Consider the following 72,089-nt stretch of genomic DNA (forward strand, 5'->3'; position numbering starts at 1 on the left):
GTTCAAGTTCCTGCACTGGTGTGCCAGACTTAAGGACGAAAGTAACTTTCGCATGATTTGTCACTGCCAAGTAACATAGCTCGATGAAATTTGGGTCATACTTAGAGAAAACTACTACAGTATAGCACAGTAGGTAACTGAAAGAATACGCAATGTGACGAACAGAAATGACACTCTTATTTAAAAATAATAATTACACTGATATCACCATGATTTAAAAAAAATCTTTTATTTCAATAACAACTATAATAGTTATACAAATTAACCCACCACCTTAGTGATTAGTGGGTCCTAATGTTAATACAATATTATATGTTATCAGCATTTATTACTGTTACTACAATGTTACAATTTTTATTTATGAGCTACAGACAGTGTGACACAGTACATGTTAATAGGCAGATTACAACTGTTAATCTATACACTACTACCTAGTTGTTAATTTTCCTACCTACTTGTTAATTCCTAACTGCCTGCAGCGTTACAGGTGTGTCAGCCTAGATATGAACCTACTTCAAGGCCTTGCTCATCGAGCTAATCCCGATGAGCGTGCCCCTGACACTGGGCAGGCCAAAATTGCTTGTCGCTGCAGGTTCCTAATTTAGTATCTACTTCTAATGCTACTAACTACTAACTAACATACGTCAAATCCGGTGCTGTCTTAGTCAAGAATAGGTGTACCCCGGTCCCCCTAGTCCTGTACGTGGCGGATTCCAACTAAAAGTCGACCTGTCCATTCACAGGCGGTACAGGATTAGGGTACTAGGACACGTTCAGTGGTTGTTTCTAGTCGCGAAAGTCCCTCAGGTAAGCAGTCAGAACTTTTCGTGATACCACATTTGCCAAGTTGTTCAGAGTTTCGAAAGTCTCTTCGTGTCTTAATAGGTCGTATGTGTTGTTGTTTGGAAGTTGTTGTCTTAATGTAGCTGCTACATCATCGAAAAGGGGGCACTCGTAAACCACACGGTCGGGAGTACCCTCCAAATCGCCATAGTCACACTCAGGTGTAGCCCTTTTCCCAAACCGACATAGATATGTTGGGTAGGGCCCATGACCAGTGAGAAAATGTATTAGACCCCGGGTTGATTCGAAATACCTCATGCCTAATCTTTCTTTAACATTTGGCAAGAATCCGAAAGTTCTTCTGCCAGATTCATCCATTTCCCAAGATTCCTGCCATAAGTCCTCACCCCTTCTTCGTATTTCTCCCTTGTCCCTAGCCAAAGCTCCAAGTATGTTCTCTATTTTCATGTCGTTCCCTTTCTTGACCCAGTACCATGCTGCTTGTTCCCGTATTTTGATGTCTAGAGGAGCCCCATTACCACTAATAGGGCACTTCCTGGGGATGTTCTGTAAGCCCTCACAGATCTTAACAGCATGTTCCTTTGTACTCTTCTCACTGTCATGGCAGGCACCACCCTTGTGAGCCTGTGCGCCCAGACTCCCGATCCGTAACCAACTATTGAAGTTAGTATACTGTTATGATACAACTTTATTAGGTGTGGTGGAAGGTGAAATCTTTTGTGCCCTATGGAGATAAAGTTATTGAGTACTTGTAGTGCTTTTTGGGTTACGGACTCAATGTGCCTTCCGAAGTTCCACCTTTCATCGATGATGACACCCAAGTAGCGAGTCTCTTGTAGTCTGAGAGCTGATGAGCCCCCAATTCTAACTGTAGGGTCTAACTGTAGGGTTTCTTACTAGCTGTCCTTTCAGCAATAACTATGTTGATTTAGTTGGTGAAATTGACATCTTAGTATTAGTACACCGAAGTTGCAATTTTGACATAGCTCTGTCTATTTTTGGTTCTATGACTTATGGTGATTCCTTGGACGTGGTTCTTAATTGGTGTTTGATTACCATGGATGGTATGCATTCTCTGCAATGTGATCCCATGCTGGCGACAAATTTGGTAAGGACGTTCCAATCCTACACCATCGTTGATGAGAACTGCTGGCATGTCTTTGGTGCATGTGGATATGCTGTAATACATCTCTCCAACTTGTTCCTCGCGTGCTTATGGGATTAAACTAGGGAAACGAGCAGGCCAGTCAATTCGCGGAATATCCTCTCGTTCCAATCACTCAACCTAAGCTGTTCGATGTGGTCGCGTATTGTCATCCACAGAAATGAAGTCAGGGTTAAATGCACACATGAAAAGACGCACATGGTGAAGGAGTAAAGTGTCACAGTCACGTTGATACATCTACATGTAGGTGATTACTCTGCTATTCACAATAGAGTGTCTGGCAGAGGGTTCAATGGACCACCTTCAAGCTGTCTCTCTACCGTTCCACTCTCGAACGGCACGCGGGAAAAACGAGCACTCAAATTTTTCTGTGCGAGCCCTCAATTCTCTTATTTTGTCGTGATGATCATTTCTCCCTATGTAGGTGGGTGGCAACAGAATGTTTTCGCAATAGGAGAAGAAAACTGGCGATTGAAATTCCATGAGAAGATCCCGTCGCGACGAGAAACGCCTTTGTTTTAATGATTGCCACTCCAATTCACGTATCATATTTCTGACACTATCTCCCCTATTTCGCGATAATACAAAACGAGCTGCCCTTCTTTGTACTTTTTCGATGTCATCCGTCAGTCCCACCTGATGCGGATCCCACATATCACAGCAATACTCTAGAATAGGGCGGACATGCGTGGTGTAACCAGTCTCTTTAGTAGACCTGTTGCACTTTCTAAGTGTTCTACCAATGAATCGCAGTCGTTGGTTTGCTCTACCCGCAATATTATCTGTGTGATTGTTCCAATTTAGTTTATTTGTAATTGTAGTCCCTAAGTATTTAGCTGAATTTGCAGCCTTCAGATTTGTGTGACTTTTCGCGTAATCGAAATTTAGCTGATTTCTTTTAGTACTCATGTGAATAACTTCACACTTTTCTTTATTCTGAGTCAATTGTCCCTTTTCGCACCATACAGATATCTTATCTAAATCATTTTGCAAGTCGATTTGATCATCTGATGACTTTATAAGACGGTAAATGACCGCATCATGTGCAAACAATCTAAGACGGCTACTCAGATTGTCTGCTATGTCGTTAATATAGATCAGGAACAATATATGAGTCTACCGTGTTCAAAGATCTGGAGGTCAGTACACCCATGCAACATTATGCCTCCCCACACCATAAAACATGGACCACCAAAGCGATCATGTTCGACAATGTTCCGGGCTGTATTACGCGTTCCCACCTCTCGCCCTACGAGGGAACGTGCTGAAGCATGTCGAACGTGTTCGCTTTGGTGGTCCAGGTGTTATAGTGTGGAGACACACGATGTTGCATGTGCATACTGACCTCCAAATCTTTGAACACTGGACACTCATCGGTCAGCGTCTTCGTGACACTGTACTCCTTCCCATGTGCGTCTTTTCAAGGGTGCATACGGCCATGACCTCATTTTTATGGATGACAATGTGCGACCGCATCGAATGCGGAGACGGAGAAGCTCTTGGTATGAGAGAATATTCGGGAAATGGACTGGCCTGCCTGTTCCAGAGTCTTACATTCCATCGAGTACGTATGGGGTGGGCGAGGAGAGTATTGCAGCACGTCCGCCTGCACCAACCACCATCCAGCAGTTGTCAACAGAGCTGGTGGAGTTCTTACCAACCTTGTGGCCAACATGGGAGCATGCTCTGCCCCCCCCCCCCCTTAGTGATCTCACACCCTACTAAGAACCATGTCCCGCCTTTTGTAATGTCCAGGGGACCATCATAAAAGAGGCGACTTCAGTGTAACTGTTGTCTTTGAATGAAAGTAGTTTCTATTCGTCTCATTAACTATTTCTTTCAGTTTCCTTCTGTAATATCCTGTAGCAGTTTTTTTCTGTGTATTGTCCAAGTTTCACCGTGCTCTGTTACTTCGCAGTGACAAATCATGCATAAATTGCTTTTGTCCTTAAGTTTTGCACACCAGTGTAGTTTGCGATCACAGAAACACTAGTTGTGTTGTCAACATGTCTTGCTGTCCACACAGTTGGTAGTATTTCCGATGAATTTTTGAATGTATAAAAAGTGACAAACGTTATCATTAAATAATAGCTTACAAACAAAGATATTCTATTTTATCTAAATTGCAGTTATCTCTTTTTTTCTTTTCAGTATGATCTTATGTCCCTCGTCGCAAGAATTCGACCTGATGTACATATCTGACACACACACACACACACACACACACACACACACACATACATACACACACAAGCACGCTCGCTCTCTCTCTCTCTCACACACACACACACACACACACACACACAGAGAGAGAGAGAGAGAGAGAGAGAGAGAGAGACAGACAGACATACACAGAGGGAGAGAGAGAGAGAGAGAGCTATGGAGTAGTCATACTTTTGTGCAGGCAGCTATTCAGAATAATACAGGACGTCACAAAATGTGGGTTGCGGCGTAAACATTTTAACAACGCTATAGAAGACCAAGTTAACTGTTGTATTGTATTGTATGTTAATTGGGGGCCCAGAAATGACGGAGAGGCTCCGCCCCCGCCGCAGCCGCAGTGGTCCACAACCCCACGACGACTACCGCAGTTCACTTCACCCCTCCACCGCCCCACACCGAACCACTCTTTCAGGGTTATTGTATTGTGCGGTTCAGCCTCCGGTGAACCCCCCTCCCCCCCTCCCCGCCCCCAGGGAACGTCTCACATCACACGAGTGTAACCCCTATGTTTGCGTAAGTCCGGCGGCGGATTCGTGCTGGGGACCAGGTGCTCCTTTCCAATCCGGAAAGCCGTGCGTTAGGCCGAACGGCTAACCGGGAGGGCCAAGTTAGCTGTTAGTGTGTTACAAAACACATAATAATTTATCTTTGTGGTTTTGCTGTCCGTTCCGCACCATGATAAAGACATCTATGAACTGAAGCGACGTGCGTTTAATGTGACGCATGAGAGAAATGCGAGAGGTATAAGTTTTTGTGCCTGACTCACTGTCTAGCTTTTTGAAGAATTTGATATCGACATTTCGATTACATAAGAGGGTATCACTTTATTTTTCTATGAGTTTGTCTCGTTTGAGTGTCAATACTTTAAGCACTACCTACAGTTGGCTTTTAATTTATATTTCTACCCGGAAAAACTTTTGAAGATAGTTCTATAAATAAGACTGAAAATTATTTTTTCTAAAAAGAAATGATAACTGAAGTTCATATATGAACGATATTTTAAGTTATTTTTGCACGTCTGCTGAAAGTACAACGTGAAAACGTATAATTTATTGCTTTTCGGAACGTGCCCATACACCGTCTCAGCACAGGAAATGGTATGCAACAGTTTGTTTTGACAATTCAGAGTGTACATCGGCTTAAGTCATACCTTGATACGAAGTTATATACGCTTAAACGAATTTTGGTAGAAAATAAGTTTAACGTCCACAGCATACTGAAACGAGTAAAATATTAACATTATTTGTGTAGTGGAAAGCAATGTTTCCTATCCAGAGTGAAAAAGAAAAACGTTGTGTTATTGCCGGATGGTAGCTGTTTTTATACAACGTAACTTCAAACGTTTTGTCCCCTTATAAACAAAAAGAGCTTTCTTGAGGTAAAGTTCGTCACAAACTTTAGAAACAGGCATACAATACTGCGCAGCGCAGTTTCCTAATGTGTGTCACAGCCTTTATTTACACGTTCAAACATGAACTGTGGTTTTCATTCCTGTTCACAGTTTAAATCTAATACGTGCGAAGTATTTTTAGAAGTTGTTATCGTTTGACAAAATTTTCGGGCAGAAACGTGAACAATAGATACAATGTGATTAGTTTGTTAAAAGTTTCACTCGTCATCGAAATGAGTCATTTGAAGTTGAGTTTACAGCATTTATATTTTCAAAGGTGACTAAAGATAAGAAAATTTTACTAACGAAACAGTAAAGATAAGGTAAATAATGCGTATAGTTTTATCTCCAAACGAACAAGTTGAACTCGTACTGTCCTGTGGAAATAAAGATGCAGCTCCAAACGAGTGGGAAGAACGTGCTAGGGAACTGTGACGGTAAGTGAGGTTCACCATGTCTATTATCTCGCGCGCGATAATCTCGTGTTGTGAGCTCAGAGTTAACAGAGATTCAGTGGTGACGGAAGAAGCTGGTCTGACGGTACACAGATATTCTGGGACTGCTCTAGCGGACCCGGGCTGGGTGCTAGACTGTACTGGATCAATGTTCGCAGATAAGGAGCTTAACTTAGGACTCGCCGTACCGCCAAGTGTTGCGAGAAAATATTGCGTAACACTTTGGGCGCTGTCATTTCTCCTCCGTCAGCCACACCCGTGTTGCTAAAGCGCAAGGGTATCTCAATCATAACATAAGAGATGCTTTACGAGGATCATCCGTTATCATCGATTTAGCGTTGCAAGTGATAAGCAAAGTGGCGCAGCCACGTCAGGAAGCTGCAGAACTCTCCGGTTTTGCTCGAGACTGCACATGATGTGTCCTGGTGACTCATCACAGACGACTTTCCTGAATGTTGCACTCGGGGGAAATATTGAGAGCGAAATAAAATATGAATAAAACTTATATGTGTGAATCATGTTAGGCATGTGATTCTAAGGCGTTACTGATACTACTGAAGGAACATATACGCTGCCTGATCAAAAGTATCTGGACCATCATTACTGGACATTACTGTAGGGTGTGTCCACTATTCGTCTTTATGACGGCTTCAAATCTGCTGGGGACACTTTCATTGAGGTGTCAGAATGTCTGTGAAGGAATGGTAGCCCATGCTTCCTCAAAATCAGAAAACAGAGAAGGGCGTGGAGCGAAGTCGACGGTTTAACTCATCCCAGAGTTGTTCCATTGGGTTCAGGTCGGGACTCTTGGCAGGTCAGTCCATTTCAGGAATGTTATTGTCCAAGAGTAGGTTTAATTATGAATAAAAAATAGGAGCGTGGGTAAGCTACTGCGAACAGCATCGTGAACGCATTATTGTAGACTCCAAGCCCACGCCTACCACAGCAGTACAAGTTAATATGCCAGCCAGCTCCGCAGATGATCAAGAGATTGGAGAAACGCATGATGCGATAAAAGAAATTATTCAGATAGTGAGGGAGATGCAAATTTAATAGTCATGGGGGACTGGAATTCTATAGTAGGAAAAGGAAGAGAAGGTAAAGTAGTAGGTGAATATGGAATGGGGGTAAGGAATGAAAGAGGAAGCAGCCTAGTAGAATTTTGCACATAACATAACTTAATCATAGCTAATACTTGGTTTAAGTGAAGTGGTACAGTACCTCCCAACATTGAAAATAGGTACAACATTCTTTGTTATTCTTGTCACAACAACATATTTTTTGTAATAATAACTCAATTTCACTTAATACACCGAAGCCGGATACCAGTGTAGGAAAGAAGGATAATTTATTTATTTAACTGATCACATGTGCACTCCCACAAAATAAATCCCTACATCCAGTTTGGTGAGATCTGTGAAATGAATGAATGTATGGTCGTCTGGTAACCGCAGATAGTGAATGTGAATATATGATCATCTTTGAGAAGGTCCTTTGGCCACCTTTGGTGGAACCAAAGAGATGAAATTTACCTGAGCTTTGAGCGCCTGAAATGTGGCTGACCAATATGGTAGCAAGGTGCGCCCCCACCTCGATGGAAGTGCGAGCTGACCTGAAGAACGGCCATGTTTTAGTACTCTGCCGCTGGATCTTGTATTGGTAAGATCTGTCTTAGGTGTGCTCCGTAAAGACAAAAGAGTGGAGACATGGTATGCATGTGAAATACTTAAGAGTAGTTTGGAATAATAATTTCTCTATTTCAGGAACTTTTGTGGGGAGAATTAAATATCAGGCAGGTAATATTAAGGGGATCGTAGTAATCTTCGGAAGTGACCAACGGTCACAATGAAACCACGTGTAGCAATAAGTTGAAATACTTCCGAGTGCTTAAGTTAAGCTGAATTACTAACGTGTGTACTATAAGCTGGAAATATTTAAGAAATGGCGTGTGCAGGACTTGAAATTAGAGACGAGTACTTCCACGTGGTGAGTACTGTGTGAGTCTCAATCTGTGTATGAGACAAAGGATAAAGAGAAGTACTCGTCCATGGTATCAGTTGAGGACTCGCGTGTGTGACGAATATGTTCTTAATATTACTTTGCGTGTTATGTTTCCGTGTGACGCTTGATTCAAACTATAATACTCTGAGAGTGAACCAAGGTGAGTCAGCCGTCTATCCAGCAACGCCACTTGGCTTGCATTGCACAGGAAGACGTGCATATATCCTCCAGAGTTCATAGTAGGAAAGAAAAGTTACGAAGTGGGGCAGTGTCGTGTGAAACTGGGATGAATACGAATTGAAGTGGGAAAGCTGAAAGTGATGTGATTATAACGTTGTGATTATTCTTTGTATTGTATGTTGCCAGTGTGATGTATTTCATGAAATTTAAGTATGTGTGGTTGGCATGGGAGAGTAACAAGATAGTTTCATAGGCAGTGGGTTATGCATGTTCCTTTTTGTACCGCTCGGTCTGGAGGAAAGTTTCGTGATGATGGTTGTGAGAGTCGAAGTGTGAGATATAGCAAAAGATCCACCATCCTATCCATAAAGTGCACTGTAGTGTTAGATAATTACGAGTCCATAAGATAGAGAATCACCAATGTAAAGCCATGCCCACTGGGCGGAATTTCTCATGTGTTATTGTTGTAGGTTATAGAATTTGTGTGTTTAGGTTATAGAATTTATCGGAATAAAAAAACAGATAGTGAAAAGAAAAAGATTGGTGGCCTTTTCCTTCGAATAGTACGTTGTCATGATATCCAGAATTTATAATGTGTGCGCCATTCATATTCAGTGCGATGGCCACGTGTTGATCAAAGCCGTTAAATAAGAAAGAAAATGTGGTATTGCCAGTGCGTAGTGAACAGTCGGAGTAGTGTGAATTACTAATAGTCAGATGTGCGTATCCGTTTCCGTTGCCTAATATTCATACAGGAGAATAATTTGTAACTTAATTGTGAGTACTAGAGCTCATGTTACTCGATAAATAAGAATGAATCCACTCGCTTGGCACACCACTCATCTTGCAAGCCTGACTGCTTGATGCCACAGTATGAGCAAGGCATGTGGGTGCCTCTCATAAGAATCATGAAAGAAGTTTGTATACATGGAAGAGGCCTGGAGACACTGGAAGGTTTAAGATAGATTATATAATGGTAAGACAGATACTTAGGTACCAGCTTTTAAATTGTAAGACATTTCCAGAGGCAGATGTGGACTCTGACCACAATTTATTGGTTATGAACTGTAGACTAAAACTGAAGAAACTGCAAAAAGCTGAGAATTTAAGGAGATGGGAACTGGATAAACTGAAAATACCAGAGGTTGTAGAGAGAGAGAGAGCATTAGAGAACGATTGACAAGAACGGGGGAAAGAAATACAGTTGAATAAGAATGGGTAGCTTTGAGAGATGAAATAGTGAAGGCAGCAGAGGATCAAGTAGGTAAAACGATGAGGGCTAGTAGAAATCCTTGGGTAACGAAGAGATACTGACTTTAATTGATGAAAGGAGAAAATATAAAAATACAGAAAAGGAATACAAACGTCTCAAATATGAGATTGACAGGGAGTGCAAAATGGTTAAGCATGGATGGCTAGAGGACAAATGTATGGATGTAGAGGCGTATATCACGAGTGGTAAGACAGATACTGCCTTCAGGAAAATTAAAGAGACCTTTGGAGAGAAGAGAACCATCTGGATGAATGTCAAGAGTTCAGATGGAAAACCAGTCCTAAGCAAAGAAGGGAAAGCAGAAAGGTGGAAGGAGTATATATACAAGGGCGATGTACTTGAGGGCAGTTTTATGGAAATGGAAGAGGACGTAGATGAAGATGAAATGGGAAATATGATACTGCGTGAAGAATTTGACAGAGTACTGAAAGACCTAAGTCGAAACAAGGCCCCGGGAGTAGACAACATTCCATTAGAACTACTGACAGCCTTGGGAGAGCCATGCCAAACAAAACTATACCATCTGGTGAGCAAGATGTATGAGACAGGCGAAATTCCCCCAGATAATTCCAATCCCAAAGAAAGCAGGTGTTGACAGATGTGAAAATTACCGAACTATCAGTTTAATAACTCACGGCTGCAAAATAATAACACGAATTCTTTACAGACGAATGGAAAAACTGGTAGAAGCCGACCTCGGGGAAGATCAGTTTTGATTCTGTAAGAATGTAGGAACATGTGAGGCGATACTAATTCTTCGACTTATTTTAGAAGATAGATTAAGGAAAGGCAAACCTACGTTTCTAGCATTTGTAGACTTAGAGAAAGCTTTTGACAATGTTGACTGGAATGCTCTCTTTCAAATTCTGAAGGTGGCAGGGATCAAATACAGGGAGCGAAAGGCTATTTACAATTTGTACAGAAACCAGATGACAGCTATTAGAGTCGTGGGGTACGAAAGGGAAGTAGTTGTTGATAAGGGAGTGAGACAAGGTTATAGCCTATCCACGATGTTGTTCACTCTGTACACTGAGCAATCAGAAAAGGAAACAAAAGAAAAATTTGGAGTAGGAATTAAAATTCATAGAGAAGAATTAAAAACCTTGAGGTTTGCCGATGACATTGTAATTATGTCAGAGACGGCAAATGACTTGGAAGAGCAGTTGAACAGGATAGACAGAGTCTTGAAAGGAGGATATAATATGAACATCAACAAAAGCAAAACTAGGACAATGGAATGCAATCGAATTAAATCAAATAATTCTGAGGGAATTAGATTAGGAAATGAGACACTTAAAATAGTACGTGAGTTTTGCTATTTGGGCAGAAAAATAACTGATCATGGTTGAAGTAAGGAGAATATAAAATGTAGACTGGCAATGGCAAGGAAAGCGTTTCTGAAGAAGAGAAATTTGTTAACATCGAGTATAGTTTTAAGTGTCAGGAAGTCGTTTCTAAAAGTATTTGTATGGAGTGTAGCCATGTATGGAAGTGAAACATGGGCGATAAATAGTTAAGAAGAGAACAGAAGCTGTCGAAATATGGTGCTACAGAAGAATGCTGAAGATTATATGGGTAGACCACATAACTAATGAGGAGGTATTGAACAGAATTGAGGAGAAGAGGATTTTGTGGCAAAGCTTGACTAGATGAAGGGATCGGTTGGTAGAACACGTACTGAGGCATCAAGGGAAAATCAATTTAGTATTGGTGGGAAGCATGGTGGGTAAAAATCGTAGAGGGAGACCAAGAGATGAATATACTAAGCAAATTTAGAAGCATGTAGGTTGCAGTACTTACTCGCACATAAAGAAGCTTGCACATGATAGAGTAGCATGGAGAACTGTATCAAACCAGTCTCTGGATAGAAGACCAAGACTACAACATTGTCCAAGATCCATTGCCTCAAAGATGGTGCTTTACGACAGTGTGCATTGTCATGCTGATACAGTCACCGTTTCCGATCTGTTCCTCTATCGTGCGCAGTACATATGGCTGTAAAATGTGTTCATATGCTTCCGCATGTTGTGGTTTCTTAAGCGCTACAAGGGAACCATACCCTAACTACGAAAAGTACCGCCATACCGTCACGCTCCATCCTCCGTATTTCACTGTCGACACTACACGCGATGGAAGGTAACTCTCTCCACACATTCGCCAAGCACAGCCCTTCCATCGGACTGCCGCATAGTATAGCGCGATTCATCACTCCAAATCATTTGCTCTCAGTCATCCACCGTCTAGTGGCGTCGTTCTTTACAGTGCCTCAGGTGACGCTTAGCATAGAGAAATGTGTGACTTACAAGGAACTGCCGGAACCGCGCTGCTGCTACGGTCGCAGGTTCGAATTCTGCCTCGGGCATGGATGTGTGTGATGTCCTTAGGTTAGTTAGGTTTAAGTAGTTCTAAGTCTAGGGGACTGATGGCCCCAGATGTTAAGTTCCATAGTGCTCAGAGCCATTTGAACCATTTTGAACCTTCAACTGCTGACAGGCGTTGATATATACCATCGGGGACAGGTGAAAATGTGTGCCCCAACTGGGACTCGAACCCGGGATTTCCTGCTTACATGGCAGACGCTCTATCCATCTGAGCCACCGAGGGCACAGAGGATAGTGCGACTGCAGGGACTATCTCGCGCACGCCTCCCGTGTGACCCACATTCTCACCTTATATGTCCACACACTACATTCGTAGTGTCCCTACCCAACACACTCATTACTCGTGGATGACATTCTTACGAAGTCTCGTAAGAGTTCAGGTAATATGTGTGCATCCGAACGGAAGAGGAAGGTCATGGTCGGTATTGTCAGAACTGCATACTTATAACAGACACCATATCCATATACGTATGTGGTTTAGATGTGGTAGTCTTTGCGTTTCCACTTTACAATTACATCACCAACAGCCGACTTGGAGAAGTTTAGAAGGTTTGAAATATCCCTGATGGATGTGCTGCTCGGGTGACATCCAATGACTAGTCCACGTTCGAAGTCACTGCGCTCTCCTAACCGAGCCGTTCCATTGTTACTGCATCTCTACTGACAACACAATACTTCCCACCTCCTTTTATAATGGCAGCTGCGACTCTCGTGACATCTAAAAGTTAAGTCCGCGTTACGTAGCGATGTCCGGATACTTTTCATCAGATAGTTTCTTCCCAGGTGCCCATCCTGACTCGCAATTCCTCGGTTCTTCATGACAGACTTAATTGTCTTCGTCAGATGCTGGGAGCGATGTTACTAGACGTGTGTGCTGTCTCGCCAATTTTTTTTTTTATTTTATTTGCTGCCGTTTAAAGTTGACCTGCCACCTAATGACTAAGGCAGGTCGTGTTTTCACAATATTAAATTGTACATGTACTTAAAATCAACTTTATTTGTTCTCTCAGTGTTTTAACAAACTTGCAGCTGCATATACTTGCAAACTTAAAACTAATTAGGATAATGAAATGTTTAAAATTAACAATTTATGTGTTAAGAAGATAGGAAGCTAGGAAAGTCTTTAGATTTGTAATATGCCGCCACCGATACTGTCCAGGAGGTAGTATTTCAAAGAGACATTGAGCCTTCAGTTCCTGGATAGCGAAGCACTGCTTTCATCTGGACTTCCAAGTGTCAAGGTCTTTGTTCCGCAAGACTTACACATGATTGTAATTTCAATGCACACAACCAACTTATTTGATTTTAAAGGCGTTGCTGAAATATTGTTGTCAATACAGGCGCGTAAAGCCTCCAAATACAGTATGATCAAAGTGTCTCGTATTAATCGATCTCGAATAGCTACTAAAAATTCCTGATCTGAAACAGAATAATGGAAAAACATCCTGTTGTTGTTGTGGTCTTCAGTCCTGAGACTGGTTTGATGCAGCTCTCCATGCTACTCTATCCTGTGCAAGCTTCTTCATCTCCCAGTACTTACTGCAGCCTACATCCTTCTGAATCTGCTTAGTGTATTCATCTCTTGGTCTCCCTCTACGATTTTTACCCTCCACGCTGCCCTCCATTACCAAATTGGTGATCCCTGATGCCTCAGAACATGTCCTACCAACCGGTCCCTCCTTCTAGTCAAGTTGTGCCACAAACTCCTCTTCTCCCCAATTCTATTCAATACCTCCTCATTAGTTATGTGATCTACCCACCTAATCTTCAGCATTCTTCTGTAGCACCACATTTCGAAAGCTTCTATTCTCTTCTTGTCTAAACTATTTATCGTCCTTGGTTCACTTCCATACATGGCTACACTCCATACAAATACTTTCAGAAACGACTTCCTGACACTTAAATCTATACTCGATGTTAACAAATTTCTCTTCTTCAGAAACACTTTCCTTGCCATTGCCAGTCTACATTTTGTATCCTCTCTACTTCGACAATCATCAGCTATTTTGCTCCCCAAATAGCAAAACTTCTTTACGACTTTAAGTGTCTCATTTCCTAATCTAATTCCCTCAGCATCACCCGATTTAATTAGACTACATTCCATTATCCTCGTTTTGCTTTTGTTGATGTTCATCTTATACCCTCCTTTCAAGACACTGTCTACTTCGTTCAACTGCTCTTCCAAGTCCTTTGCTGTCTCTGACAGAATTACAATGTCATCAGCAAACCTCAAAGTTTTTATTTCTTCTCCATGGATTTTAATACCTACTCCGAACTTTTCTTTTGTTTCCTTTACTGCTTGCTCAATACACAGATTGAATAGCATCGGGGAGAGGCTACAACCCTGTCTCACTCCCTTCCCAACCACTGCTTCCCTTTCATGTCCCTCGACTATTATAACTGCCATCTGGTTTCTGTACGAATTGTAAATAGCCTTTCGCTCCCTGTATTTTACCCCTGCCACCTTTAGAATTTGAAAGAGAGTATTCCAGTCAACATTGTCAAAAGCTTTCTCTAAGTCTACAAATGCTAGAAACGTAGATTTGCCTTTCCTTAATCTTTCTTCTAAGATCGTAAGACATTTCCAGGGGCAGACGTGGACTCTGACCACAATCTATTGGTTATGAACTGTAGATTAAAACTGAAGAAACTGCAAAAGGGTGGTAATTTAAGGGAATGTGACCTGGATAAACTGAAAGAACCAGAGGCTGTACAGAGTCTCAGGGAGAGCATAAGGGAACAATTGACAGGAATGGGGGAAAGAAATGTAGTAGAAGAAGAATGGGTAGCTTTGCGGAATGAAATAGTTAAGGCAGCAGAGGATCAAGCAGATAAAAAGACGAGGGCTTGTAGAAATCCTTGGGTAACAGACGAGATACTGAATTTAATTGATGAAAGGAGAAAATACAAAAATGCAGTAAGTGAAGCAGGCAAAAAGGAATACAAACGTCTCAAAAATGAGATCGACAGGAAGTGCAAAAAGGGCTAAGCAGGCATGGCTAGAGGACAAATGTAAGGATGTAGAGGCTTATCTCACTAGGGGTAAGATAGATACTGCCTACAGGAAAATTAAAGAGACCTTTGGAGAAAAGAGAACCACTTGCATGAATATCAAGAGCTCAGATGGAAACCCAGTTCTAAGCAAAGAAGGGAAAGCAGAAAGGTGGAAGGAATATATAGAGGGTCTATACAGGGGCGATGTACTTGAGGACAATATTATGGAAATGGAAGAGGACGTAGATGAAGATGAAATGGGAGATATGGTACTGCCTGAGGAGTTTGACAGAGCACTGGAAGACCTAAGTCAAAACAAGGCCCCGGGAGTAGACAACATTCCATTAGAACTACTGACAGCCTTGGGAGAGCCAGGCCTAACAAAACTATACCATCTGGTGAGCAAGATGTATGAGACAGGCGAAATCCCCTCAGATAATTCCAATCCCAAAGAAAGCAGGTGTTGACAAATGTGAAAATTACCGAACTATCAGTTTAATAAGTCACAGCTGCAAAATACTAATGCGAAAACTGGTAGAAGCTGACCTCGGGGAAGATCAGTTTGGATTCCGTAGAAATGTTGGAAAAATATCCTAACGTATTCAAAAGGGGAAAGACCACCGTTGACATGTCTCATGCTGCACTTCATACGGAAGATCAGCCACGTTTATCAGTTGCAAAACAGAAAGATCTGTTGAAGATGTTGGCGTTTCTTCCTTACATGAAAGGGAGTTCTGCAACAAACTTGGCGACATCTGATCGCAAGAATGAAGTTGTGTTAAAAGCAGAAGTTAATACTGCGAGATTTGTTCTTGAATTTAATGTTGTTATTCTCTTGTAAAAAAAGTAAAAGATATTAGAAATGGTTTTTCATAGATACAGATTTGCTAGTTAAAATTTAATTGCAATACTTCTCCACTTGAAAGAGAAATCGTTCTTATTGGCACTTAGAACCAGTCAGTTGCTTGGAATGTCAGCCAATACATTCTTAGCACATTACTTACATTATAAGGTGTCTCATTATTTTTTACAGTTATGAGGTGAGGAGCATAATTCTGTGCCATCAGAATAACTTCTCAATTGTTTGGATGCAGGTAAGTTATATCCTCCTTGATTTGGCAAATAAAACGTTTGATGTTTCCACTCTTCTTTTATAAATTGCACACAAAAATCCTCCTCGTGTATCAGTCTTTATATAAGTGAAAACCGAATCAAAACCCCTGCAGTAGCTCCTGGTTCAGTCTTCACACACAGACAGAAAAATGCGACGGGGACTAATTTCTTAAAAGCATCCCAACAAATTGCGGTATTTATTTATTTTTCATGCTTCATGTTTTGTTTACCCTAATGCTAATTCGGCATGTAAGTAGCGTTTATATGTTTGTATGTTGGCAGCGCTATAGACTGTATTAATCCCGCTGTCTGCGCTCTGCGCCCTCGGTAAGAGACTTTGTTGTTGGACGGACTAGCAGTTAGCAGTTAGCGAGCGGACGGCTTGGACATGTGTTCTTCGTGGAGACTCAGTGTTGGTAGGACATGCATAGTAAAATGAGGATGGATGTAGTTGATAATGTTTAGGTAGTAAAATTATTGACAGCTATATAATTTTTGGAACTCTATGTCACATGTATAAGGTAAAATCTGCTAAATACACTCCTGGAAATTGAAATAAGAACACCGTGAATTCATTGTCCCAGGAAGGGGAAACTTTATTGACACATTCCTGGGGTCAGATACATCACATGATCACACTGACAGAACCACAGGCACATAGACACAGGCAACAGAGCATGCACAATGTCGGCACTAGTACAGTGTATATCCACCTTTCGCAGCAATGCAGGCTGCTATTCTCCCATGGAGACGATCGTAGAGATGCTGGATGTAGTCCTGTAGAACGGCTTGCCATGCCATTTCCACCTGGCGCCTCAGTTGGACCAGCGTTCGTGCTGGACGTGCAGACCGCGTGAGACGACGCTTCATCCAGTCCCAAACATGCTCAATGGGGGACAGATCCGGAGATCTTGCTGGCCAGGGTAGTTGACTTACACCTTCTAGAGCACGTTGGGTGGCACGGGATACATGCGGACGTGCATTGTCCTGTTGGAACAGCAAGTTCCCTTGCCGGTCTAGGAATGGTAGAACGATGGGTTCGATGACGGTTTGGATGTACCGTGCACTATTCAGTGTCCCCTCGACGATCACCAGTGGTGTACGGCCAGTGTAGGAGATCGCTCCCCACACTATGATGCCGGGTGTTGGCCCTGTGTGCCTCGGTCGTATGCAGTCCTGATTGTGGCGCTCACCTGCACGGCGCCAAACACGCATACGACCATCATTGGCACCAAGGCAGAAGCGACTCTCATCGCTGAAGACGACACGTCTCCATTCGTCCCTCCATTCACGCCTGTCGCGACACCACTGGAGGCGGGCTGCACGATGTTGGGGCGTGAGCGGAAGACGGCCTAACGGTGTGCGGGACCGTAGCCCAGCTTCATGGAGACGGTTGCGAATGGTCCTCGCCGATACCCCAGGAGCAACAGTGTCCCTAATTTGCTGGGAAGTGGCGGTGCGGTCCCCTACTGCACTGCGTAGGATCCTACGATCTTGGCGTGCATCCGTGCGTCGCTGCGGTCCGGTCCCAGGTCGACGGGCACGTGCACCTTCCGCCGACCACTGGCGACAACATCGATGTACTGTGGAGACCTCACGCCCCACGTGTTGAGCAATTCGGCGGTACGTCCACCCGGCCTCCCGCATGCCCACTATACGCCCTCGCTCAAAGTCCGTCAACTGCACATACGGTTCACGTCCACGCTGTCGCGGCATGCTACCAGTGTTAAAGACTGCGATGGAGCTCCGTATGCCACGGCAAACTGGCTGACACTGACGGCGGCGGTGCACAAATGCTGCGCAGCTAGCGCCATTCGACGGCCAACACCGCGGTTCCTGGTGTGTCCGCTGTGCCGTGCGTGTGATCATTGCTTGTACAGCCCTCTCGCAGTGTCCGGAGCAAGTATGGTGGGTCTGACACACCGGTGTCAATGTGTTCTTTTTTCCATTTCCAGGAGTGTACATTGTTTGCCCTTCATCAAAATCTTTTTCCTGCTAACCATATGCCTCCTAGTAGTTAGACCCTACAGTAGTTAGAATCCTTTTATTTAGCTGGCTGTAGTTGCTGCTTGTTGTAATTGCTGTAGAGCGTGTTATAAACATTTTCTGTGAGGTAAGTGACTTATGAAAAGTATGGGTTATTTTTAGGATTTCTTCCAATTGAGGGCCATTCTTTTGTGGTAATTATATGAAGCAATTTTGTCATTGGATTGCAGTCAGATTGCGTTGGGCTTGTATATTGCGGGTAATAAATGAATAGGTTAAGTCTGAGTTGTCATTGTCAGGGAAAATTCCGTAGTTCAGTGTTGAAATGATAAAAATAGGTAAACACTTAAAAGTTTCACCTGCAACGGATGGCTGCTGGCCATCTCTTCGAGGACTACAGTGGGTCTGCACCTTTGGTGGCCCATTACTACCATAATCTCTACAAGGACTACAGTAGGTCTGCACCTTTGGTGGCCCATTACTACCACAATCTCTACAAGGAATGCTGTGGGTCTGCTCTGTGGTGACCCACCAATCTACCAATATTCTTTAGGACTTCGACTGATTCTGCTGTGGGTCTGCTCTGTTGTGGCCCATTACCAATCTTACGATATCAACTGAAATCTTCATGTCAAGAGTCAGCACTGTGTTTCCGTGGGGAGGACAGCACTGCTTCTTCAAGACTGCATGGTTATCCACTACTTACTTGTGCATTTTCAAATACTGCTCAGTCTTTGTGCATAAATCTGGCGTACACTTTTCTTCTGCTGAATTAGAATTGTCTTTAGGGATTATGAGGAGAATTTTTACTTTATTGACCAACAGCATATTACTTAACCTTTGTTCGCATCTGATCTGCTTGATATAGTTAATTAAAAAAAAAAATTTAACAACTTAGTCTTGACCACTCCCCGAAACACTTTGTAAAATTTTTTGAGGGGATTTTTTGGACACACACAAAGAAGTTACAGGTTTCCTTATGTCTTACAGAAAGAGCTACGGTCTTATTGGTGCGGTGAATTAAACACATAAGGAACAGATGTATGTCTTACATAGTTTCATGGTGACGTCGCAGTGGTATTGTTGTCTGCTCATAGTTTGGAGAAAAAGGTACAAACTTCGATATCGCTTTCGCTGTTTAGGTTTTGAGGAGTCGTCTTGAATTATTCTACGCGAGCCCTACGACTGTTCCTTCAAAGATCCTATGGTCGATACTTCCGGCTGTGCCTGTCAGAGCTGGCAGTGATTGCTATTTAGTGACACTGCTGTCGGTATAGCTTCATCTACATCTGTGGTTCCCAAACTTTCTGAGACTATTACCCGTGATTGCAATCAGATATTGTCTAGCACCCCCCTCCCTTCCCCAGCCATCAACAACATTAACGCCTAGCCGAACTTTAGAATGAAAAGGAATTTTCTTTGAAAGCTTTTACTTTTTAAATGATATTTAGTTTTCGTAGGTGTCTTATTAAACCCTGAAATAATGAATTGATGAGATAATTGGTACCGCTTAATTCTAACAATATTTTATTTATATTTGTAGAAAGATGAAGTAATTCTCAGTGCATCGCGAGTGTTACCTACAACTCTTCTGCAGAAAAGAAAGCTAATTATCCACATCGATGGTAAATACTTATTACAAAACGTGCTTCCTCTGTACCACTGCTGTCCCTAGTGACACTTGCTTCACTCACACCCTGCAACCTCATTTCATTTTAAAATCAATCAACTACACCTCCAGCTTGTGTACTACTAGATTCCTAGACTCCTTACACCCTAAATGGTAGAAACTGGAAGACTTTAGGCTGCCAATGCTTTGCGTCTGACCACTGCCGCACAGTAGTAGCCATTAAATAATTACTGCTGTACCGAGCGAAGTGGCGCGGTGGTTAGCACACTGGACTCGCATTCAGGAGAACCACGGATGAAACCCGCATCCGGCCATTCTGATTTAGGTTTTCCGTGCTTTTCCTAAATCGCCTTATGCAAATGCCGGGATGGTTCCTTTGAAAGGGCACGGCCGACTTCATTCCCCATCCTTCCCTAATCCGATGAGGCCGATGACCTCGCTGTTTGGTCCCCTCCCCCAATCCCCCAAATTAACCAACCAACCAGCCCAGTCATGGACTGCGCGGCTGGTCCCGGCGGAGGTTCGAGTCCTCCCTCGGGCATGGGTGTGTCTGTTTGTCCTTAGGATAATTTAGGTTAAGTAGTGTGTAAGCTTAGGGACTGATGACCTTAGCAGTTCCAAGTCCCTTAAGATTTCACACACATTTGAACATTTTTTGAATCAGACAGCCAATTACTGCTATGCTGAGTTTTCAGTTAGATCGTCTATTGTAGCGAAGTGAATAATGAAGCAGTTTCTGGTCCATTGTGGGAATTACATACAATTCAGAGAAGGTATATTCATGAGATATTTAAGCATTTGTGTATCAATTTTTCTGTCACACATGGATGATTCAAAGTATACGTGCCGAGGAGGACTATGTGAGGAAGAAGGAAGTTGATGTAATTCTTCATGCTTTCGCGGCGATCTGTTGACATCTTGGTTATTCGGGAATCCAGCCGGATATTCGCGTCGTTCTCGCACGATATTTCAACAGCGTGCCTCGCTGTCTTCTTCAGGTGCTACCTGAGACTGGTCCTTGGGTCGATCGAGTCAAGTATTTATGCCTGGAAGGAGCTGGGCATTCCGTCTTTGGTCCGCCCCGAGTCGAGTGTTGCCTCTGTGGTTCGCGCCCGCCAGTCTCGGCTTCAGTGGACCCCTCCAGTCGCGGATGTTCCGACTGCCGTCCGCGCCCGTTTTGGCCGTCCCCAACGGTTGTGGACGTCATCTGAGGTGTGTCAGACCCGATCTGAGATGTTGGGTACTCTGTCTCATGACTGTTACTATGATTTCCACTTCCGTTTAGTGCTGGGCGCTCCATAATCCGTCCGCGCTGTGTCGTGTGTTCCGTCTGCGGTCCGCGCCCGCCAGACGCAACTACATTGGCCCTCTCTGGTCGCCGGTATTCCGACCGCCGTCCGCGCCCGGCCTGGCCGTCTTCTGAAGTCGAGTTCATGATCTGGGGTGTGTCAAATCTGGTTTCTAATGTCCGACACCTTGTCTCACGGCTGTTCTCTCGGTCTCCGCTTCTATTTCTTGTAGAATCCCGGAGTGTCCTGCGTTGAGTTTTCACAAGCTCAAGTGCTGGATTCCAGGCAGTGCTGATTTGGTATCCCGAGTCACCGGTGATTAGATTATCTGTGACCTTAATCTCAATGGCTTCTTTAATGACACTGTCCCAAAATCTTGAGGTCTGTGTCACAATCTTGGTGTCATTGTAATCCATTTAGTGACCAAGTTCCAGACAGTGCTCTGCTATGGCTGATTTAGTTGCCTGTCTGAATCTGGTGTGTCTTTGGTGTTCTTTACACCTGATGTCCACAGCTCTGGTGGTCTGGCCAATGTATGACACCCCACACTGGCATGGTATGCTGTAAATACCTGGCTTGCGTAGCCCCAGGTCATCTTTTACGTTCCCCAGCACAGCCCCAATTTTGGTGGGTGGGCAAAATATGCTCTTGATGTCATATTTCTGGCAAATCCTACTGATTTTGGCAGAGATAGGTCCAGCGTATGGCAGGTATGCCATCTTCTTTGCCTCTTCTGGTACTTCTTCTGGATCCTTTGGCTGATTGGCAGGTTGAAGTGCCTTCTGGATAACTCTAGAGGAGTACCCATTCCTGCTGAGCACTGATCGTAAGTGTTCTATTTCTGTGGCCAAACTATCAGGATCTGACAGAGTTTGTGCTCTGTGGACCAGTGTTTTGAGCACTCCATTCTTCTGTGCCGGATGGTGGCAACTGCTGGCTTGTAGGTATAAGTCAGTGTGCGTAGGTTTGCGGTACACACTGTGTCCAAATGTGCCATCTGCCTTTCTCTTTACTAAAACATCCAAGAACGGGAGTAGGCATCCTTCTCCATTTCACTTGTGAACTGAATATTCGGATGGCAAGAGTTCAGATGTAGCAGGAATTCATCTAACTTCTCTCTACTATGGGGCCAGATGACAAAGGTATCATCCACATACCTAAAAACAGCACTTGGGTTGATATGTGGCTGTCTCAGGTAGCGCCTGAAGAAGACAGCGAGGCACGCTGTTGAAATATCGTGCGAGAACGACGCGAATATCCGGCTGGATTCCCGAATATCCAAGATGTCAAGGAAGCTGATGTTCATACATTCGTTTCACAAGCTGTAACCCCTCCACATTGCCTCACCCATTAATGCTAGCAATACTGGAGTATTACGAAATTGCGATGATAATAATAATGACTTTTTGAAAATAGTTGAGTTTCGAAACTCAAACATTACTGTTTTTTTTTTTTTGACCTCTTAGAAAATTTAATTTCACCCCTCAGGGGGTAATTACCCCCAGGTTGGGAACCACTGCCTTACATTATTTGACTGTAATGTGATTCAGATTTATTCTCTTATCTCAGCTAAATAAAAATAAAGTTATTGCTTTTTTCTTGTGTTATTTAATGGGACGACAGTCTCTGGTTTTACGTTTACAGTTAACGGTTTCACACATGTTCTACAGCCATCTTCAGACCACTGTTACAACGTACGTAGCCTCGTAACTCAGATCTGGAGATGGCTGTAAATCATAGCTGAAACTGATAACTGCCAAAGTAAAACCAGTGACCGTCATTCGGTTAAATTATAGAAGGAAAATAGTTATTTTATCATAAGAAGCATTCTGCACAATGACAATTATGTCGTATTTCGCAAAATAAATAAAACTGATTTGTGTCATGTATGTAACTTCTTTCGACGGCTCTATATTACGCTTTTCTTCGTTATGCTCTAAATTTGAAAGAATTGAAACGTTTGTAGAGAAGTGAGTGACTTTTATCTGAGTCAAGTGAAACACATAACAACGACATCTTACAACCTAGTTGTTTAAATTAATTTAAGAAAAGTTGAAAACAAATGTAAATTCTGGTGGGTAGGCCCTCGTTCTACAAAGTAATTACCATTTGACAGAAACGTGTGATTTTTTTGTTTCCTAATAAGAAGAGTGAACTAAAAAAGGACTTTGTCAAAATGTTTCCGAACACTACACACATTTACAAAACTACAGTTTTTCAATACAGAGTGCTGCAAAAATACCTATAAATAAGTGACGGAAGGCCGATATTCCGACGAGAGACGATTAGGTAAATGAGATCCCGGTTACGAAAATGTTTTGAAGTCTTATCGTTTGTTGGTCAGATAATTAATCCTACGCCTATAACGATGCTGTGATGGAGTTTCCAAAACGTTGTCTAACTCCAGGTGAAATGAGCAGTTGTCTTCCAAGTTTTTGGCGTGATAAAAGTAGTACGAAAGTAAAAAAAAAAAAAAAGGGAAGGAAGACCATAGTTGGTCATCCCGTAGATACCGAATTAATTAGGCACGGAGTACAAGCTCGGATTTGGGAAGGTAGGGAAAGAAATCTTCGGTGTCATTTTCAAGGGAACCATTCCAACATTTGTATAGAGAGATTTAGGGAAACCACGAGAAACTTAAATCTGAATGGCCAGGTGCAGAGCTGAACCACATTTCTCCCGGATGCGAGTTAAGTGTTTTAGCGATTGCGCCATCTCGATCGCTAAAGTAGTCGGAGATATGTAATTATCGCTATTGTGAGAGTCATGCTGGTCACCACCTGCACCGTTAGCACAATGATTAAAACTGCAACACCACGAAAGTGGCATGTAACATGCGCCATATTATCACGAAGTGTGCAATATGCTTGGATATACAAATGATCAGTATTTCAGAGCAACCACAGACAGTAAATAAGAGTACGCTCATCTACATTTTGTACATAAAGAAACATTATGCAGCAAATTTCTCATTCAGAAACGGCGTTTGACAGCCGAGTGCACCAACCTCGATTAAAAGTTAATCGCGGTTAAATCAGATTTAATTCTGTGTCAGCACAAAATTCTGGTGCACCGACCTTAGTTAAAGTTCAACGAGGGAGTTGACCGCCGTTGAATTTGGCCGTGGCTTCCTCCCGGTTTCCGCGAGACGACCAGAATTTTATAAGTGTACGGTATTAAGATGGCGGCGCGCTTCACAGACTCAAGACATCGCATACCGTATCTTCTACGTAAGATGAACCTAGAAAGTTTATTACTTCATGAGTCAAATTTACCAGGAGTAGCATTAAATCGTCCCTTCATATGTGATCACACTGCCCATTTTTCTGTGACAAGGGGACCTCACGACAATCGGATTTTTGTACTTTTTTATATTTATGGTACACGAAGTTCAAAACTCAAATATACCTCTTCCGAAGTAATCCGATTTAACTCTCAAAACTTCTCAATAAGATCGACTTCTAAGTTTTTCACCTAAAATAAAGTAGATTCATTTCGACAAGCAATGTGGCTCTGCGGTAACGAAAACATCGATCATGTGAACTTGCACTTTTCTCACATTACACACTGAAATCTTTGGATCAAGGCAATCAGGTAGATGCAGTATTTCTTGGTTACCGAAAAGCATTTGGTTCAGTACCACATCCACGCTTATTGTCAAAAGTTCGATCATACGGGATATGAAGTGAATTTTGTGACAGGATTGACGACTTTTTGGTAGGGAGGACGCAGTATGTAATCTTGGATGGAGAGTTATCGTCAGATGTAGGAATAACTTCGGGTGGACCCTAGGGAAATGTGTTGGAATCCCTGCTGTTCATGCTGTATACTAATGACCTTGCAGACAATATTAATAGTAAGATCTGGCTTTTTGCAGATGATGCATTTATTTGTAATGAAGTACTATCTGAAAGAGGCTGCATGAATATTCAGTCAGATCTTGATAAGATTTCAATGTGGTGCAGAGATTGCAACTTGCTTTAAAAGTTCAGAAATGTAAAATTGTGCACTTCACAAAACGAAAAAGCATACTATCCTATGACTGTAATATCAATGAGTCAGTGTTGGAATCGGGCAACTCATACAAATACCTGGGTGTAACACTCTGTAGGGATATGAAATGGAGTGATCGCATAGGCTCAGTCGTGGATAAAGCAGGTGGTGGACAGGGAAGTGCAATCAGTTTACCAACGAGATTGCTTAAAAATTCACTCGTGTGATCCATCCTAGAATATTGCTCAAGTGTGTGGGACCCGTACCAAATAGGACAAACTGGAGATACTGAACATACACTGAGAAGGGCAGCACGAATGGTCACAGATCTGTTTAATCCGTGGGAGAGTGTCACAGAGATACTGAAGGTACTGAACTGGAAGATTCTTGAAGACAGCCGCAAACTATCCCGAGAAAGTCTATTAACAAAGTATCAAGAACCGGCTTCAAATGGTGACTCTAATATACTACAGTCCCTGCGAATCGCTCACGTAAGGATCGTGAGAAAAAGATTAGAATAATTGCTGGACGCACAGAGACATTCGAACAATCATTCTTCCCACGCTCCATACGTCAACGGAACAGGAAGAGACCCTAATAATTAGTACAATGGGACGTACTCTCTGCCACGCACCTCACGGTGGTTTTTAGAGCATAGATGTGGATGCAGATGTTACCCTCCTGTCGTGACCTAACTCGATACAGAGTGTGTTTGACTGCCGCCTGGGCCAGCGCATTCTTCAGATCTCCCACATCTGGTCATGAGTTGCTGACAGCCTGTACGGCATCCCTTGCCCGCCACTAACACTGATGAATTCTGGCATAGGGATGAAGAAGGATGGTATGACGTAACCATAAATGTCATCCGAGCGCAGTTTGCGGCGGGTCGGGGTTTAATTTCTCGTGTCTATTAGTCGTTGTCACAGTGCAGGCTGCAAATTGATATTCACCTACTTCAGATCGGCGTCTGCTCAGTGTCCCTTCACTCTGCAACGTAGATACTTGCAAGATGATGAAAAAGCAGCGTTGATGAAAACAGCACCTAATATTCACAATTACTGAGGCCGCCTAAATCTCGTTATGATTGTTCCTGTAAATATTCATAATACATTTTCGAGTGGAAAACGGAGTCCTGATCTTCATTGAAAGTTCGGAAATCTGGTAAAAGTATGTTTTATTTTCTTTGCTTACACATGTGTCAGCAGCCCACATTTCGTATGCAAACCTGCTATTATAGGTTCCCAGTCATGTCACACGTAAAGCAGCCAGAATTCTCCTAAGTCTATTGCGAGAATAATCACGCGAATATACAGTCACTTTCTACACATAACGTTGATTTCTTACATAAGTCATTCAGTGGATTTCTTTCACGAAGATTGCTCGCCAAATATATTCTGTAGTAGAACACAGAACATCGCCACACGGAATTTTCTAAGTCTAACAAGTCACAGGCATATACGAGGGCAGTTCAATAAGTAATGCAACACATTTTTTTTCTGAAACAGGAATTGTTTTATTCAGCATTGAAATACACCAGGTTATTCCCCAATCTTTTAGCTACACAACACTATTTTTCAACGTAATCTCCATTCAGTGCTACGGCCTTACGCCACCTTGAAATGAGGGCCTGTATGCCTGCACGGTACCATTCCACTGGTCGATGACGTAGCCAACGTCGTACTGCATCAATAACTTCTTCATCATCCGTGTAGTGACTCCAACGGATTGCGTCCTTCATTGGGCCAAACATATGGAAATCCGACGGTGCGAGATCGGGGCTGTAGGGTGCATGAGGAAGAACAGTCCACTGAAGTTTTGTGAGCTCCTCTCGGGTGCAAATACTTGTGTGAGGCCTTGCGTTGTCATGAAGAAGGAGAAATTCGTTCAGATTTTTGTGCCTACGAACACGCTGAAGTCGTTTCTTCAATTTCTGAAGAGTAGCACAATACACTTCAGAGTTGATCGTTTGACCATGGGGAAGGATATCGAACAGAATAACCCCTTCAGCGTCCCAGAAGACTGTAACCATGACTTTACCGGCTGAGGGTATGGCTTTAAACTTTTTCTTGGTAGGGGAGTGGGTGTGGCGCCACTCCATTGATTGCCGTTTTGTTTCAGGTTCGAAGTGATGAACCCATGTTTCATCGCCTGTAACAATCTTTGACAAGAAATTGTCACCCTCAGCCACATGACGAGCAAGCAATTCCGCACAGATGGTTCTCCTTTGCTCTTTATGGTGTTCAGTTAGACAACGAGGGACCCAGCGGGAACAAACCTTTGAATATCCCAACTGGTGAACAATTGTGACAGCACTACCAACAGAGATGTCAAGTTGAGCACTGAGTTGTTTTTGATGGTGATCCGTCGATCATCTCGAACGAGTGTGTTCGCACGCTCCGCCATTGCAGGAGTCACAGCTGTGCACGGCCCGCCCGCACGCGGGAGATCAGACAGTCTTGCTTGACCTTGCGGCGATGATGACACACGCTTTGCCCAACGATTCACCGTGCTTTTGTCCACTGCCAGATCACTGTAGACATTCTGCAAGCGCCTATGAATATCTGTGATGCCCTGGTTTTCCGCCAAAAGAAACTCGATCACTGCCCGTTGTTTGCAACGCACATCCGTTACAGACGCCATTTTAACAGCTCCGTACAGCGCTGCCACCTGTCGGAAGTCAATGAAACTATACGAGACGAAGCGGGAATGTTTGAAAATATTCCACAAGAAATTTCCGGTTTTTTCAACCAAAATTGGCCGAGAAAAAAAAATGTGTTGCATTACTTATTGAACTGCCCTCGTATCTCCCGAACAAAATATCTGACTCTCAAACTTTTACAAAATGTTCGTAGCAACAAAAGCTACCATTATAAATCCATCTGAACGCTTTGAACCGAACATTACTACACATTTTACGGACGGACACATTTAACAAGACCGCATCTCAAAAGCTGGTCCACGACTCTCTCAATGCCGTTGCCCACAGCGCATATACTACTTGATAGAGCGCGGAAAAGACTTCACTCTGATTGGTTGATCAAATGAACAGCCAATCAGATCAATCTTTCAAGATCATATTCGTGCCTAAACTGTTCTGAGCCAATCACTAAATCAAATTCATTGGCGTCACTTCGGCAAGCAAATTATTACTATAATGTTTATTAATTGAAACTAAACGAACATTAATCATGAGATAACATTACTCCACAAATAACTATTCTGGCTGCCTTCTTAGAAAAACAAGTACGCTTGGACATACGTCATCAGCAATGTGGGTACAAAAATCTTTCCCGCGCTATGATTGCATAATGCTTTAAATAAATTTTTGAAATTTAACGTATGTCCCACGTACGCACTCTCACTCACTCTCATTCACTCCCACAACGACACAAGACACAAATAATAATAATGTCTGAATTTTATATTACGAAAATGAAATTTAAAGTTTTAATATGAAAATCTCAATTCATTAATTCTGCACACTGAGAGTTGTGTTTATGTTTTCAAATAATACCAAAAGATAAGCTATTATAGTTCCTAACTGAATTTAATTCCCTAAGTGTCGGTTTTCTATCTTTAAAGTAAATTTTTCTAGCTCCGAAAATATGCCCGCTAGAAATCTCAGATTTTCACACCACCTTTCTATTAGTAACAATGTGCAGGAATAAAATTTTGAAAGCGATTAAACAAAAACTACTATCCTTTATTTAGATTCTTACAGGTGGTGAATGTTGTTGTTGTTGTTGTGGTCTTCAGTCCTGAGACTGGTTTGATGCAGCTCTCCATGGTACTCTATCCTGTGCAAGCTTCTTCATCTCCCAGTACCTACTGCAACCTACATCCTTCTGAATCTGCTTAGTGTATTCATCTCTTGGTCTCCCTCTACGATTTTTACCCTCCACGCTGCCCTCCAATGCTAAATTTGTGATCCCTTGATGCCTCAAAACATGTCCTACCAACCGATCCCTTCTTCTAGTCAAGTTGTGCCACAAACTTCTTTTCTCCCCAATCATATTCAATACCTCCTCATTAGTTACGTGATCTACCCACCTTATCTTCAGCATTCTTCTGTAGCACCACATTTCGAAAGCTTCTATTCTCTTCTTGTCCAAACTAGTTATCGTCCATGTCTCACTTCCATACATGGCTACACTCCATACAAATACTTTCAGAAACGACTTCCTGACACCTAAATCTATACTCGATGTTAACAAATTTCTCTTCTTGAGAAACGCTTTCCTTGCCATTGCCAGTCTACATTTTATATCCTCTCTACTTCGACCATTATCAGCTATTTTACTCCCTAAATAGCAAAACTCCTTTACTACTTTAAGTGTCTCATTTCCTAATCTAATTCCCTCAGCATCACCCGACTTAATTTGACTACATTCCATTATCCTCGTTTTGCTTTTGTTGATGTTCATCTTATATCCTCCTTTCAAGACACTGTCCATTCCGTTCAACTGCTCTTCCAAGTCCTTTGCTGTCTCTGACAGAATTACAATGTCATCGGCGAACCTCAAAGTTTTTACTTCTTCTCCATGAATTTTAATACCTACTCCGAATTTTTCTTTTGTTTCCTTTACTGCTTGCTCAATATACAGATTGAATAACATCGGGGAGAGGCTACAACCCTGTCTCACTCCTTTCCCAACCACTGCTTCCCTTTCATGCCCCTCGACTCTTATAACTGCCATCTGGTTTCCGTACAAATTGTAAATAGCCTTTCGCTCCCTGTATTTTACCCCTGCCACCTTCAGAATTTGAAAGAGAGTATTCCAGTTAACGTTGTCAAAAGCTTTCTCTAAGTCTACAAATGCTAGAAACGTAGGTTTGCCTTTTCTTAATCTTTCTTCTAAGATAAGTCGTAAGGTTAGTATTGCCTCACGTGTTCCAACATTTCCACGGAATCCAAACTGATCTTCCCCGAAGTCAGCTTCTACCAGTTTTTCCATTCGTCTGTAAAGAATTCGCGTTAGTATTTTGCAGCTGTGACTTATTAAACTGATAGTTCGGTAATTTTCACATCTGTCAACACCTGCTTTCCTTGGGATTGGAATTATTATATTCTTCTTGAAGTCTGTGGGTATTTCGCCTGTCTCATACATCTTGCTCATCAGATGGTAGAGTTTTGTCATGACTGGCTCTCCCGAGGCCATCAGTAGTTCTAATGGAATGTTGTCTACTCCCGGGGCCTTGTTTCGACTCAGGTCTTTCAGTGCTCTGTCAAACTCTTCACGCAGTATCTTATCTCCCATTTCGTCTTCATCTACATCCTCTTCCATTTCCATAATATTGTCCTCAAGTACATCTCCCTTGTATAAACCCTCTATATACTCCTTCCACCTTTCTGCCTTCCCTTCTTTGCTTGGAACTGGGTTGCCATCTGAGCTCTTGATATTCATACAAGTGGTTCTCTTCTCTCCAAAGGTCTCTTTAATTTTCCTGTAGGCAGTATCTATCTTACCCCTAGTGAGACAAGCCTCTACATCCTTACATTTGTCCTCTAGCCATCCCTGCTTAGCCATTTTGCACTTCCTGTCGATCTCATTTTTGAGACGTTTGTATTCCTTTTTGCCTGCTTCATTTACTGCATTTTTATATTTTCTCCTTTCATCAATTAAATTCAATATTTCTTCTGTTACCCAAGGATTTCTATTAGCCCTCGTCTTTTTACCTACTTGATCGTCTGCTGCCTTCACCACTTCATCCCTCAGAGCTACCCATTCTTCTTCTACTGTATTTCTTTCCCCCATTCCTGTCAATTGTTCCCTTATGCTCTCCCTGAAACTCTCTACAACCTCTGGTTCTTTCAGTTTATCCAGGTCCCATCTCCTTAAATTCCCACCTTTTTGCAGTTTCTTCAGTTTCAATCTGCAGTTCATAACCAATAGATTGTGGTCAGAATCCACATCTGCCCCAGGAAATGTCTTACAATTTAAAACCTGGTTCCTAAATCTCTGTCTTACCATTATATAATCTATCTGAAACCTGTCAGTATCTCCAGGCTTCTTCCATGTATACAGCCTCCTTTCATGATTCTTGAACCAAGTGTTAGCTATGATTAAGTTATGCTCTGTGCAAAATTCTACAAGGCGACTTCCTCTTTCATTACTTCCCCCCAATCCATATTCACCTACTATGTTTCCTTCTCTCCCTTTTCCTACTGACGAATTCCAGTCACCCATGACTATTAAATTTTCATCTCCCTTCACTACCTGAATAATTTCTTTTATCTCGTCATACATTTCATCTATTTCTTCATCATCTGCAGAGCTAGTTGGCATATAAACTTGTACTACTGTAGTAGGCATGGGCTTTGTATCTATCTTGGCCACAATAATGCGTTCACTATGCTGTTTGTAGTAGCTAAGCCTCACTCCTATTTTTTTATTCATTATTAAACCTACTCCTGCATTACCCCTATTTGCTTTTGTATTTATAACCCTGTAATCACCTGACCAAAAGTCTTGTTCCTCCTGCCACCGAACTTCACTAATTCCCACTATATCTAACGTTAACCTATCCATTTCCCTTTTCAAATTTTCTAACCTACCTGCCCGATTAAGTGATCTGACATTCCACTCTCCGATCCGTAGAACGCCAGTTTTCTTTCTCCTGATAACGACGTCCTCTTGAGTAGTCCCCGCCCGGAGATCCGAATGGGGGACTATTTTACCTCCGGAATATTTTACCCAAGAGGACGCCATCATCATTTAATCATACAGTAGAGCTGCATGTCCTCGGGAAAAATTACGGCTGTAGTTTCCCCTTGCTTTCAGCCGTTCGCAGTACCTGCACAGCAAGGCCGTTTTGGTTAATGTTACAAGGCCAGATCAGTCAATCATCCAGACTGTTGCCCCTGCAATTACTGAAAAGGCTGCTGCCCCTCTTCAGGAACCACATGTTTGTCTGGCCTCTCAACAGATACCCCTCCGTTGTGGTTGCACCTACGGTACGGCCATCTGTATCGCTGAGGCACGCAAGCCTCCCCACCAACGGCAAGGTCCATGGTTCATGGGGGGGGGGGGGGGGTGGGGGTGAATGTATGCGTTCAGTAAAAGACATTGAATAGCTTTCCCACGGCAGGCAGTGACAGATGCACGTGTGTCTCCCGGGCAGGCCGCTAGATGTCAGCCCTTGAAGTTACATACAGCAAGCTATCCTAAAACAAAAGTTCGCTCGGAACAACTTGCGACGCTACAAGTTCGCCTTGATGCTCAGCCGGATTAGAGGCACTTTTACTACCAGAGGTGGCAGCTCCGTGCACTAAATCTCACACTCTGTATACTCCCAAACCACTTAAACGTTACTTATACTGTTCTCGGGTATGCAGCCGGGTGCAGTCGTTTTCGTAGCATGACATTTCGACAGCGCACCTTTCCATCATCTTCAGGTGATACCTGTAGAAATAGGGTCTTTGCTACGTCCCGCCTCCTTTATGTAATCGATCCTCACCCCTTCCTCCGCCACTGAGTACATGCCACTTCAGGTGGAGTGGTGGGAGAACAGGATCGCCTAAAGCTGTGCGCGAACTCCGGTGCGTCAGTGCTTTTTTAGCCCCCTCGGGCACGGAAGTGACCCTAGGTCGACGCTGTGGTTTTAATGAGCTGAGCGCTGGGTGCCAAGCTTTGATAAGGGTGTAGCCACTGTCTCTGTTGATCAGCACGTCGGCCACTCGAATGTCAAAGGCCTCCTTCAGAATACAGTCCCAAAACGACGAAGTCTGTCTCCACACTTCCGTTTCTTCATACTTGATTGAGTCCCCTGTAGCCATGCAATGTTCTACAACCGCACAATTTGCTGATTGCTTACGTTCTGTGTGTCTTCTGTGTTCCTAGCATCTTTCTTTGATTGTCCACAGTTTACCCGATGTATGCCATCCGTATAAGTATGGAAGGCATACATCGAGGAGACTGTGTAGACAATCAAAGAAATATGCAAGGAACAAACAAAACTGACCGAACTTAATCAGCTAACAAAACGCGGCTAGAAGGGACTCAATGCCATTCATGTAAATGCGGTAAGGCTTGTGTGTAGTGCGGTAAATCTCTTTAACAAGCATTTTGTATCTGTTACGAATGAGATGGATTTGTCAGTTCATTAAATATAAGGCTCTGTAACATTCAAGTCCAACCTTTATAAATAACTTGCACAACACTGATAGGACATTCACTTTACCAGCAGGAAATAATCTATTATAAAAATTTTTAAATAAAAATGTTTAATAGTTAAGATAAGATATCAACAAAATTAATGAAATAATGATTAATAATATATTGTAAGATATTTTATTGGGTAACTGAAGGTAATAACGCCATGCATTCGGTTAATTTTCTCTAATGTTGTATAGAAATATGCAAAAAGTCGAATTTTTTAATGAGTTATGCGCTGATACCTCCCTTAAGGATTCCTTTAAAAATAATTCAAACGTCAATCAATAGATTGTAAATAGTAACGTTTATCATACTTCCTTGGGGTACTCCGGAAATTGTCTTTACGTTTGTCGGTTTTCCGGCCGGGGTGACCGAGTGGTTCTAGGCGCTACAGTCTGGAGCCGCGCGACCGCTACGGTCGCAGGTTCGAATCCTGCCTCGGGCATGGATGTGTGTGATGTCCTTAGGTTAGTTAGGTTTAAGTAGTTCTAAGTTTCTAGTGGACTGATGACCACAGTAGTTAAGTCCCATAGTGCTCAGAGCCATTTTTTTTTTTTTCGTGTGTCGGTTTTATTCCGTTAAGAGCTACGTGTTGAGTTCTGCCTGAAACGGCTGGTCCCGGCGGAGGTTCGAGTCCTCCCTCGGGCATGGGTGTGTGTGTTTGTCCTTAGGGTAATTTAGGTTAAGTAGTGTGTAAGCTTAGGGACTGATGACCTTAGCAGTTAAGTCCCATAAGAGCTCAAACACATTTGAACATTTCTGCCTGAAAGGATGTCTTGAATCAAGCTGCAAACCGATTCTCCGTGAGTTCGTATTTTTTTTTACTAAACAGCAGTGTGAGACGGTGTCGAATACCTTCCTGAAGTCAAGGAGACGTCGTCAACCTGAGTGGCATTGTCTACAGAGTTTATAGCTCTCATGGAGGAACGAAGTAAGCTGAGTTTCGCAAGATCTCTGTTTGCAGAATCCATATTGATTTTTATAGAGGAGATTTCGTTCTCCAAAAAGTCATAATTTTGAGCATGAAACATGTTCCATAATTCTACAACAGATTGATGTCAACGATATAGAATTATAATTTATGTGCATGTGTCCTATGACCCTTCTTAAAAACGGGAATGACCTGTACTTTTTTCCAGTCGCTAGGTACTCTCCATTGCTCCAGCGACCTATGTTAACTGTTGCTAGAAGGGGAGAAGTTCTTCCGCATAATCTTTGAAGAATCTTACACGTACCTCGTCTGGTCCTGATGCCTTTCCACTACTAAGCGATTGTAGCTACATTTCTATTCCACTCGGTTATCTCAATATCTGCCATTTAGACGTTCGTAAGATGACTGAATGGAAGTACCGTGTTACGATCTTCCACGGTGAAACAAGTTCGGAAGACCAAATTTAGTATTTCGGCCTTCTCTCTGTTCCCTACCGTTTCGATGCCTTTATAGTCATTGAATGACTGAATAACTGATGTCGAACCACTTACTAATTTTGCGTAAGCCAAAACCTCTTAGGATTTTTACTCAGATCGGTTGACAAAATTTTATTTTCAAAGTCACTGAACACTTCTTTCATTGCTCTCCTCACTCTCACTTTCTCTTCGTTCAGCTATTGCTTGTCTGCTAGGTTTCGACTTCTCTTGAATCTGTGATAAAGCTCTCTTTGTTTTCTTAGCAGTTTTCTAACACGGCCATGAAGCCACGGTAGGTCTTTTGAATCCCTTGAGACCTTGCTCGGAAAGTACTTGTCTAAGGCAAACTCAACGACGCTTTTGAATTTATTTCATGTTTTTGTACTCCGCATCTTCGTTCTCAGCACTGAATATTTGATGTGAATTACTCAGATACTCTTCAATTTTTATCCTGTCACTTTTGCTAAGCCAAAAAATGTTTTGGTGTTCCAAGCTTTCTTAAAATTCATTGTAATACCCGTGGAGCTGCTATCGCAGCCTTATGGACACGGATAACTTCCTCTAGGTTAATTGATTCGATAAGTTCAAGTCTGTTAGTTGCTAAGAGATCTAAGACATCACTTTTCGAAATGGTTCTCGGAGTAATTTTCAAACAAGACTTTCGGGATAATGTCACACGAATCTCTGTCTCTGGCACCAGCAAAAAATGCTAATATGACTCTCCCAATCTAAGCCTGACAAGTCGAAGTCATCCCGTATTACAGTGGAGTGATCAAGAAGGCTATTAACGGTATTCTGCAAGATCTCTCTGAAGCGCTCTACCACTATAGCTCCTCACCCAAGCAAGATATAAAAACATCCGATTACTATTTTTGACCGACCTTTGATGCTTAACTTCTCCCAGATTAATTCACACTCGGAATCCGTGATAACCTCTCTAAATATTGTCGAATTCTTTACTGCAATAAATACAATCCTACCAATGGCGATTAACCTATCTTTACGACAAATATTCCAATCTGAACTTAGTATTTAGTTATTATTCCCTTCAGGTTTCAACCAGCTTACTGTTCCTAATACTATCTTGCCATTATAAGCGTCAATATGAGATGCTAATTCTGGGACCTTTCCTTGGATGCTCCTGCGGTTTTTAATATCATATTAACCTTTTCTATGTCTGACCTGCGGGGACGAGCATTCTCTCATAACGTTATGGCTGATGTGTCTCAGATTTTGACAGGCAATTCGTGTCTGATCCAAAGCAGGGGTTCCTCTGACTTAAGAAACCGCTTGTGCACGCCACACAGCTGCAGTCATGGACTGTGCGGCTGATCCCGGCGGAGGTTCGAGTTCTCCCTCGGGCATGGGTGTGTGTGTTTGTCCTTAGGATAATTTAGGTTAAGTAGTGTGTAAGCTTAGGGACTGATGACCTTAGCAGTTAAGTCCCATAAGATTTCACACATTTGAACAGCACACCACACATACTACACTGCTCTAGTAGCCGCTGTCTGTGTTTACTGCAGTTCTGATCTATTAAGAGAAACCGTACAATTCTCCACCAAATGGCGGAGGTCGAGAAATTCGCACCCGATAGCGTCGCAGAGTCTTCTGAGCCTCTGGTTTAGGCCTTCCACTGTGCTCCAAACCGTGGACCACAATCGACCCTGGGTGCGATTCTAAAAATGGTGAGCTCACCCTGCAACCTGCGTGTGATGGAAGCTGCCTTCACCAAATCCGCCATCCGCCGAAAGGAACTGAGGATGCCCTCAGAACCCAAGCGCCAGGTGTCATTCGTGCCGACACGTGCCACTATTTGCAGCCGATTGCACCCAGTTCTCTTGATAGCCGTCTGCAAGACCTCCTCCATGTCTTGGACGAGGCCCCTGACAAACAGTATCGTAGTCTAAAACATCATTTGGGTGCGGGTAGAAGGAACATATTGTCCACCAATGACGCACTTCCACTGATACAGCGACTGCTTATGGATTGCTAGTGACAGGGAGATGCGAGAAGTTGCAGGCGTTGTTTACGAAAATACCCTACTCCTCCTTAGATCTCTCTCTATTAACGTCACATTTTGTAGAGGACGTAGCCTCATCTGATCGTTTGAAATAAGGCTCTTGGATGATGATGTTGGTTTGTGTGGGCTCAACACCGTGGCCATCAGCGCCCACCGATTTTCGTCCCATTCGATAATTGCTTCGTAGTGCGAGATTTTTCTTAGTGTATTTACTCCTCGATTAAATTTATTGTAAATATGTGTATTTTTTCAGGCAACTGCTCATTTCAAAAATTCAGTAATAGTAATAAGAACTCTCTGCATGAATACTTAAAGTCACTTATTTTAGTCCAGTATGGTATCCATTTTTGACGAACATACATTTTCAGTAACTTGTCACCAGCCATAAATAGTTTAGCTACTAATAAAATACACTTCCAGAACCGTCTTTACAACTTATTGGGACCAACTGCTTTCACTGCATCAAGGAGTTCTTTATAAGGAGACCCAATTGATTATTATTTACCATATCATATAATGAGAAGAAAATGCAGTAACTGACTTCTTCTCATCTAAAGTGCGTTAATATGACTGGATTAGTAAATATTTTTTGTTGTTGTCATGCAACAATGCTTGGTTAATATCCTAGAAATTGTATTGTGTACTTTAATATATAAATGTCATCCATTGTATTACTTTGTAAATAAAAATCCATTTGAATTTTTTTGACGTATTTCGGAGTCACGAGGATGTCCTCACCATAGGAGCTACGCCTATGGAACGAACAACATATCTCATCTAAGGCGAACAGAATGGCTCTTCAGAGCTCAGAAGTCACTGTAGCGTGCAACCACATAAAATGGTCTCGCTAAAGGTAGTTAACCTTATCACACGTTCATATCTTCATGCTACACTGTAAATAATACGTGTTTCAGTGGCAGGGAGCATTAAGGGATCGGTTTAACCAGCCACAGAGATGTGAAGTGACAGGGTCTGATAGACAGATCAGAAGGTTTATCACGCCTGATTAGAGGAACTTGGGTTTTTATTTTTTCTGATGGAAAATATGTTTAGTAAGGATTACGTAACGAACAACATTGCCTTCAACCATTTGTTGGTTTGTACAGTATATTCAGTGTGTTTTCATCCGCATTATGGAAGGATGTTTGAGTCTCGCCGCTTCCTTCAGTAGTTATACAGCTTGTCTGAACAGGAATGGTCAGTATTCAGTGAGGTGACAGGAACGATATTTTGAAGCAAAAAAGTCTGATAAACATGGGCTCTAAAATGCATACCTTAAGAGCTATGAGCACTTAATCATCTTCGATACGGTGAAACAATTCTTTTCCATTATAAGCCATTTGCTTTCCATATTTTGAGATGTCATCGTATGGGTACACACAAGGAAAAAATGTCCAGTAAACATAGGGCCTAAAGGAAGATACCTTAAGAGATATGAGCACTTGTTTAGTAGAAGAGATGTGTTTCACAGTAGTGAAGAGGGACAAGTCAGGTATGAATTTCAGAGCTCATGTCTACTAGACTTTTTTGCTTCGAATGGTCGTTCGCTGAATATTGACCATTCCTCCTGGAACATCCTGTATACTGTACGGCCAACAGTCTCCAGACATCTGCTATTATACGTTCAAAAGATGTTACTCATGTAACTAATAGCATGTAGAGTTTCTTCTTGCCACCATTAGACCGTTTAATATCTCAGCAAGGCACTATACTAAGTTCTGAAACAGTGAAGGCTGTGGCTAAGCCATGTCTCCGCAATATCCTTTCTTTCAGGAGTGCTAGTTCTGTAAGGTTCGCAGAAGAGCTTCTGTGAAGTTTGGAAGGTAGGAGACGAGGTACTGGCGGAATTAAAGTTGTGAGGACGGGTCGTGAGTCGTGCTTGGGTAGCTCAGTTGGTAGAGCACTTGCCGGCGAAAGTCAAAAGGTCGCGAGTTCGAGTCTCGGTCCGGTACGCAGTTTTAATCTGCCAGGAAGTTTCATATCAGCGCACACTCTGCGGCAGAGTGAAAATATCATTCTGGAATGAAGGCGTACTTTGTTTCCGCGTAACTGCTGCTTTGGGAACTGAAGCATTGCCTTTCGGATACTGAAAAGATCAGAATCTAATATGTTAGCTTATAGTGGGAAGGATGCTTCTCTAGTACTTATATTCTCTTTAGAATGCGAGACATCGACCACCTTACGCGCTCTGGTTCCACTGGCGATACTTTTCTGTCTGAATACGGGGAACAATAGTTCCGAGAGAAGTGAACTGTGTTAAACAGGGAATTGATGTAAATAATTTTCAACAAAGGGAATTGATGTAAATAATTTTCGATTTCTTACTGATCCTAGGGAGTATACTATGAACTCTTTCGGCCGAGTGTGTACTATTCTAGTAGCGCGCTGTCCTTTTGCAAGTTCAAAATTTTAACTGTGACTTATCTGTTATATCCTAATTCAGATAATATCAGGATTTTCTGTCCATCTTTTTTCTGATCAGTAAATGAATATTATATCAAGTACAGGACTCACAAGCAAAGCACACACGGGAGTAGCTAAAATCACTCTCAGATATGTCGTGAGTGACACAATTTTGCGATGGTCCTTTGTATATCTGACACACGTGATGTGACGGCTTGCCGCCTGAAAAGCCAATAGTAGCCATAGAGAAGGTAATTGAGCAGATTAATTTCATACGGGGCAACCGAAATGTATACTCACTCATTGATTATCTATAGTTCACTGAAAATATTCTACCTGTACTCGTACAAGAAACTCGAAATATGAGTAAAGATCATAGTGCGACGAAGCTGTAAGGAAAGTTAATATGTGCTAAAGTGTCATTGAAAATAAGAGAATTCAAGTAAAGTGCATTTTGGACAACAGTTTTAAAAAGATGCATCAAAATTTTTATCGGCAATAACCTTAAAGCACGTAGAGATTCTTAAGGTCTCCAGAAACAATGATCTGGAAAACAACTGAGTGTCGCGAGGATACATCTGCTCATCAGCCTCTTTCAGCTGCCAAGGGAATCTTTATCGTAAGCGGCTAATCAAAAGGGAATTCAACTGTACACTGAATTTTGCCAGTCATACCTCGTCAAATATTTTGAGAAGACAACATTAAAAAAAAAAAAAATTAAACCGCGAGGCACAATTTCAGTTAAATCTCACAATAAAGTGACACTTCTGCATCTACTGCGCTCCTCAGAATTATTCCGATGTTACTGTGAGAACTAACATGCGACGCAGTGTGGTTTAATAGAAAACTATTTGGCCTTTTTGGTAAATGGAGATGAGCGTATGGCATCGTTGGCCGGGAGGCCCCATTCGGAGAAGTTCGGCCGCGAAGTGCGATTCTTATTTCATTAGACACCATACTGGGTGACTTGCGCGCCCGTGATGAGGATCAAATGACAATGAGGATAGCACAACATCCAGTCCACGAGCGGAGAAAAATCTCCAACCCGGCCGGGAATCGAACCCGGGCCCGCTTGCATGGGAGGGAAGCACGTTACCACCCAGCTAAGCAGGCGGACTGGCCTTTTGGTGTTTCTTCATGACAGCGTCACTGGTGTGACGAACCAGAATGTGCCTCAAGAATTTGTTAAGTAGTGGGTTCACGAAATGTCTTAACTTGACGATATTTACTTACAGCAAAACTGAACCTCTTCTACTTACCTCTTCGGCCAAGGTCGCTAACACACAGTAGCGGTGCCCGAATCGGAGGTACCCGTTTCGAATCTAGGTTGCGGAAGAAATTTTCACCATCAGTATTTGGCACTGAAGGGGTTCAAATGGCTCAAATGGCTCTGAGCACTATGGGACTCAACTGCTGAGGTCATTAGTCCCCTAGAACTTAGAACTAGTTAAACCTAACTAACCTAAGGACATCACAAACATCCATGCCCGAGGCAGGATTCGAACCTGCGACCGTAGCGGTCTTGCGGTTCGAGACTGCAGCGCCTTTAACCGCACGGCCACTTCGGCCGGCGCGGCACTGAAGGGGAGGAAAGGTAGTGGTGTAAAGTTCCTGCTCACCACCCTTGCATTCAATGCCCTGGGTTAAATTCCAAATATCTCCGCCGTGTCTCAAGAAGTGAAGGCATTTGACATTGTTGACGGTGATCCGTCCGTCGGATGGGGACGTTATCTGCTGAAGTACGTAAGCTGAACCCAGTAGAGCATCTCTGGAATGGGCTAGAATGTCGGAAGCGTGTATGATCAATTCACCCAAATATACGGCTACAGGTTTTCGTCGTGCTTCGTAAGAATGAGATCAAATTCCATCTTGGCCGTAACAGAACTTGGTGAAAGGCTTCTTTCGGAGTCCAGAAGCTGTTGTTAATACTTGACTGGCGTCCTTGGAACGAAAAGGAACAAGTGTTCAAAGGATTACGAACACATGGTGTGTTGTACATAAGCATTCGTGTGGTATCATTCAAAGTGCGGGAACATTTTTTTTGTGAATCCTGTACATTCCTTTTTCCAATGGTGGAACTCCGTGAGTAGATTCAGAATAACGGTCACTTGAAATTATGTATGCTTTTATTCGCTGTAACATTACCGATTCCGTCTGGATCTAGCCCCTGTGTTATTTGAAATAAAAAACAGCATACACAGGAAAATGACTTTTTTAAAGAAATTTTTAACGTTTGTGCATCAATAGATATAAGAGCTAAATAAAATATATTATTTTATTTAGTTGTTCGTTGTTACTTAGATGCTCACAGTCCGAAGAATGGTTTCATGCAGCTCTTCACGCTGGTCTATCTTGAGCAACTCTCTTCATCTTGGCAGAACTATTGCAACTTGAATCCACTTTTACTCGCTTACGGTATAGAAGCCTTAGTCTTCTTCTTCAACTTTTACTGCCCTCACTTCCCTCAGTTTCCAACTTGACGATTTTTTGATACCTCAAAATTCTTTCAGTTAGGTTGTGCCATTTACTTCCTGATTAAAGGAAGGGATCGATTCTTAGGATTAGGAAGAGGCATTATTTATTAAATTTTTAACACATAGTACGTACCATTTGGTTCTGAAACTTCTATTCTTGTTTACTATGAAATAACGTGATGACGTTGGTAGTCTTTTCCTACACTGAAATATTTTGGTGAAACTCAATTTGATTATTATAGAAGGGACAAGGCTTTACATGGGCAGTGCTCTACACTGAGGTTACTAGAGTTATGGGATAGCGATATGCACATATACAGATGTGTATCACGTACACAAGGTACAAACGGACAAGGCATTATCGGAGCCGGGCGGCGCAGTGATTACCACACTGGAGTCGCACTCGGAAGGACGACAGTTCAATCCCGCGTCCGGCCATCCCGGTTTAGGTTTTTCCGTGATTTCATTAAATCGCATGAGGCAAATGCCGGAATGGTTCCTTTGAAAGGAAACGGCCGATTTGCTTTCCCATCCTACCCTAATCCGATGGAACTGATGATCTCGCTGTCTGGTCCACTCCCCCAAATCTACCAACCAACCATAATCGGAGTTGTCATTTGTAATACGGTGATTCATTGGAATGGGTTTCCGCCGTGATTATGATCGCACGACGGGAATTAATAAACTTTGAACGTGGAATGGAAGTTGGATCTAGATGCATGGGACATTCCATTTCGGAAAATGTTAGGGAATTCAATACTCCGAGATCTACAGCGTCAAGAGTGTGCCGAAAATACCAAAATTCAGACATTACCTTACACCACAGACAATGTAGTGGCCGATTGCCTTCACTTAACGACCGAGATCAGCGGCGTTTGCTTAGCGTTGTCAGTGCTAACAGACAAGCAACAAAGTGTGAAATAACCGCAGAGATGAATGTGGGACGTAAGACGAACGAACGTATCCAGTAGCGTAGTGCGCCGAAATCTGGCTGTATTGGGCAATGGCAGCAAACGACCGACGAGAGTGCCTTTGCTAACAGGTCGACATCGCCTGGAGCACCTCTCCTGAGCTCGTGACCATATCGGTTGGACCCTAGACGACTGGAAAACCGCGGCCTGGTCAGATGACTACCGATTTCAGTTGGTAAGAACTGATGGTAGGATTCGAGTGTGGCGCAGACCCCACGAAGCCATGGAGCCGGGTTGTCAACAAGGCACTGTACAAGCTGGTGGTGGCTCCATAATGGTGTGGGCTGTGTTTACATGGAATGGACTGGCTGCTCTGGTCCAAATGAATCGACCATTGACTGAAAATGTTTTTTTTTTCGGCTACTTGGAGGCCATCTGCAGCCATTAATGGACTTCAAGTTCTCGAATAACGATAGGCTTTTCACCGGCCACAATTGTTCGCAATTTGTTTGAAGAACATTCTGGGCAATTCGACTGAATGATTTGGCCACCCAGATACCCCATCATGAATCCCATCGAAGATTTCTGGCACCTAATCGACAGTTCAGTTCGTGCACAAAATCCCGCACCGGCAACACTTTCGGAATTATGGAAGCTATAGAGGCAGCATGGTTCAGTATTTTTGCAGGGGACGTCTATCGATTTGTTGAGTCCATGCCACGTTGAGTTGCTGCTCTACGCCTGCCAAAACAGGTCGGACACGATAATAGGAGGTATCCCATGACTTTTGTCACCTCCTTGTAGGTCGACAACGTTGTACTTTTCCTGCAGGCGAATCCGTTGGTAGCATACATTGCAAACAACGCATGTGCTGTGCTACAAGGACGGTTACGATAATTGCAGTGACATCCTCTCTAAAAATGGTTCAAATGGCTCTGAGCACTATGGGACTTAACATCTGTGGTCATCAGTCCCCTAGAACTTAGAACTACTTAAATCTAACTAACCTAAGGACATCACACACATCCATGCCCGAGGCAGGATTCGAACCTGCGACCGTAGCAGTCGCGCGGTTCCGGACTGAGCGCCTAGAACCGCTAGACCATCGCGGCCGGCCGACATCCTCTCTCATTTCACACTGCACCAATCAAGCATAAGATGAAGGCGTGCCGCCAAGTAGCGCTTTGTTAATATTCAACAGTACTCTGTTGTGCTCCGCCAGAGAGTTAGTACCGTAGGTGAGATGATATTTAAAACTATGGTACTGATGTACTCGGATTATTCAATCTAAGTTTTCACTTTAGCTCATTGTTTATAACGTTTGTAAGGTGGCTATAATTTCGCACCTTACAAGCACCCATCCACGTACTTTTCCGTGACCTACAAACACAATTAGGTATGATGTGATAGGTTGTACATCGTATATATAAAGGAGACTGACATTGTCACGTATGCCTTGTAAGTAACTGATAACGCTTATTGCATGAAAGGTGACGGTGTGTCTTTATTATCACACTATTAGAGGTTGGAACGACAGTGGAAATGAAACGGCAGGCGGAACTCCGGCCCTGGGTGGAAGGTCCACACAGGTGTGTTGGTCCTGCTTAAACACAGGAAGTAGCGAGACGGACGTTGGGACAGCTGAGAGCTGGGGCACCATAGAGTCGCGACGGGCCGGAAATTTGTAGCCAGACGGGAAGGATTGTTGTTGTGGTCTTCAGTCCTGAGACTGGTTTGATGCAGCACTCCATGCTACTCTATCCTGTGCAAGCTTCTTCATCTCCCAGTACCCACTGCAACCTACATCCTTCTGAATCTGCTTAGTGTATTGATCTCTTGGTCTCCCTCTACGATTTTTACCGTCCACGCTGCCCTCCAATGCTAAATTTGTGATCCCTTGATGCCTCAAAACATGTCCTACCAACCGATCCCTTCTTCTAGTCAAGTTGTGCCACAAACTTCTCTTCTCCCCAAACCTATTCAATACCTCCTCATTAGTTACGTGATCTACCCACCTTATCTTCAGCATTCTTCTGTAGCACCCCATTTCGAAAGCTTCTATTCTCTTCTTGTCCAAACTAGATATCATCCATGTTTCACTTCCATACATGGCTACACTCCATACAAATACTTTCAGAAACGACTTCCTGACACTTAAATCTATACTCGATGTTAACAAATTTCTCTTCTTCAGAAACGCTTTCCTTCCCATTGCCAGTCTACATTTTATATCCTCTCTACTTCGACCATCATCAGTTATTTTGCTCCCTAAATAGCAAAACTCCTTTACTACTTTAAGTGTCTTATTTCCTAATCTAATTCCCTCAGCATCACCTGATTTAATTTGACTACATTCCATTATCCTCGTTTTGCTTTTGTTGATGTTCATCTTATATCCTCCTTTCAAGACACTGTCCATTCCGTTCAACTGCTCTTCAAAGTCCTTTGCTGTCTCTGACAGAATTACAATGTCATCGGCAAACCTCAAAGTTTTTATTTCTTCTCCATGGATTTTAATAGCTACTCCGAACTTTTCTTTTGTTTCCTTTACTGCTTGCTCAATATACAGATTGAATAACATCGGGGAGAGGCTACAACCCTGTCTCACTCCTTTCCCAACCACTGCTTCCCTTTCATGCCCCTCAACTCTTATAACTGCCATCTGGTTTCTGTACAAATTGTAAATAGCCTTTCGCTCCCTGTATTTTACCCCTGCCACCTTCAGAATTTGAAAGAGAGTATTCCAGTTAACATTGTCAAAAGCTTTCTCTAAGTCTACAAATGCTAGAAACGTAGGTTTGCCTTTCCTTAATCTTTCTTCTAAGATAAGTCGTAAGGTTAGTATTGCCTCACGTGTTCCAACATTTCTACGGAATCCAAACTGATCTTCCCCGAGGTCCGCTTCTACCAGTTTTTCCATTCGTCTGTAAAGAATTCGCGTTAGTATTTTGCAGCTGTGGCTTATTAAACTGATAGTTCGGTAATTTTCACATATGTCAACACCTGTTTTCTTTGGGATTGGAATTATTATATTCTTCTTGAAGTCTGAGGGTATTTCGCCTGTCTCATACATCTTGCTCACCAGATGGTAGAGTTTTGTCATGAATGGCTCTCCCAAGGCCATCAGTAGTTCTAATGGAATGTTGTCTACTCCCGGGGCCTTGTTTCGACTCAGGTCTTTCAGTGCTCTGTCAAACTCTTCACGCAGTATCTTATCTCCCATTTCGTCTTCATCTACATCCTCTTCCATTTCCATAATATTGTCCTCAAGTACATCGCCCTTGTATAAACCCTCTATATACTCCTTCCACCTTTCTGCCTTCCCTTCTTTGCTTAGAACTGGGTTGCCATCTGAGCTCTTGATATTCATACAAGTGGTTCTCTTCTCTCCAAAGGTCTCTTTAATTTTCCTGTAGGCAGTATCTATCTTACCCCTAGTGAGACAAGCCTCTACATCCTTACATTTGTCCTCTAGCCATCCCTGCATAGCCATTTTGCACTTCCTGTCGATATCGTTTTTGAGACGTTATACTTCGGAAGCTACGAAAATCTTGGATGCTGCTGAGAGGAGCGAGGAAGCGTCGCCTCGGAAACCACGAAGGCTGCGTTATTTCCAAGGATTTTTACTCAGAAGCGTCCCATTGGACGACAAAAGACTAAAATATGGTTGGTCGGCGTTCGGAATAATCTGTAGAGAGGGAGAATATTCCGTTGTTTCGGGAATATGATTCGTTTTCGGAATTACGAGGGTGGGGAGCCGAGCCTTGCTGGGAGGCCAGCGGTGGAGAGACGAGGTCTTCTGCTGTGAGTGCCCGTGTGTGATGGTCACTCGATATCAGCTTTGTTGGTTCGGACGGACTCGCTGTCTTTGCTCTCAGGAGAGTTTATAAAAAATGGCTCTAAGCACTATGGCACTTAACATCAGAGGTCATGAGTCCCCTAGACTTAGAACTACTTAAACCTAACTAACATAAGGACATCACACACATCCATGCCCGAGGCAAGATTCGAATCTGCGACCATCGCAGCAGCGCGGATCCGGACTGAAGCATCTAGAACCGCTCGGCCACAGAGGCCGGCAGAGTTTATAGTTAGAACAGTTAGGCACTGTACTGTTGCGAACCTATACGATTCTGGAATTCACCTCCGGGTTGTAAATCGTCATTGAGTACGCAGCGTTCAGTAATTGAGAGCACTTTCTTTGTCTATGCTTACGTTGAGACGTTATCTGAACTCCGTCCTTGTGGCTGGGAGTTCGCGTTTCTCGTCTGTAGAACACATTGGGGAGACGACAGTATTAGAGTATATTAGTCAGAGGACCGCCTTCTGCCGTCCTAGTGTCTGAAAGAGTTTATTTTTGGCTGGAGTTCTTCCATCGTCGCAGACGAGTACGAGAACCATCACTTCGACGCACCGGACGCAGTACATACGGTGATACCGCAAATTGCTTCGGCTTATTAGAGCCATAGGAGCTAAACAGCTGTGATCACGTTAGTTTATTTCCACTGAGGTTCCACACCACCGTAGATCATCTTTGAATGTAGTGTCTTCTAGTGTTTGGTACATAGATGATGTCAGTCATTTATTGATATTAGACCGCACAGTCATAATAAGGGGCAGAGTTGGGCAATTGATTAGTAATTTTACTTAGGAAATATAAACTTTGTAATATAAAGGTTTTTTTCAATCTACAATAAATATATAAGCAGGAACAACGTGTATCATTTAGTAGGATTAGTTACCTTCATCATTCTTTTATGTTTAGATTATAGTTTATAGAATTAAGAGATCCTAAGATATGCTTCAGGAAGTAGTCAGACAGGGCCAAATCTTCATTTTAGCGTTTATTATTTTCCGTTGCGCACATTCATTTTACACTCGCTTGGAGTAGCATATTGGACGTTTACCACTGCCAGAGTCTCTTGCAGTTGCAGTACAAGCACAGTTTCGACTTTAGACATGAAGTCATGTAAGATATCGTAAAGTTTATCATATTCAAATTGCATATTACTAAATTTTACAACTTCCCTAAAATTTACATGTACCGGTACCGTACTTCCAAATATCTCTCTTTCTAACTGGTAAAGACAGATTATTTCAACACCAAATACTAGATGTCACCATCCTTATGAGCATCTCAGTCTGAAGATCATCTTGCCACAGGTAACGGATCAAAAATAAAAACAACTAACGCAATGTAACAGGCTGATGTTACCTTCTGGACGTACTGCGTAGCACTTTCCTGTAAACCAGTATATTTCGTTCCTCAGCTTTATGCATAGATTATAGAACAGGTTCATAGTCTTTAGTCAGAATATCTCTTTTTCTAGGCAGCATTCCCTGTTAGGAAAGAACGTCATTGGCATGGGGTACTCAGAGATCTGTATTACTATAACATCAGGCCAAATCACCAGGTCATAGTTATGCTCCGACAGTTCAAAGAAGAATCTACAGAAAAAGATCGAGAATTCAGATCAACTAAATGAGCCTAGTACTAAAGCAAATACACATTCTACTTAATTTATGCAAACTCACAGACGTCTCGATGGTTTTATATCGCGATTAGGTCATGAATTATTGTACAGACATTTATGACTCACCGGTTCTTTCACTCCCACGATCCTCATTACAGGAGGTTGTTTTTACTGCATATGTGCTATGAGCTCTTCAGCTTCTGTAATTAACATACCGCAGTCGATCTCGTTGCCAATGAGTGTCCCTGTTTGCAGACAGTTGTTGACGAACTCCCGCAGAAAAGTTCTACGATAAGTCTTCTACGTTATAAATAAAGAATAAGACAGATTCTCTCACAGATTTTGCTTCACTTTAGAATCAAGTAATGTCAGTATATTCCTCAAATGCTAATTTAATCGCTGGCCGGAGTAGCCGAGCGGTTCTAGGCGCTACAGTCTGGAACCGCGCGACCGCTTCCGTCGCAGGTTCGAATCCTGCCTCGGGCATGGATGTGTGTGATGTCCTTAGGTTAGTTACGTTTAAGTAGTTCTAAGTTTTAGGGGACTGATGACCTCAGAAGCTAAGTCCCATAGTGCTCAGAGCCATTTTTGCTAATTTGATCACACAATTGGCAGAGAAAATGCTGAGTGAATTAAACAGTGGACTAACAATTAGGATGTTCATTTTGGCGAGCAGAAAGAGCGGATAACTAGTAGCAGTACCTCCACTAACTATCGTAAGGGCTCTTAGTCTCAGTAGATGTTGCGGCTTTTAAGACAAGATTTAATTTGGTATAGTCAAAATACGGAAATGTTTTGGCCACGGGTCGTTATGCAGAGTGCCCACTATTTGACCCGAAACTATGCACTATATGGTCATGCTACATAAATCGCAGATAAGTCCATGATAACTAAGGCCAATAACAGAAACCTCTAAGGAAACGACCCACTGACATATAGTCAGCACGTGTAAGGAAAATATCGTTCTCGTGAAACACACTAGCTCTCTATTTAAAAAAAGTAATGGAGTGCTATTGGTAGGGGATCTCGAATCGATTAGTTATTTCTAGATTTCCAGAAGGCCTTTGACACCGTTTCTCACAAGTGGCTTCTAATGAAATTGCGTGCCTTTGGAGTATCGTCGCAGCCCTGTGACTGGATTCATGATTTCCAGTCAGAAAGATCGCAGTTCATAGGAACCGACGGAAAGGAAATTGGAAATTTGTGGTAAGATCCTATGGGACCAAACTACTGAGGTCATCGGTCCCTAGGCTTACACACTACTTAATCTAACTTAAACTAACTTACGCTAAGGACAACACACACACCCATGCCCGAGAGAGGACTCGAACCTCCGACGGGGGGAGCCGCGCGAACCGTCCAAGGCGGCTTAGACCGCGCCGCTACCCCGCGGCCCTAAGGAAAGTCATCGAGTAAAACAGAAATGATATCTGGCGTTCCCCAAAGAAATGTTATAGGCTCTCCGCTGTTTCTAATCTACATAAGCTGTTTAAGAGACAACCTGGGCAGCCCTCTTAGATTATTTGCAATGGTACCGTCTTTTAGCGTCTTGCAAAGTTATCAGAAGATCTAAATTGTAAGGTGGCATCATTTTGAGCGACATTACAACTACCACTCCGGAAGTATAACATCGAGCCAGGAAACTATTAACGATACTAACATCGGCTAGGGATCTTAATTAGTAGCAGAATATCTGCACGTTGGGCGATAGTGAAGTGGACGGAGACGGGAGGCTGGCAGGAGAACGGGAAAGACACAAGCGTGGCAGGCAGGCCTGAGAGCTGAAGACAACAGCGCCCGTAAGTTACTCTGGAAACCCCAGGCGGGTGGACAGCGGCTTAGCGGGAGCCACGTGACCGAGGACAAGGAGAAGACACAAGGGCTCACTCACAAAACGCGTGGCGGCGTGTAGGTGGTTTTCCCAACGGCCGGAGCGGAAGCTTCTGGAACAGTCTGGAAGCTTCTAGAAGCTTCGGTCGGTTGAAAAAATGAGATTGGTCGGCGCTCGGAAACGAACGCCTTCCAGCAACATGATTGGCCACACACATTAAAAGGGGGAAGAAAAAAGAACAGGAACTACGAAAAAGCGTGGCGACTGAGAAAGACTTGTTCCAGGAGCGTCGGGGAGGGAGGTTGGTCCTGGCGAGGTGTGCGACCTCGTTACTGGGACAGAATACTTGTAGCGAGAGCCTGAGGATCGTTTGGTGTTCCACGGCAGCCGTGGAGGTGCCCACGAAAGCTTTTGGTGAAGTAGACTTTATGTTATCTCGCTGAGCCGAGAACCTTTGCAGCGATAAGCGTCAGATCACTGTAGTGGTCGTGTGAGGGAAGTAAAGTAAATTGCTGATCACGTGTCTTTTTCGTTCTATGCTGAGGCTTCACGTTGCTAGTCGCGAGTGTAGTTCTAAATATAATTGCAATTGCCATAGCTGATGTCAGTATTGCGCGCTTGAATTAACGACCGCGATTATATATCACAGGACAGTGCCAGACAGAGCGATTACCAAATGTGAATAGGCAGAACTATAATGTTGCTCGTACTGTCTAATCTTGAATAGAGTGAATTGCAGAAGAGTAAAGAATTTAACACTACTGAGTGTATCATTTCATAGCTAGTACTTTCCTTTGTCATTTTATTATGTCCTTATTTGTGTATTTCATGTTTGCAACCACCTGGTGGAGGCAGTGTTTGTAGGTCAGCACATCTGAACATTCTAGCGTATACTGAGGATATGGTTAGAAACTAATCAGATTTGCATACGACTAGTTAACGTCACATATAGAGCAAAGGATAAGCTTACCCTTCTGGAGAGCGTATAAGTGTCAGGGCGACAAATTAGCGTTATAAAATCCGTTGTGCAAAATTTTTCACTTATACGTTCGGCTCTCAGGCTTAACCATCAGCAGAAAAGAGCAAAACAGAAGCGGTAGCTTACAAAACCAATTGAAAAATGATTTAGACAAGATATCTGTATGGTGCGAAAAGTGGCAACTGACTCTAAATAATACAAAGCGGGAGGTGATCCACATGATTGCTAAAGAGAATCCGTTAAATTTCGGTTACAGGATAGATCACACAAATCGGAAAGCTGTCCATTCAATTAAATACCTTGGGATTACAATTACGAACAACCTAAATTGGAACAATAACATAAAAGAAAATGATGTAAAGAAGATTAACCAAAATTGCCTTTTATTGGCAAAACACGTAGATGATGCAACAGATTTGCTGAAGAGATTTTACCGTCTTCTTCTGGAGTATTGCTGCGCAGTTTGGGTTCCTTACCAAATAGTACTGGCGCAGGACATCGAAAAACTTCAGAGACTGACAGCACGTTTTGTTCTATCGCGGAATGAAGGAGAGAGTCTCACGTATATGATACTCGAGTTGGGGATGTCAAGCATTAAAGCAATGGTATTTTTCGGTGTGGCGAGACTTTTTGACGAAATTTCAATTACCAACTCCAATCAACGAATGCGAAAATATTTTGTTGGCGCCTGTCTACATAGGAATCGTTATAATAAAGTAGGAGAAGTCAGAGCCCGCACGAAAAGATAAGTGTTAATTTTACCGCTCGCTGTTCGAGTGTGGAAAGGTAGAGAAGTACATTAGTGCAGTGTCTGTATTTGACAGTGTGTGTGCCGGCCGGAGTGGCCGAGCGGTTCTAGGCGCTACAGTCTGGACCTGCGCGACCACTACGGTTGCAGGTTCCAATCCTGTCTCGGGCATGGATGTGTGTGATGTCCTTAGGCTAGTTAGGTTTAAGTAGTTCTAAGTTCTAGGGGACTGATGACTTCAGAAGTTAAGTCCCATAGTGCTCAGAGCCATTTGAACCATTTGACAGTGTCTGTAATGATCGATGCACGCATGTCCGAAAGAATATTGCATCGATCTTTACAGATACTATCAAATACAGACACTGCACTAATGTATTTCACACCAAAGCCAAGGCAATCTGACGAGGAAATTACACTGATGAGCCAGATAAACTGGTACACCTCCCTAATATCGTGCAGGGCACCCGCGAGCACGCAGAAGTACCGCAACACGACGTGGCATGGACTCGATTAATGTCTGAAATAGTGCTGGAGGGAATTGACACCATGAATCCTGCAGAGATGTCCATAAACCCGTAAGAGTACGAGGGGGTGGAGATCTCTTCTGAACAGGACGTTGCAAGGCTCGATAATGTTCGTGTCTGGGGAGTTTGGTGGCAAGCCGAAGTGTTTAAAATCAGAAGAGTGATCCTGGAACCACCCTGTAGCAATTCTGGACGTGTGGGTTCTCGCATTGTCTTGCTGGGATTGTCCAAGTCAATCGGAATGCGCAATGCACATGAATGGATGCAGGTGATCAAATAGGATGCTTAGGTACGTGTCGCCTGTCAGAGCCGTATCTAGACGTATCAGGGTCCCATATGACTCCAACTGTACACGCCTTACACCATTACAGAGCCTCCACAAGTCTGAATAGTCCCCTGCTGACATGCAGGGTCCATGGATTCAAGAGGTTGTCTCCATATCCGTACACGTCCATCCGCTCGATACAATTTGAAACGAGACTCGTTCGACCAGGCAACATGTTACCAGTCATCAACAGTCCAATGTCGGTGTTGACGGGCCAAGGTGAGGCGTAAAGCTTTATGTCGTGCAGTCATCAAGGGTACACGAGTGAGCCTTCGGCCCCGAAAGCCCATATCAGTGATATTTCGTTGAATGGCTCGCACGCAGACACTTCTTGATGGCCCAGCATTTTTTTTCAGTCGTCGTTGGTCACGTTTTTGCAGGATCTTTTCCCAGCAGCAACGATGTCGGAGATTTGATGTTTTACGGGACTCCTGATATTCACGGTACACTCGTGAAATGGTCGTACAGAAATATCCCCACTTCATCGCTACCTCGGAGATGCTGCGTCTCATCACTCGTGCGCCGACCATAACACCACGTTAAAACTCACTTAAATCTTGATAACCTGTCACTGTAACAGCAGTAACCGGTCTAACAACGGCGCCAGACACTTGTTGTCTTATACAGGCGTTGCCGACCGCAGCGCCGTTTTCTGCCTCTTTACATATCTCTGTATTTTGGCGCTTCAGTGTATATCAGTCTCTCCCTGTGCGGGAATCACATAAATTTGAGAGCACTATGGGTAACAGCAGACACTGGGACGTATGGAAGTTTCGGTCTGTCCTTGAAGTGTGCTCAGATCGCCGATTCGATTAAGCGACCACTCGCGTAAATCGGGACATCCTGGTTCGAGACCCAGTCCGACACAACTTTCCATTTGCTTCCAGTAAATTGTATAGCTGTGGGAGTGCTGCATTTGCAATTTGCGAATACATTTAATGTATAGCAATAGTGTTAAGGTGGTTCGATGAAACCTCTACCAGGCACTTCAGTGTGAACTGAAGAAAAGGTACATAGATGTAAATGTAGAAACATGTAAGTTCAGATAAAAATTAAATTATATTGTGTGTATTTTTGTGACATGTGACTGAGGCATGACATGGAAGCAGGCATAGTACTCTCGTAGTTGAATATGAAAACCACCTGCTCCAGTGGATTCAAATGGTTCAAATGGCTCTGAGCACTATGGGACTCAACTGCTGAGGTTATTAGTCCCCTAGAACTTAGAACTAGTTAAACCTAACTAACCTAAGGACATCACAAACATCCATGCCCGAGGCAGGATTCGAACCTGCGACCGTAGCGGTCTTGCGGTTCCAGACTGCAGCGCCTTTAACCGCACGGCCACTTCGGCCGGCCCAGTGGATTCGATGCTTTCTGAGAGATCTCTCTCGGCTTAATCAGCTGCGGGCCCCACCCGTATTTCCAGAATCAGCGGAGTTAGATCTGCAAAGAAATGATCTGTTCGCCAGTATCGACATTGTTAATTAATGGATTTCGCAAAATGGCGGCCCTGAGTTCTAGTACATATTCTTTTCTAGCAATGTAACCACGATTTTGCACTTTTCTCATGTCAGAAATATGACACCTAAGGTGTCCTGGCAAATGAAAATTTATTCCAAATCGAGATGCGAAATGATATCTTCTGTTTATCTTGAGCAGTCTCTTCAAATATTAAAGGAATTCGAGTAGTCCTTCAGCACTTCAATTTTCCTCGTATTCACTCGAACAAACAACCAGGGAAAATTAGGGGGAAATTTAAGCAGCGTACCGTAATGACATGAGAATGCTTGCCATTGGTGGTCAATAGTCATACCGACTGAGCTACCCGGCAATGATACACAAGTCCTCCTCACAGTTGCAGTTATGTCAGTAACGATCTCCTTTTTAAGAAGGAGAAGCTCTTCTGCTTATCGTGATGGACTAGCGCTTCTGGATGATACGAATCGCGAAAAACAGGCCTCACTTCAACCTGGGGTTTGTTTTCGGAATGAATCATTCACTCTGCAGCGGAGTGTGTGCTCTTTTGAAACTTCCTCACAGATTAAAAGTGTGAGCCGACTCAGGACTCGAACCCGCTAGTGCCGCAAGTTATTCGAGAAAGCTTCTGTGGAGGTTGAAGAAAAATGGAAGGAAGGAAAATTGATGTTTAACGTGCTGTCGATGTCGAGGTCATTAGAGACGGAGCACAAAGTCGGGTTAAGCAAGGATGGGGAAGGAAAACGGCCGTATCTTGTCAAAGGAACCATTCCGGTATTTACCTTGAGCGATTTAGGGAAATCACTAAAAACCAAAACCAGGATATTCGGACGGGCGCGCGCGTTTTCTGTTTTCCATTGAAACAAAGAGCGATATTTTGACAAATTTAACAAATTGAAATACGATGCGTTTTTGAGGATTGCTTGCTTATGAACCAAACCACGAAACGTAAATTGACATTTATAATTATAACAAGATAGTGGTACTATAACGTATAACGTGGAGTTTCATTTTCACTGGTGACCTCTTTGGATGCGTCCCCTAGTATGTTAAGTTGGCAAGAAGAGCGCGCAGGTCCGCATTGCACCTTATTGATCCGTGGTGGCAGTCTTAGGGAACGAGGTTATTTACGGAAATTATGTAAAATTTAAGTAGCGTTCATCGTCTCCGGCATCGATCGCGCAGGGGTGGAAACAGATTTGCAGCAGATGGGAGCTCTGTCGCCCGCGCCCGGGAGAAGCACGAACCCTTTTACTAGCCTACTTCCGTCGCAGTCAACTCCAGTCATTTCATTTCAAGTAACTGTTCTATACATTACATCATTCTCCACGAGAGGAGTGCATCTTCCACCTTTTGACAAGGACTAGAGTAAATATCGCTTGTGATCGTTTTGTTGCAATGGTGGAGACGGTGCAGTGAGTGAGTGTGCCAAAGCACCAGTCTAGATATCTCTCTGAGTATAAGCCCAGTGCAGCCTCTCTCTGTTAGTCACTGTTAATAAGAGCACAGGTGTTTTAACCTCGTTGTTTTTTCTTGTCGTTCAGTATGTGTAACCTGATTGTATTGATTAAAGATTGTATTTCTCCTGAGAAAAAATCGGTTGTTGCTTTTAACAATACTGTAATATTCAGACACAGTAGAAGCCATTCGAATGTTAGAAACATTACTGTTTGTGCCGGTAGGTCAACGTGACAGTGAAAATACATTAAACTGATGATAAGAATGGATACAGAGTTTGCAGATATTGCCAACTCAATAATAATGCAGGAATGATTTTAGAAAGGGACATTTTTTTGACAAGTGTGTTTTTCTGTTTGTATGGAAAACCAAGGTGTGATGCAAGAGCAACGAATGTTGTTAACAACTGATTCTGGTAGCAGGATGAAGAATCTGATCTGGTCTATCAAATGTAAGGACGCTTCCTGGCAAATTTTGCAGAACGCCAGGAGAGAGAGGAAATTGTCCTCTTATAGTGACAGCCTTCGTTGCTAGGCCTGATGTGACGCGCTTTCAACATGTGCTGGGATGTTGTCCATAAGGTGTTCGGCAAATGTGGAATGACAGCTGTTATTTTAACATTTGGTGAACACCTTATGGACAATAAACATAGACCAACAGACATCAACACTGATTTGAAAATTTTCAAATGCAGCAACAACCCCCTACAAAATCTAATAATTGAAGAAAATTACCAAATACAAAAAGCCATAGTTGAACGAAAGCAAGTAATAAATGAATACACAGCTCTCTGCAATGGAACTCCGTTCTCTGCCCTCAAAGAATTATTAGATAATACCAACCTATAGAACTGCCCCCCCCCCCTCCACGTACACACAGGCACATACATACGTATACACACATACACAAATAAAACTAAAAATAAATAAATATATATAATAATAATGTTAAATCCTCAAACCTACTCTCTACCCCTCTCTCCCTCTCTCTCTCTCTCTCTCTCTCTCTCTCTCTCTATCTATCTATCTATCTATCTACCTCTTTCTTTCCACACAAAAAAAAAGGTTCAAATGGCTCTGAGGACTATGGGACTTAACAGCGGAGGTCATCAGTCCCCTAGAACTTAGAACTACTTAAACCTAACTAACCTAAGGACATCACACACATCCATGCCCGATGCAGGATTCGAACTACGGCCAATGACATCTTCAACTGTTCCACTGTCTGCCACCTTCTTTTCACACTTTCTACTGTTCCACTGTCCGCCATCTTGTTATTACAGCTGATAAACAGTGACAGTGACAGTGACAATTCAATACATAGAACTTGACAATGAAGAAGATGACGAAAAAAGAAACCGTAAGTGAAAAATAATGTAAATAGCTACACACACACAAAAATGGCTCTGAGCACTATGGGACTTAACTGCTGAGGTCCCCTGGAACTTAGAACTACTTAAACCTAACTAACCTAAGGACATCACACACATCCATGTCCGAGGCAGGATTCGAACCTGCGACCGTAGCGGTCACGCTGTTCCAGACTGTAGAGCCTAGAACCGCTCGGCCATTGCGGCCGGCAACACACACACACACGTACACACAAACAACCTTTAACATGAATAATTAATCTTAGGCATAGCCATAACAGTTTAGAAATCGTAATTTTTACGTAAATGTTTAGCCTACATTAAGTTGTATATAGTTGCAGATGACAAACTGTAAAGATAAACAGTCACTGTGAAAACGTAACACAGCAGGAAAACCACACCATGTGCCAAGAAGGTAGGAATACACAATTTTATGTGCTTTTCAAAAACCTGTAATTACGTTTTAGAAACTAATATTTATACGTATTTAAACAGTAAAGAACATTCCTTATGTTTAACAGCCATAATAATAATAAACCCACTGATGATACTGCAACTGCAGTGAGACATGTCTGGGACAAAAAATGAAATTGTGTTTTGCTAAAGGCGGACCCCACTCAGAAACATATATTGTTGTTAAAGCAAACACAGACAAAAGAGCTTTAACATCAAGATGATTATCACATTTTAGCAGTTTGAGACTACATTTTAACGAGAGGGCAGCAGAAAATTTGAGCGTAGACCTGTCCTCTATTTTAGCTGATGATGAGGCGTGTGTGGTACAGATTTTAAAATTTTGTGAACTGTCCAACTGGCGGTTTTACTGCGTTATACGGTGGCTGGCGCGTCCTTTTTTTGTTTAGTAATCAGCTAACCCTTATATCTGTGATAGTCTCTTCATACTTTCTTCCGAAGCTATGTTTCTTGCTTTTATTCTTTTTTTAAGAGCTGACATATGACAAGGTTTTATAGTATTTTTTCACTTGTGTGTGTGTGTGTGTTTTCCACAAGAGAGGTTTTAGCAAACATTTTATCTTTTTATTCTGCAATGTTTATTCGTTTTAGCTACATTCGTCTTGACAGGCTTTAGTAGAGACGCTAAATAGTTCCATCATTCATCCAGTCTGTCTTTTACTTGTCTCAATGTAATTAATACCATCCAAGAAAGTGACATGAGAAAAATTATTGACACAATGGGCGTATATTACTTTTTTAAAATCTTAGAGTGGGATGGAAAGATACTCTTTCAGAACAAATTTTGTAAAGGGTAACTGCAATCAATTTACCTATGGTACAGAATAAGACAAATTTAAAGATAATGAAAGCAATTTTATTATACATTAATTACATTCTTGTAGTTGGCATATCTAATCCTTTCATTTGCAACAGATTGCAAATGCCACACTCAAGCGTTATTGCTATATTTGATAGTTAAGAACTGAAATTAACAGAAATGAGCCTCTCAAGCTGACGAATGTAATAAATCCATCACAACATAAATTAACTTCCAGAGTGGATGTAACAAAAGCATCACTACGTAAAACAACTGTCCAGTGTAGAGGTGGTAAAAAAAAAAAACAGCGCTACAAATGGTTTAACCACCGAGTCACCTCCATCGATACATTCTCTAGGGGAAAAGTGAACTTATTTGGCAATTATTTCATCCCTGTATTACTTAGACATATAAAATATGCTCTGTCTCGATGACGCGTAGTATCAGTTACTTTTCTTCTTCAGCTAGCTTGCAGAAAGATAATTTTGTGTCGATGGGTGGCAATTATGTGGCTGTCAAATGATAACTGAAATAACACGTTATACATACAGAAGACCATTCCCAAAACCCAGCAGTTTATTCGCCCTGAAGAGGACCCCGGCAAAGACGATAGAAACGTCCGCTTTATATTATTTTAGTGTTTCATGATGACACGACGTAAAACCCAAAAGGATTTATGCGATTTCAGTCTTTCTCGGCGTATTCCACTGATGAATTCTTCTCGCCAGAAGATGATGGGTACGAAACTCATTGAATCGTTGCGACAAGACGACGCCACCATTCGGCTGATAACCCGAGAAGAATTCATCAACCCAAAAGGATTTTATTCGAATCTGTCAGAATGATTTAACAAAAACTCCATGGATAAAATGGGGATTGTGTGGGTGCCTTGAACACTTGACATCAACAATGGTTCACGTCAATGACAGGGTACGGTTACGTCGGAAACCACGTGGGGCAATGGATTGCTATTGAAAAAAGTGCACCACTCAAGGAAGTGCTTAAGGTATTCTCGTGCGTGTTTGTGTGTGTGTGTGTGTGTGTGTGTGTGTGTGTGTGTGTGTGTGTGTGTGTGTGGAGTCGTGAATTCCGGTATGCTTACATAGGATAAATGGGGTCTCTGGTATATTTTTATTTATGTACACGTCAAGTTCCGTAGGACCAAATTGAGGAGCAAATCTCCAAGGTCATCCAACGTGTCAGTACATGAAATTACAACATAAAAGTAATAACAGATAAAAATAAAATGTTTATGAACCCGAAAAAAGTCAAGCCATAAGTTTAAGTAAACGCAATCAACAATACAACAAGGATCAGCTTAATTTTTCAAAGAACTCCTCGACAGAATTGGAGTGACCCATGAGGAAACTCTACAGTTTCGATTTGAAGGCGCGTGGATTACTGCTAAGATGTTTCAATTATAGTGGTAGCTTATTGAAAATGGATGCAGCAGTATACGGCACTCCTTTCTGCACAACAGTTAAGGAGGTCCGATCGAAATGCGGGTTTGATTTCTGCCAAGTATTAACTGAGTGAAACCTGACAGTAACGAATATATATATTGTGAGGACTATGTCAAAATACCCAGACTCGTGAGCATGGGTCGACAAGAGGTTCGTGAACTTACTCCACTTATTTCCCGAAACCCCCGTTTCTGAGCCAAAAACATCCCAAAACATAATACCATACGACACGAGCGAATGAAAAAAAGCAAAGTAGACTAATTTTCGTGTCGAACGATAACTCACTTCAGATACCGTTTGAATAGTAAAAATGACAGAATTAAGTGTTTGAACAAGATCCTGAATGTGGGCTTTCCACGACAGTTTACTATGTATCTGAACATCTAGAAATTTGAACTTTTCAGTTTCACTAATCATATGGCCATTCTCTGAAATTAAAACGTCAGGTTTTGTTGAACTGTGTGTTAGAAACTGTAAAAACTGAGTCTTACTGTGGTTTAGCGTTAGTTTATTTTCTAAAAGCCATGAACTTAGGTCATGAACCGCACTATTTGAAACCGAGCCAATGTTGCACACAATATCCTTTAGTACAAAGCTAGTGTCATCAGCAAACAGAAATATTTTGGAATTACCCTTAATACTAGAGAGCATATCATTTGCAAAATAAGGAACAGGAGTGGCCCAAACACTGATCCTTGGGCACTCTCCACTTGCCCGTACCCCACTCAGACCCTTCATCACAGCCATTCTCAACACTGTGAATAATGACCTCTTGCTGTCTCTTGCTGAAGAAAGAGGTGAACTAATTGTGAGCTACACCCCGTATTCCGTAATGGTCTAACTTCTGGAGCCATATTTCGTGATCAACACAATCAAACACCTTAGTTAAATCAAAAAATATGCCTAGCGTTCGAAACCTTTTGTTTAACGCATCCAGTACCTCACAGAGAAAAGTGAAAATAGCATTTTCAGTTGTTAAACGACTTCTAAATCCGAACTGTACATTTGCTAGCAAGTTATGTAATATAAAATGATCAATTATACTTATATACACAGCCTTTTCAATAGCTTTAGAAAATACTGATGGCATAGAAATAGGTCCAACATTGTCTACATTATCCTGTTTCTCCCTTTTTATAAAGCGACTTTACTACTGAGTACTTTAATCATTCAGGAAACTGACCATTCCTAAAGGAAAAATTATAAATTTGGCTAATTACAAGGCTATCATGTGCTGCTCAGTACTTTAATATTCTGCTAGGCACTCCACCGTATCCATGAGAGTCCATAGGCTTCAGTGATTTAATTATTGACTCAATCTCACCCTTGTCTGTATCACAGAGGAGTATTTCAGACATCAATCTCGGAAAGGCATTTTCCAAGAGAGTTATATGATTCCCTGTAGAATCTAAATTGTTATCTAAATCCCCAGCAATGCTCAGAAAATTATTGTTAAATACTGTACATATATCTGATTTATCAGTAACAGAAATACTTTTACTACGAACTGACTTTATATCGTCGACCTTGTGCTGCTGACCAGACACTTCCTTCACAAGTAACCATATGGTTTTAATTTTACTCTGTGAAATAGCTGTTCTATTTGCGTACCACATACTCTTTGCCTTCCTAATAATATTTTTAAGCAGTTTCAATACTGTTTGTAAGGGGCTACTGTAGCTTGATTGTGACTACTTCTAACCATTTGAAATAATTCCCGCTTTTTTCTACATGATATCTTTATTGCACTAATCAGCCACCCAGGCTGCCTATTACTGCTAGTACCTCGTTTAAAAGTTCTAATGGAAAGCAACTTTCAAAGAGCATGGCCGGCCGTGGTGGCCAAGCGGTTAAAGGCGCTACAGTCTGGAACCGCGCAACCGCTACGGTCGCAGGTTCGAATCCTGCCTCGGGCATGGATGTGTGTGATATCCTTAGGTTAGTTAGGTTTAAGTAGTTCTAAGTTCTAGGGGACTGATGACCTCAGAAGTTAAGTCCCATAGTGGTCAGAGCCATTTGAACCATTTTTTTCAAAGAGCATGAGAAATGTGTTAACGAAAGCATTATATTTACCATCTATGTTATCGGCACTATAAATATCCTGCCACTCTTGCTCCTAGACATGGTTTAAAAAAACTCTCTATTGCTGTTGGATTATCTTTCCTACATAGTTTGTAATTATATGTGACATTTGTTAGAGTACAAAAGCCTTTTAGTGGTAAAATTTGTGCATCACCCTTTTACTAACAGAATGCCCATCTGCCCATTACTGTCTCTCAATGACGAACGACATAGGACTCTAATGAAAATTCCTGGCAGATTAAAACTGTGTGCCGGACCGAGACTCGAACTCGGGACCTTTGCCTTTCGCGGGCAAGTGCTCTACCAACTGAGCTACCCAAGCACGACCCACGGCCCGTCCTCTTAGCTTTACTTCTGCCAGTACCTCGTCTCCTACCTTCCAAACTTAACAGAAGCTCTCCTGCGAACCTTGCAAAACTAGCTCTCCTGAAAGAAAGGATATTGCGGAGACATGGCTTAGCCACAGCCTGGGGGATGTTTCCATAATGAGATTTTCACTCTGCAGCGGGGTGTGCGCTGATATGAAACTTCCTGGCAGATTAAAAGTGTACCGGACCGAGGTTCGCAGGAGAGCTTCTGTGAAGTTAGGAAGGTAGGAGACGAGGTACTGGCAGAAGTAAAGCTGTGAGGACGGGGCATGAGTCGTGCTTGGGTAGCTCAGTTGGTAGAACACTTGCCCGCGAAAGGTAAAGGTCCCGAGTTCGAGTCCCGGTCCGGCACACAGTTTTAATATGCCAGGAAATTTCATATCAGCGCACACCCCGCTGCAGAGTGAAAATCTCATTCTGGATAGGACTCTAATATCTGCTCGAAGATGTGTCCAAAGCACACACACATCGCTCGGTAGCGCGTGTCCATGTGTTGTGGGCGGCGGTTAAGCAGTTACAGGTCGGGAAGACTCCTTCGTGGTTTTGGTGTCTCGAGGAGTTTCTGCTGCGACATGTTATTGCTCTCACGAAGGTGAAACGGGGCTCTAAACGCTCATACGTAGATTTCTCTAATTCAATTACTCCTGAGGATATTAACAAAAGGAAACCTGATATTCAGAAAACTATCGTGAGTCAAACAAATCACTCGCGACGGAAACTAGCAGATATCTTAGCGACAAACAGGCCCTCACTTCCTGACAAAATGAACGTAAACGTAGGAATTAATGGACACAAGTCTACTGTAGCTTCGTTGACCACGGTTGTGGAACGGCGATATGTCTTCTCAAATGTAGGATTTCAACTCAAGTGCACGTTCTAGATTGGTAGGTGTTATGCAAGCCAGTGGGGGATGAGAGGAATCCACCAATAGTATCAGAATCGTAATGTGAAATCAGTAGGAGCTATATAGCAGATTTACATGAAACCTAGTCATTGTTGTGAATTAAAAGCTGAAAAAGTTGAAAACATATTGACAATTATGCAAGAAGCAATCACAATATTGAAAGCGTTCTCATGCTTGTAGAGTTGTCAAAATATCCAAAATCATTTTAGTATTATGTAGAATCTGCCAAGCGCTTTTGAGAATTATTTCAAAACGGCGAAAGGTTGACTGATTCTCGTCGGTTTTGGAAATAAATGAAGTCGTCTACTACTTTTCTGCCTCTCACAATTATTAATTTAAAGGTATTGTTCAGACTAAAGATCTGATGGATACGTGACCCTAGCATCCGCGTTATTAGGCTATTCGCCTGTTTTATCGAATTGAATGTGGCCACGGAAAGTACTTCGTAAGAAACAGTCACTGGGGAATTCATTGATATTACTTAGTCACTTCGGCTTCCCTCTTTATTCGATTAATACGTGAGGGCGCAATCCATCTCTCTGGAGATTTTTCTTTTCAGAGATATTACAGATTAGGTTACGTAACTTTTCTGCTTCGTTTTCCCTTGAAATTTTCTACGTTCTACTATTACCCCATCTACTCGTAACGATTTACTGTATTCAAGATATTATACCTTTTTCTGAAGGCTCAGGTTGGTTGAATAAAAGCTTAGTTCATGTTGTTCCTTGAAATACAATGTTTCTGATTGCTCTTCTTGCCTTACAGGGGCTTCGAAATGTCTGAACTTGAGATAAAAGTTCTCATTGTTAGTGACGGTTTTCTGAATAATAAAACCGAGGCTTGACAGCTAGTGTTTCTTCTATCTTGCTCCGAAATTCCTTCTAAATTCCTCGGTGGAACTGTATGTTTATAAAGCCTGCTTACGGACTTTACAAACTGTTTTTCATACATTTTAATTTCTTCGCAAATACTTTTAGCTCATTAAATAAATGCTTTCAGTTTGTTAGGAATACCGTACCTTCCAGTTCTTAAGTCTCGCAAGAGTATCATATCAGGCCTTATTTTCCTATCACTACTTCCTTTATTTCCTGTGTCGTCTTTGTCTGCTAATGGTCAAGTGGTCTTTGACCGTCAATGTAAATATTTTTTTCCGTTTCTCTGTGTTCAGGTGCTTTCATTAATAATTCTTATGATTTGATCCAGGTTGTCCATCATTGGTTTTGAATACGTATCCATGTTTATCTGATGACTAATGTATGATTCCTAGGTTTCTTGGTGACTTTGATTTAATTTGTATGAAGTTGAATATTTTCTTAAATTTCAGGAAGTGAAGAGTATCTGTTTCTTTACTGTTGTTGGCGCGACTATACGTAAACGAGAAGAAATATGTACGCACTAGATTGCCTAAAATCTTCATTGAATTCAGTTTCTTTTCTCAAGGCGTACCAAACGGCTAAGTACATTGTTGTTCTGGAAGGTGTTATCATAATATTAAGGTTAATTTACGCCAGAGCTGGCTGAAACCCGAAGTAGAAAATTCCGAAGTATTTAGCGAATCACGGAACGTATCTCGAAAAGACAGATTAGACGTCGTAGGAAGGGGAGTATTCTTTGCAGGCTACAAAAATATTGTGCCTGTCAAGGCCGAAATTGAGTCCAACTGTGGCGTTTCTAGACGCAACTAACAGGCTAGGTGAACTCAGGTTAATTTTTGGATGTTTTTCCCGGCCACCTGATTTCGCCGTGATAGTTTTAGAGTCATCTGAAGCAAGTCTACTCTCAGTAGTGCGGATGTACCTAGAGCATGTAACATAGGTAGGAGGCGACTTTAGCCCACCGAGTGTCGACTGGGACGTCTATGGATAAGTTGACGGTGGTACTGACAGATAGTGCTGTAAAGTAGTTCTGAACACGTCTTCCGAAAAGTGCCTTGAGCAGCTAGCTCGACAACCCGTACGAAACGGATAAATTTTAGACCTTGTAGCTACTTATCGACAATGTCATTATAGACACAGATTACTGGTCATGGTGTCATCATGGCCATAATGTTTACTGAAGTTAATAAATCCATCAAGAAGGCGAGTACTTATGCTGGAAAGAGCATACAAGCAGTTGTTAGCATCTTACCTAGACAGTGAATAGATATAATTTAGTTCCAATAAGACGGACATAGAGGAATTATGGGCAAAGTTTAAAGTGTTTGTAAATTACACTCTGGAGAAAGATGTAAGGATTGTGGATTAAGGATGATAAAAACCATCGTATTAACAAAAGTCGGAAAAAAGCTGAGGAAGCAGAGATTGTCCCACACTCTGTTCAAAAGAGAACTTGCAAACGAGGGTAGGCAAATGTTAGCAGAAAGTGCGCTTGTAAAAAGATCAATGCGCGAAGCGTATAAAACCTTCAACCGTCACATCCTAGCAAAAGATGTGGCCGAGAACCTGAGAAAATTCTGGTCCTACGTAAAACCCCTAAGTGGGTCCAAGGCTTGTACTCAGTCACTAGTTGATCAGTCTGGTATGGAAACAGACCGCAAAAAAAGGAAAGCTGAAGTTTTAAATTGCGCGTTTAAGAAATAATTCACGCAGGAGGATCGTAAAAATATATCATCGTTTGACCATCGCACAGACTTACGTGTGGAGAACATAGTAATAATCATCCCTGGCGTAGAGAAGCAACTGAAAGAGTTGAAAAATAAATAAGTCGCCACGTCCGCATGGAATCCCAATTCGGTTTTACAAAGAGCACTCTACGGCACTGACCCCTTACTTAGCCCTTACTTAGCTTGTATTTATCGCGAATCTTTCGCCCGCCGCAAAGTCCCATGCGATTGGAAAAAAGCGCAGGTGACTCCTGTATATATGAAGGATAAAGGAATGGACCCGCAAAATTACAGACCACATTTCCCCTTCAAATCCAGATTGTTCGGAGCTGAAAACAAGTTTCTTATTGAGTAATGGGGTAAGTTAGTTTATTTTATCTATAAATTTTCTGACGATTCCGCACTTTGCTGTGCATCGTCAAGTTGACGCTTTGTTTCAAAATTCGTTATCTTACATCTTCTTATTCTGTAGCACTGAATGCAGTTATGCAGCCATCCACGGCTTCCTTTGTAATCACTGTAATCAATGCCGCGCGCAGTTTAATGTGCATAACGTAGTGGGCCACTCTCATACACATCCTGTAAATTTTATCGAGCATCCTTGAAATTTGCAAACACCAGTTTCTGTAGCAAGTACGCCTTGTCCACCCTTGAATATCCGTACGCGGTCATACTTCTGTGGACGTAATCAAAGCTTTTTCATAATTGTTTTCGTTACTATGCTGCGGATCTACATCTACATCTACATCCATACTCCGCAAGCCACCTGACGGTGTGTGGCGGAGGGTACCCTGAGTACCTCTATCGGTTCTCCCTTCTATTCCAGTCTCGTATTTTTCGTGGAAAGAAGGATTGTCGGTATGCTTCTCTGTGGGCTCTAATCTCTCTGATTTTATCCTCATGGTCTCTCGTCCATGTACGTAATTATGTTTAGTACCCGCTTCTTGGACAACGATTATCCCTTACAACGTTTCACTGGAGACGGGATTTGTGGTTCCCTGTCACACACGGATGATGAACTACATGGGTCGACACCTATTTCAATATCAGTTTCACTTAAGAAGCATGTATCGTCCTCATTGTACTTGTCCTGTACATTGTCCGCACAATCGTGCGTATACGACACCACCTATTAGACTGACTCATCTTGCAGAAACGCTGATATTTCATCTGCCACTTCTTTCTCACTCTGCCAAATTCCTTGCGTTTCTTTGTGACAAAATGTCAACTTCCCCTACTGTTGTTGTAGATATAATGCAATGTTTGCTTTTTACGAGGTGCATTCAAGTTCTAAGGCCTCCGATTTTTTTTCTCCGGACTGGAAAGAGATACGAGGGCTGTGCAGAAAGTAACCTCCGGTTGCTTTAAAAAAATACACCAAGTTAAATAAAAATATTTTAATATATACATCTTACAACTACATCTTTGCACTATTTTTCTACATAGTCTCCATAGCGATTGAGGCACTTATCGTATCTCTTCACAAGCTTTGAAATTCCTTCTGCATAAAAATCACCCGCTTGTGCCTGGAGCCAGCCTGTGACCGCATCTTTGAGCTCTTCGTCGTCATCAAACCGCTGTGACCCGAGCCAGAAATCTGTGGAAAACCAGTAGACAACTCCGACATTGAGAAACGTCGATTTTCACGAACTTTTGCATCAACTGTCTGAACGAGTTCGTCAGTCACCAATAATGGTCTACCACTCCTCTTTTCATCATGAACGTTTTCTCGTCCACTTTTAAATAAACGTACCCATTCACGGACAACTCCTTCACTCATAACTCTTGGTCCGTACACGGCACAAAGCTCACGATGAATAGCTGCTGCAGAATATCCTTTGGCTGTAAAAAACCTTATGACAGCACGCACTTCACATTTGGTGGGGTTTTCTATTGCAGCACACATTTCAAACTGCCACAAAAACTAAACTAGCGCAGGTACGACGTTCACTCGACCACGGCTTGATGCCGACTGACCTGTTGAGTGCGTGAACGCACAGATGGCGTCGCTACTCCCCCCACAACCCGCACTGTGACCAATCGGAGGTTACTTTCTGAACCGCCCTCGTAGAAACATGCGCATTGTTTTAAAATGAGGCCGCGTTCATTGTCAATACGTCCCAGAGAGGGCAGCACCGTACGGCAGATGGAATTTTACCGCCAGCGGCGAGAATGAGAACTGTTTTAAATACTTAAAATGGCGACGTTTTCCTTACTTGAACAGCGTGCAATCATTCGTTTTCTGAATTTGCGTGGTGTGAAACCAATTGAAATTCATCGACAGTTGAAGGAGACATGTGGTGATGGAGTTATGGATGTGTCGAAAGTGCGTTCGTGGGTGCGACAGTTTAATGAAGGCAGAACATCGTGTGACAACAAACCGAAACAACCTCGGGCTCACTCAAGCCGGTCTGACGACATGATCGAGAAAGTGGAGAGAATTGTTTTGGGGGATTGCCGAATGACTGTTGAACAGATCGCCTCCAGAGTTGGCATTTCTGTGGGTTCTGTGCACACAATCCTGCATGACGACCTGAAAATGCGAAAAGTGTAATCCAGGTGGGTGCCACGAATGCTGACGGATGACCACATGGCTGCCTGTGTGGCATGTTGCCAAGCAATGTTGACGCGCAACGACAGCATGAATGGGACTTTCTTTTCGTCGGTTGTGACAATGGATGAGACGTGGATGCCATTTTTCAATCCAGAAACAAAGGGCCAGTCAGCTCAATGGAAGCACACAGATTCACCGCCACCAAAAAAATTTCGGGTAACCGCCAGTGCTGAAAAAATGGTGTCCATGTTCTGGGACAGCGAGTGCGTAATCCTTACCCATTGCGTTCCAAAGGGCACTACGGTAACAGGTGCATCCTACGAAAATATTTTGAAGAACAGATTCCTTCCTGCACTGCAACAAAAACGTCTGGGAAGGGCTGCGCGTGTGCTGTTTCACCAAGACAACGCACCCGCACATCGAGCTAACGTTACGCAACAGTTCCTTCGTGATAACAACTTTGAAGTGATTCCTCATGCTCCCTACTCACCTGACCTGGCTCCTAGTGACTTTTGGCTTTTTCCAACTCCGTGGCCGCACATTCACCAGCCGTGCTGCTATTGCCTCAGCGATTTTCCAGTGGTCAAAACAGACTCCTAAAGAATCTTTCGCCGCTGCCATGGAATCATGGCGTCAGCGTTGTGAAAAATGTGTACGTCTGCAGGGCGATTACGTCGAGAAGTAACGCCAGTTTCATCGATTTCGGGTGAGTAGTTAATTAGAAAAAAAATCGGAGGCCTTAGAACTTGAATGCACCTCGTATACCATTGCCATTGCTCTGCTTTGTATCAACACCACTAGCACTGTAGCACTGTTGTGAGTTACTCGTCGACCAAGCAGTTCAATTACGCTTCGTAGCCTCATGCTGTGATCACCATTGGATACCTCCAGTCCCGCCTCTGCTGCCGTTAGCAGCCCATATTGTGGTTGCATGGTAGACAATACGTGGGGTGTCGAATGCCGTAAACGTCATTGGCCTTTTGCGAGCTCTCACTCAAGGGATTCCTTGGTTCAAATGGCTCTGAGCACTATGGGACTAAACTTCTGAGGTTATCAGTCCCCTAGAACTCAGAACTACTTAAACCTAACTAACCTAAGGACATCACACACATCCATGCCCGAGGCAGGATTCGAACCTGCGACCATAGCGGTCGCGCGGTTCCAGACAGCAGCGCCTAGAACCGATCGGCCACTCTGGCCGGCACCAAGGGGTTCCTTGCCAGTAACTAGCAACTTATTGGTCGTGTCACTACGACCATGCCGTATGGTGATGTATGAGTTTAGTCGGGAAACTTATATAGCTAGTTGTGTGAATGTAACCCTGGCATAGTAGTAATCATTCAATGGGTACTTGTAGTTTCTAAATTTCTTAGCTTATGTGACTTTCATTTTCTAAGGCCTGAGTAACGATAACTTTTGACAGTTGTAGATCCTTTCAAATGGCTCAAATGGCTCTAAGCACTATGGAACTTAACATATGAGATCATCAGTCCCCTAGACTTAGAACGACTTAAACTTAGCCGGCCGAAGAGGCCGAGCGGCTCTAGGCGCTTCAGTCTGGAACCGCGCGACCGCTACGGTCGCAGGTTCGAATCCTGCTTCGGGCATGGGTGTGTGTGATGTCCTTAGGTTAGTTAGGTTTAAGTAGTTCTAAGTTCTAGGGGACTGATGACCTAAGATGTTAAGTCCCATAGTGCTCAGAGCCATTTGACTTAAACCTAACCAACCTAAGGACATCACACACATCCATGCCCGAGGCAGGATTCGAACCTGCGACCGTAGCAGCAGCGCGGTTCCGGATTGAAGCCCCTAGAATCACACGGCCCCAGCGGCCGGCGCTAGAGCCGTCCTTGGTCGTCACTTTTATTAATATTTTCCCAGTCAGGCATTGCACAAAACACTGAATGTGAAATTTTGAATGGAAGAATGGCAGCCTAACTATTTGACGACCATTCATCTTCAACAACACAGTATTCTTTTGAAGAGGCAACACTGCTCGTTTTGACCAGTCTATAATGGGGGATCAAAAAGTTTCCGTCTGAAGGCCTTTTCAAGGGAACGAAGGATTAACAATCGCATGAGATGAGATCAGTACTATAAGGCAGATGCCTGAGTGTCTCCCACTTGATATGGCGTAACTTCTACTTCACGACATTTGCAATATGGGGAAGTGCGTTGTCATCCACTTGGCGCACCATTCCACAACGGTGGATAGAGCGTCTGCAATGTAAGCAGGAGATCCCGGGTTCGAGTCCCGGTCGGGGCACACATTTTCAGCTGTCCACATCGAGGTATATCAACAACACCTGTCAGCAGCTGAGGTTTTCAGTTAGTCATCATTTAGTCCAGGGAAAAGCTGCACGGTCATCAACAGTAACTGTTCTTTCGAGAAAAAGTTAATGAACGTTTTAGTTGGACCACTTTTTTCGCTTTGTGATAGATGGCGCTATAATAGTCACAAACGTATAAGTACGTTGTATCACGTAACATTCAGCCAGTATGGACGGTATTTGCTTCGTGTTCCAACTAAAACATTCATATTTCTTTACGTACTACACGAATATGTAATAAAAAATGGGGTTGCTATTTAAAAAAACGCAGTTGATATCCGTTTGACCTATGGCAGCACCATCTGGCGGACCAACCATAGCGCCATCTGGTTTCCCCCTTCAAGCTAGACAAGTTTCGTTCTTTGTAGTTTTTTCGTTTGACGCTTATTTCGTGAGATATTTGGCCCGGTCACGATCAATGGACCACCCTGTATACCTGCATAGGAGTCACGCTACGTTGCATATACGGTGGAGCAACGCCCTCGAAAGGATACTTTTTGATCGTCCCTTATGCATTAGTTTCTCTTTCTGATTGTTAAATTTGCAGATAAATTGTAACTAAAAACTACTACATAAAGAGTAATGACGCCACATCTCTGTAAGTGTTGCAAGAGGTTGCTAATAAAATAGCTGAGCACGATTCCCTGTTTATCAGTATTGCTACTTGCAAAAAGCACACGACCAGGAACGTCGCACAATTAATACGGATTTCCTAACTGGAATGCGGGTGTAAACAAGCCCACGGTGTGGCAACAGTATCTTATTGCTGTTCATCGCTTATAGCTGGATGGTCCAGTAAGTTTCGTAACACCTTTACTGACTAGTCTTCCTTGTCGGATCGCAACGTCGCTCCCAGAGCCACGGGAGTTATACGCCACGTTCATGGATAACGTAGCTGGTTTAGGTGGCTGTAAAAACTAGACAGTCGTCTACTTCCTACAACAGAGACAGGCTTAGCTTGCGCCAGAGCCCACAGGAGTGTGCTCCCCTGACCCATTGCGTCAGCGGAAATGTATGCCGCCGTCCCGGATGTTGAACGGGACCTCCGGTAGCGGCGCAGCCCTGCTCCTCACAGATTAGCTGATCGTCGACGCTCACCCGTGGGCCTCTGCGACACGCCTTCTTTTCCTTCCTGTCTGGCCAACGGCGCCGGGCGAGTTGGAGAAGTGGCTTGTACACTGCATTCGCATTCAGTGGATTACCAGTTCAAATCGCCGTCCAACCATACAAATTTAGATTTTCCGCAGTTTCCGTAAATACAGAGGCGTCCAAAAAAAATGTAGCCACTGTTTAAACGTCCATAACTGGCAAACTAATTGACGGAGTAGTCTCATCTTTGGTAGTGTAATAGTGTGTAGTTCCGGCAATCGCAATTGCGTTGTTTTGTTTTGTCAGATGACAATCGCCAGATTGTCAGTGTTTCGTTCTTAGTTGCACCTAATTACTCGAGTAAACATGGCTGGCGCAATGCTTGCATTCAATGAAAGGAAGTCAGTTTTGAAGTGGTATTTTAAGTACGAAAACATTAATGAGGTTCAATGGCAATGGCGAAATGAGTATCAAACAGAGCCACCGACACGTTTCACGATTCGTCTCATTCGAGACAAACTTGAAGCCGAAGGCTGTGTTAAAGATGTATAGAAACAACGATCTGGACGACCTGTAACAGTAACAAGTCCAGCTAACTCCCGTCGTGTGTTACAACAATTCACTCGCTCACCACAGAAGTCTGTGAGACAGTGTGCCCGTGAAACTGGAGTGAGTCGCTCAAGTGTTCGGCGAATTTTGAAGACAGCAAAGTGGAAGTGCTACATCCCTCGATTGTTACAAGCAATGAACGAGGACGACCCAGATCGTAGAATGGAGTACTGCGATTGGTTTACTAACATAGTGCGCAACGATGAAGAGTTTGCAGAGATGACTGTGTGGTCTGATAAGGCACAGTTCAAACTCAATGGTACAGTAAATGGCCACAATTGCATCTACTGGGCCGCAGAAAATCCGAACGTCCATGTAGACAAAGCCGTGAATTTGCCAGGAGTAAATGTGTGGTTTGGGTTGTCTTACCGGGGCTTGAT

Source organism: Schistocerca nitens, chromosome 3 (genome assembly GCF_023898315.1).
Source record: "Schistocerca nitens isolate TAMUIC-IGC-003100 chromosome 3, iqSchNite1.1, whole genome shotgun sequence".
NCBI classification, from domain to species: Eukaryota; Metazoa; Arthropoda; class Insecta; order Orthoptera; family Acrididae; genus Schistocerca; species Schistocerca nitens.